At 44.3% G+C, this 72,089-nt stretch overlaps 1 protein-coding gene across 1 annotated transcript; it reads right to left on the reverse strand.

The window, feature by feature from the left end:
• Positions 1-24,775: 24,775 nt before the first annotated feature.
• On the reverse strand, positions 24,776-26,188 carry LOC140721816 (muscarinic acetylcholine receptor M2-like). Its single transcript, XM_073036625.1, has one exon. The coding sequence runs from the start codon at positions 26,186-26,188 to the stop codon at positions 24,776-24,778; it is 1,413 nt and encodes a 470-aa protein (XP_072892726.1).
• Positions 26,189-72,089: the final 45,901 nt, after the last annotated feature.

The raw sequence follows: 72,089 nt of genomic DNA on the forward strand, positions 1-72,089 counted from the left end.
GGTGGCAGAGACAAGAATTGAGAAGGTGGAAGATCGCGTGCAAAACGTGAGTAAGACGATAAAATATTAAATCAAACAAGTAAACAAGATCACGACGGAAGAATATCAGGATATACAATGTTCCAGAAGGAGCGGTGGGTTTGTCTATGATGGAATTCGTAGGAAAGATGCTGCGGGATACGTTGGAGATTCCCTCAACAATGGAGCTTAAAATTGAGAGGGTGCATCGTGCGCTCGCCCCGCGGCCTACTGGAGACAAAGATAAGCAACGCTCAATATTAATTAGATTCCTTCGATAAAATACCAAGGCTGAGATTCTACGAAGGGCCTGGGTAAAAAAGAGGGTGTTTCTGAAAGGGAAATTAATATATTTCGATAAAGATTAACGCCTGGCGGTCCTGCAGAAGGGTAACGAATATTCTTAAGTAAAGCTAATATTAAAGCAAGAGAAGAATAGTTTCCAAACACCGTACCCTGCTAAACTGCGAGTGTTTTATGAAGATGGGACACAACTATATCACACAGTGGAAGAGACGACTACAGACATGAGGAACAGATCACCTGTTAATCACCTGTTAGCGTGATCAAACCGGGGATAAACCTGGCTGAGCAACTATCCCGCTCTGCTTGGGAAATAGTGAGAGAATCGAGAAAGCAGGGAACGGGCGGAGGGCGAGAGAAGAATAGCAGTAAGAGACGGTGAGTTTTCCGAAGACAGCACTCACCCCCTTCAGAAGTGCCATAAGGTTTGGCTAAATTTATAAGTGTTGATAAGCTAAACGGAAGCAAAAATAGACGGTGTTATACTTATATTAAGAAAAACTTATTACAGTATAAATTTTAAATTACTCGTTTTTTATTCATTCATACTTTCCTTTTTCCCCACCTGAATAAGAATATATATATATAGTACGAATGCAGTCTTTCAAGTAGCGAATGGAAAGATGTAGAGAAGAACAGTGACAGACGGAGATTTACGAGGGGTGATTTCTAAGTTAGAAAGAGTCAACTTTAGAAAACCTAGCAACATCATCCACTCTTACATGTACAGAGTAGGCCCATCGTTCATGGAGTATACGGATCCCTTCTTTGTAGAAGTGCTCCACAGCAGGGGTGATTGATAGGTTCGTGGCCTAAGTTAGACTTAGATGAGCCACACAGCTCTCGTTAATAGCACATGCAGATCAACTCTTTGAGTGATATTGCAAAAAGTTTGGAGTTGATAACTAATCTCCCTCTACCTTAGGACATGAAGCAATAAATCACCCTTGCTGTGGACCTCTTCTGTAGGTTCAAGTCGCCGACTTCTTCACAGAAGGGATCCGTATGCACCAAGACCGCTGGACTAAATGTGTAAATGTAGGAAACAAGTAATGTGCTAGGTTATCTAAAATTGACTACTTGAACGTTTAGACCACGAACTTATCAATCATCCCTCGTACTTCTCGGCAAAACAGGTTTCTGCTTCGCCCGGGAACTCTGAGGTGGCAAGTTTCACTGTAACTATGGTCATTGCTCCATTCCCTGCAGTACCTGCTTGGACGGGCACTGAGCACGGTACACACTGCAGAGTGGAATATGTTGAAGCAGGGTTCATTTTCTGGATGGTGTCAATATCTGCGTGACTTGTTGAAGATTTATTGTCCAGCTAGGTGGGGAATATTCCTTCATAGACTTGCTACGTGTCATGTGTGGACAGAAAGTATGATATCTTAAGAGGCGAGTCACAGAGCACGTCTCCACCGTGAATCTTTGCCTCTTGTTGCAAGACATGTTTGAAGCTCAATCTGCCAATCCAACTGAGATTCACTGGTCCCATCTTTGTAGACCGTTCGCAGATCTATTTGGTTAGGAATACTGGGAATTCTTTCCACATTTATTCGATAATACAAAATGCATGGATTTCTGATGGTGTCTAGGAAGCCATGGTGTTCCACAATTCGGTATTCCAATCTACGGTGGGTCTCACCAATGTGGTGGCTGCCACACCATGAGAAGCGATTATAACCGTCTGAACCGGAAGGGCAGATTGTCGCCCATAGTATTTGTGAGGGAGGTGGTGTTAATGTAGGTGTGGCACTGGTAACGCTTGCAGGGATAAGTTCCAGGAAGAGAATCAGCGGGAAGAGATAATGGGCAAGGGAGTGATGTGGAAAGCAATAGCTGCAGAAAGCGGACAACGCACAGGGTGTGGAGTAGGGGATGTGAAACGGAGTAAGATTCCACTTGAGACGGAGGAAGGTACGGATATGCTCGTGTGCTCGTAACGACATGAAGAATCGTTTTCCAGTTTTGATGCGGAAGGGTAAATTGTGCAGAAAGTAAGATAGATATGGACAAATTCACAACTGTTTCTATGTAATAAATTTGTTGAGTCAAGTCAAGTCCAGACGAATTTTGTGGTAAAATCAAAACACTGGAACATGTGAAATAAAGGTGATTACTGTCCGATGCAAACGAAGATACTGAAAACCGCGCCACACTTCAAGCGTGTGGGAATGGTTTGCCAGGTCAGTTAATAGAGAAGTTCGAGAGGTTCGGGGCGAACGGTCCATTTACCTGTTAGAAAGCGTTGTCCTTTCACTCTCCATAAATTTCAGTTCTTTGTGTTTAATACAATCACTGTCGTTGTTGGCGTGAATGTGTTTATATCTAACTGGACAAATAAATATCGTAAACATATATTGTGATAAATATCATCAACTACAACCAGCGTTAAATTACCAACGACTAAGGAGAAAGGGGCGTCTTCCATCTTCAGGAACACCTACGTATATACTTCATTTTACCTGCCAAGAATTCCCATTCTTTAATAAAGGACCAATATGTTCTGCCGAACATAAGAACGAATGGTTATTTGATGATATTTGTTCAAGTTAGAAAATGACAGATTATTATTTAAAAAAAATAACTCAAATAAAAAAACTCCAGGACCATTTATTTAAATATATATTAATCATTAATTTGTTAGGCACTTCTACTGGCCGGCTTGTCGTGCTCTAGACAGAGGTAGCTCGTACGCCTTTACATACACATTTAGACCCCAACTGCCATCCAGCTCTTATCTGTGACTCCAATTAACTGTGCGCATGTGACAGTCGTAACACCCTGGCACACCCCCTTCGACAGGTGAACTTAAATAGTTGAGTGTAGTCGGGAAACTTCAATCCCGGTGAGATAGGGACTTGCCTACCGCAGCATTCGCAACCAGTTCCTGGAGTGGGCGGATGAGATCAACTACAACAACCAACGCTCAGGAGCGCGGCACTGCAACCCTTCTTGGAGAGGGAAGGGCAAATCAAAGGACGGAAGGCGGCAGGGCTACGCACTGCATCCGATGAGGTCTACAATCTTGGCGATTTTACGCTATTGGACGTTTCTGAGGCCGAGAGAGTAGAATTGCCCCAATGCAGGTGCTATGTCACGATGAAATTCCTCCCGCATAGGCTGACGTCGTTGTCGGAAATGACGGACAACTAAAACTAACAAATAGTAATTAAAAGAGAATTGGAAATTAAATAACAAACTAAATAAGGTAGGAAGTAACACAGTGCTAACATTGACATTATTCCGGGATTTTACCTTGCACGATTTTCATAATCATTACTGGTATCTGTTTTCTGGTTGTGATTCTGTATATTCCATAGAAATAGTCTCCACGCCTATCTTAAAGAAAGAGATTTTCAGTTTATCGCCAATGTGCGCATATAAATCGATATAGATCGATACATATATAGACATTTATATAGATAGACTGAGAAGGATAACATTTAGGAGGCAGATAATTTGATTCCCTTTCTGGGCTGTGAGGAGACAACTGGGGCTATTTCCCTGCTCCGAAGGGATCCATTACAGGACTGTCAGAGCTCTACAGGCCATCACTGACCACACTGGTATTATCAGTGCTTACTCTTACATACCACCGACCAGATAGATAATGCTACCGTTTGTCCAGTTTCCCCAATATTGCAATGTTATTATCACCGCTCATTCGGTCCCTCCATTTCTCACACAGAAAATATCACTGCTTATTCAGAGTATACCTCCACGTATACTGGTAATTTCATTGCTTGCAGTCTCATGATGGACACAGCGAAAATAAGATGTCTGACCATAAGACCATAACATATAATAACATCATTCATTACAAAAGTGCCCCTCCGCACAATCAGAAAGTTTGGGCCGATGCCCTGTCATCACTGTCCACACGGTCAGTGAGTATCAGAACATACAGGTTATGTCTTTATTTGCCAATGCCGGCTCCCTTGCAGCAAATAAAATGCTGATGACGCAGCAAATTACAAACTGGAGAATCAATACCTCAAACGTGCAATCAATAATGTACTTTATAGTACCCTGTACAGCAGGAGATAGCTATGTGATGTGGACAGAACTTTCATGCAACTTATCATTATGGACTTGTTTTGCCGGTTGTACAGCTCAGAGGAGAGGGATGATCTATCCATGTACCAACGAGTACCCGAGCATCAGTGGAACGTGAAGTTATTGAACCTCGGCTTTTGTTATTATTGTTGTACTGATATTAGGAGTGACCCTGTTGTTAAGGAGAGATGTTCACTCTTTTTTAACTCTATCATCACATTGGGCCTTGTTTATATATCGAGGCTGGGGCACATTTTTATTTTCGTATGTATAAATGAAATTAGGCGTTCTTTATTTGCAAGTCTTGTTACACTCTTTTACTTAGTCGGTCCGCATAAAAATAAATCCGCATATTGTTCAGTGTGTTCGCGGACAAAGACCCTCATTGACAAAATCAGATACAGCTTGTGTTCAGTAGGGTCAGATAATCTGAACCACCAAGAATGTATAGTCTTTATCACTAACAGCTTACACAACCAACATGCTTTTTCACTGATGTCTCATACCAAGAATAGAATAGTAAATATAATTGTTAAAATACCCGCTATAGATGTAAATATACGATGTTTCCTTAAACTTTGGAAAAAATGTGCTGTATGCAGCGAATAAATGTGTATTTTATTGCTGTTTCAAACAGGTGTAGAACAACAGGAGAAAATTATTGCACATCACTGGTCCGATTAATCACGGTGACGATGAGATGAAGTTAACCGCTTGTAGTTTGGCACTTGCAGAATTACAAAATACGCTCAGGTATATGTTTGTGTACATTCACAGGGAAAGTCTTTTCTAACACATTTTGTAATAATTTGTAAATATTGCTCATGAGAGAAAACTTCCCAAGCAAAATAATAAAGAGGCCAGGTCTCCGCAGATGAGCAGTAAAGAGAAACACAGCCAAATGAATAGGCACAAACTGTAGAAAGTAACAGGTGAAACCAGAAGGAGGAGGAAATACCCTTCCTGTCCAGCTCTCTGTCAATTCTCAACTTCTGGACACAGATTGTCAAATATAAGACTAAACAGAATTCGGTACATTTACACTGAGGACTTCTGACGTTAATTTCTATGAGCTATCCATTCAAATTTAAATCTGGACGCTTGTGCGGATCTGTTGAAACAGAATCGGAGGTTCATAAACATGTGCCAGTTGTATTCATTGGCTGGAGTTGTGGCCCGATCGGGGAATCGAAAAGTATTGTTACTGATACACTTACTGTGTAATGGTGTGTGCAGCTTTACCTGTATACTGCACTTTTCTGCGGTTTCATACCATGAAGAATATTTCAAGTATGTTTGAATGTATCCCGTGTCCTACTAAGCAGACATTTAACAGGTTGAAAAACATTTTCTGAATATTTTGCAAAGTATGTGTCTGCTTCGTTGTTCCTACATGGTTGTGTAGAAAAGCAAGAAAGGCTTATTGTGCATCACAGATCAGATTAACAATAGTCGATAAGACATTTAGTCAACGCGCTGCTATTCGCCATTGCAGGCTCACAAGTTATCTATTTGTGTAAAATGGAAAGAAGAACAAATTTCGACTTGGACTCCAATATCGTTTTGTACATCAGTTTGGTTATGTATCCTGCTAAACGTTCCCCTTGCAATCAGGTCAAAAAACAGCAGAGGTCCCAGCGGTGATCTCTCCGGAACATCAATAATCACAGACGCCCAGCCAGAATAACATCCTTCCGCCACTGTCCACTTTCTTCCATGATCAGGACGTTTTCAATCAAACTTATCATTCTCCGTGAATCTCGTGTCCATAATCAAACCGAGCAGCTAATAATGAGAGGCCTTCTCAAACGGCTTAACAAAATAAATGCAGACATCTACTGCCCGCAACCCAGCAAGCATATCCGGGATCTCCTCCAAACACTGAGTAGTTGTTTTGTTTAACGCATGACATGTTCCGCAGGCGGGATACGGACTGTCGTTAATCAGCATACGTTATAGAGACAATTATCTCCCTAAAATCTTCTCCTATCACTTCCATGTTACACACGGGAAACACGCCCGCCTCTATTTCTATGGATTATCCATGTTCTCCTTAAACAAGGGAATGACATTGGGTGCTTTTCATCCTGCCCGAACGATTCACTGGCTAGAATGGATAGAAAGTTCTTCCAAAAAGCCCTTACCCTCTTGTCTGTCTGTATGAGTTGTTGTTTTCGCATTTTATTCAATTCTCGATTGCTGTTGAAATACGGGATCTCTTTTAGTATCTTCACTTATCAAATATAGGGGCCTAAACACTACTTAGGCAATTCTAACGAGCTGAATATCACGTGTCATAGAACCCGGAGCAATGTTACGGCCCAACATGTCAACGTGTTTCAAGCTGTCATCGCCAGCAGGTCTCCATTACCTGCTTTAGGCTATGATGGGTCTTACTGGAAGCAGACTAAGGTAAGGTGACCGCTGGCAAACCTTCAGCAGAGAAGTAAGAGCTACCGAAGAGCAGATGTGATCTAAAATGTATAGCCTACAAACACCAGTCAGGGTGCAACGTGAAATCAGGAAACTGTTTTTGGATATTGCGAATTAGACAATGAAAAGAACACCTAGCGTCTGCTAGGTATTCTGACGATAATACGGGAATAAGGGAATGACAGGCATACTTCAGGAAAGCGTCCGAAAATATGCAAAATTGTACAAGAGGGCGAGATCAAGATACGTCAGGAGACGTTTTTGTTTTTTTAAATTTTGAACAAGGAGAAGCTGATTGGTGGAAAATCATGTTCCGTTGAACACCAACCGGCCAGTGGATTTAGGGAATTTTGAAAATGTATTATTCTCATACTGTGGCTCAGGTAGATCGTTTGTCTGTGGGAATCGGCATTTGGAGACAAATCACTTGCTTGTGATTACTTTCATCTGATATTTATTTGGTGTTTTAGAGCCGAATAGTTAACAAACCATGGAATGACGTATTTGCAAATGACCAGAATTGGGATAAGTAATTCTGCTCAGTATCTGTAACTCAGCTAATCTGTAGGCAGCACTACATTTCTTGTCGGCACAGGATCTCGGCACATTGTGCTGCTTCACAATCGAAAGTTGCTGCACATGTAAATTTCTTTATTTCAGAGTAGAATTGAAGCAATACAATTCAATGCTGAGAATGTGCCTGTCGGTTTCAGATAGGAAACGCCAGCTGAGTATTCGCTGTGAAGATCGCCCAAAAAACAGCTGAAACTGTTGTCATTCGGAACTGTGCTGCAGGCTGCGCATTCTGAATTGGGAACAGTTGTAGGAGATGGTGACATCTCGCCTCACACGAAATAAGATGCACTCAGTGCCAATATCCCGAGGAATTTAGAACCATAGAAACATAGAAAACCCGCCACAATACAAGCCCTTCGTCCCACAATGCTGTGCCGACATGAAACTTTCTTTCGAAATTACCTGGGTTAACCAGAGCCCTGTATTTTTCTAAGCTCCATGGGAGGCGGTGAGAATTCAAGATGGCAGTAAGCGGCGACACCTTTGCTTGCATCTTCTGAAACAGCTCTACTTCCATCTTTAATATCTTTATTTCTCCCTTTCAGGGTACTTTTGAAGACCTTGACCTGTAGTTAGACGTTGACTTCGGTTCTTTCCGGGAAGGGGACCCGTTCTCGGGATTCCGGGACTAGCTGTTGTTCGGGATGCCGAGGGGTCGGCCGAGCATCCTACTCCGATTTGGAAGCCTAAGATCTCGGTGCTCTGGAAACGGGCGGACCGCGGATCTGTGTCTCGACAGGAGAACAGCGACTTGTCGCTGGGGCCGGAAAGTCTACTGTCGTGCGTCCAAAGATCCGGGGTTTTGAGAACTTTGGGAAAAAAGCTCGGCAAAAGCGACGTGACGGAATGTTAACATCGTAAACCAAAGAGTTGCTTGTCATGTCTCCCGCTTGCTGGGTAAAATAACAGAGGCACCTCCTTGTCCCTTATAAGGGAGACAGAGTACCTGCGTTGTGACGAATTCCGGGTGACACGCCAGGCTTTCGGGGTAAATACCAGTCTGTGTCTTTGCTATTGTATTGCTCCCGCTTGAGTGCTTGGTGGTGGGTGTTGATGCTAGTTTGCTGGTGGGTGGGGGAGGGGAATCTTTGTTTGCTGCCGCTTTCGCGCGGGGGTAATGGCAGCTAGGGAGGGATCTTTGGGACCCTACGTTTAACTGCCGAACATTCTTAGTGGCACTTTGTTTTCGTGGATGCTTGCAGAGAAAAAGCATTTCTGTGTGCATATTATATACATTCCTCTTATATTTGAACCTTTGAACATTTGAACTTTTGAACCTTTTGAACTTTGAACCGAATTGCCCTTACCCTGAGGTTGGACCTGTCCCTTCCTATCCTTGCCTCCGTTGGGTAAGCCAGTCGGTCTTTGCCGTTAACCTGAGGCTGGACTGTTCCATTCCCTTGGCATTCCTTCTGAAGGCTTGCCTGCAAACTCTGTCTGGATCCCTGCCTGCAACCTGTGTCTGGATCCCTGCCTGCAACCTGTGTCTGGATCCATGCCAGCAACCTCTGTCTGGATCCCTGCCTGCAACCTGTGTCTGGATCCCTGCCTGCAACCTGTGTCTGGATCCCTGCCTGCAACCTGTGACGGGATCCCTGCCTGCAACCTGTGTCTGGATCCCTGCCTGCAACCTGTGTCTGGATCCCTGCCTGCAACCTGTGTCTGGATCCCTGCCTGCAACCTGTGTCTGGATCCCTGCCTGCAAAATGTGTCTGGATCCCTGCCTGCAACCTGTGTCTGGATCCCTGCCTGCAAAATGTGTCTGGATCCCTGCCTGCAACCTGTGTCTGGATCCCTGCCTGAAACCTGTGTCTGGATCCCTGCCTGCAAAATGTGTCTGGATCCCTGCCTGCAACCTGTGTCTGGATCCCTGCCTGCAACATGTGTCTGGATTGCTGCCTGCAACGTGTGTCTGGATCCCTGCCTGCAACCTGTGTCTGGATCCCTGCCTGCAACCTGTGTCTGGATCCCTGCCTGCAACCTGTGTCGGGGTACCTGCATGCAACCAGTGTCGGGGTAACTGCCTGCAACCTGTGTCGGGGTACCTGCCTGCAACCTGTGTCTGGATCCCTGCCTGCAGCCTGTGTCTGGATCCCTGCCTGCAACCTGTGTCGGGGTACCTGCCTGCAACCAGTGTCTGGATCCCTGCCTGCAACCTGTGTCGTGATCCCTGCCTGCAACCTGTGTCGGGATCCCTTCCTGCAACCTGTGTCTGGATCCCTGCCTGCAACCTGTGTCTGAATCCCAGCCTGCAACCTGTGTCTGGATCCCTCCCTGCAACCTGTGTCTGGATCCCTGCCTGCAACCTGTGTCGGGATCCCTGCCTGCAACCTGTGCCGGGATCCCTGCCTGCAACCTGTGTCTGGATCCCTGCCTGCAACCTGTGTCTGGATCCCTGCCTGCAACATGTGTCTGGATCCCTGCCTGCAACCCGTGTCTGGATCCCTGCCTGCAAGCTGTGTCTGGATCCCTGGCTGCAACCTGTGTCTGGATCCCTGCCTGCAACCTCTGTCTGCATCCCTGTCTGCAACCTCTGTCTGGATCCCTGCCTGCGACCTGTGTCTGGATCCCTGCCTGCAACCTGTGTCGGGATCCCTGCCTGCAACCTGTGTCTGGATCCCTGCCTGCAACCTGTGTCTGAATCCCTGCCTGCAACCTGTGTCTGGATCCCTCCCTGCAACCTGTGTCGTGATCCCTGCCTGCAACCTGTGTCGGGATCCCTGCCTGCAACCTGTGTCGGGATCCATGCCTGCAACCTGTGTCTGTATCCCTGCCTGCAACCTGTGTCGTGATCCCTGCCTGCAAGCCGTGTCTGGATCCCTGCCTGCAACATGTGTCTGGATCCCTGCCTGCAACCCGTGTCTGGATCCCTGCCTGCAAGCTCTGTCTGGATCCCTGCCTGCAACATGTGTCTGGATCCCTGCCTGCAACCTCTGTCTGGATCCCTGCCTGCAACCTGTGTCTGGATCCCTGCCTGCAACCTGTGTCTGGATCCCTGCCTGCAGCCCGAGTCTGGATCCCTGCCTGGAACCTGTGTCTGGATCCCTGCCTGCAACCTCTGTCTGGATCCCTGTCTGCAACCTGTGTCTGGATCCCTGCCTGCGACCTGTGTCGGGATCCCTGCCTGCAACCTGTGTCTGGATCCCTGCCTGCAACCTCTGTCTGCATCCCTGCCTGCAACCTGTGTCTGGATCCCTGCCTGCAACCTCTGTCTGGATCCCTGCCTGCAACCTCTGTCTGGATCCCTGTCTGCAACCTCTGTCTGGATCCCTGCCTGCAACCTGTGTCTGGATCCCTGCCTGCGACCTGTGTCGGGATCCCTGCCTGCAACCTCTGTCTGGATCCCTGCCTGCAACCTTGTGAAGTTCTACCATCGGAGCGAGACCGGAGCCTTGCTGTCTCATGATAAGGAACTGTTTCTATCGTTGACTTGGAACTATCTCTGTGTCTACGCCTGCGCTAGGTAGATCCGGCCGTTTGCCGCTACCTAGTGTTGAGGAACCGTCTGGTCGTGATCGGCATTTTGTGCAGAGCCCCGGCCCCATGTCCTGTTCCCAAGGAGGGGTCATGGCTCTGTGTTCCATGTACGAGTCCCGGCCATAAGTCCTGTTCCTAAGGAGGGGTCTCGGCTCTGTGTTCCGTGTCCCTTTGTTCCTGTCTCTCAAGTCCAAGGCTCCGTGTACCCGTGCTCTAGACCAAGCCTCTGTGTTCCTGTCCTCCCAAAGACCAAGGCTCTGTATTCTGCGTTCCTGTTATCCCAAGTCCAAGGTTCCCAGGTTCTTGTCGTCTCAAGTCCAAGGCTCGGCTCTTCCTGCGTTCCAAGTCAAAGGCTCCGTGTTCTTGTCCGCTCCATGTACCTCGTCCTGTCCATATGCTTCGTCCTGTGCTGGAGTTCCCTCGTCCTGCCCAGGAGTCTCACGTTCTGTTCTGTAGCTTCGCCTAGTCCTGTCTCCCAAGACCACGTCATGTCTTTGCCTAGTTCCGGACTCCGAGCCCGTGTCAAGACCCAGGTTCTAGGTACTTGTCCAGTCTCTGGCTAGGATCCGAACCCTAGCCTCGTCATGTCCTCGCCTCGAAGAACCCAAGCGATGAAAAACCCAAGCCATTTCCAGTTCCGCAGCCACGTCATGTTGTCGTCTATTTCCGGGGTCCGAGCCCAAGTGAAGACCCAAGCTCTGGGTCCTTGTCCAGTCTCTGGCTCGGAGTCAAATCCCAGGTTCCTTGTTCACAGTTCCTTGTCCTGCTCCCGCTTTCCTAGCCGATGTCCAAGCCCAAGTCTGTGTTCTTGTCCCAGCTCCTAGACTGCATCCAGTCACGTCGCTAACTCTAATTACTAGACCTGTCCTGTTCCTAGTACGTCAGTGTCTGGGTCTTGCATTTGGGTCCGCTCCCAGCTCCACCATATGACAACCATGGCATAATTTTTGATCTACCATTTCTTCCCCTTCGATTTCATGGGTTCAAAGTACTCTCTGCCCAAACACTGGAGAGGTATATCCAACCATGAGGCTCCCTACCATGTCGTTTGTCTCCCTCCATCTCTCACTCCCTGAATCAATTTCCTTTTTCCGCCTTGGTGCGTTCAATACCTCAGCGGTTTCACTCCGCCCCTTTGCTTCTCCAGCAACAAGAATCACTCCAATGGCAACAACACCACCAGATGAAATCAGTGCTTCAAGAATCTCGACACTTCCAAGGAAAAAAAAGCTGTTGATATGAAAAACTTCAAACACCAACCACTCCCCAGATTCAACACTCAACATCGTCACCACGGTCCATAATACTACCCAACCCATGACCTCCTGGAAATCTCTTGATGAAATACTTCGTGTCACAGAGGGTTGGAGGCGGAGATTCTTTCATTTAATCCTGATATGTGTAAACACTTTTACTAACTTAGGTTAACTCACCAGGTTCCGGGATATGGCAGTAATATACATTGATAACTGACAAGTGTATATCCGTTGGTTCAGTGTGTACTGAAAAGCTGTTGTCATGCGGTTTGATTCGAGCTGTTAAAGGCCTGCTGATCGGCTGGAAATATTGACCGAGGTTTGAGACCCCATAGGGATTACTGCTGATCATATTGTGTTACGTTCTGGTGTAATGTAGCGGTGTGGTAGATGAAACGAGTCTGAAACGGAGACACGCCATTTAATGCTGTGAGATTTAAATTCAAACGATTAGAGGCGTCCAGCTGGAACTACAAAAATGTCTCTGTGGGACGGAAGAGATTTGATAGTGAGTAACCTCTCTTGGTCTCAGCAATTTCACTGTAGTCTGGCTTAACGATGCAGCTCAAGACGAACAAATTTCAGCAAACCTTAGTGTCGCTGCGGCTGAAATGGAGGCCTGATTATCTCAATTTCCCATGACAAACGCAACAACAGCGAGACTCAGGGCGAACAGTGGAATCTACCTATTGGCGATTTTACCAGAATAGGCTTTGGAGAATATTCACCAGGTGAAACTCTCAGCTCAACAGACACAGATAGCGTTTGGCAATGTGATGAGTCTACTGGCGGTTCAATGGGAGTGTAATTTGTAGTTAAGTAAATGGAAATGTTTACATTGGAAGAGTGAATTTCGCACATTCAGGCTGTGTTTGGGATATGGCAATTCAGAGCTATTCCACTTAGCCTGTAACACTGATCTCCTGTCAGTCTTCCTCATGTATTTACCCAGAATCTCTTAGAAGAAAAAATGCCGTGGGTACGTTATGTGGAATTGGAATTAGTATTCTAACATGTACCGTGTACCGATGTACTGTGAGCACCTTTACGAACATACTGCTCACACTATTCAAATCAGTACACAGTTCATTGAGGTAAAGCAAGGGAAAACAACCTTTCAAATCGTTACTATCTCTTCTTTTAGTTAGCCCTGACGAAGGGTCTCGGCCCGAAACGTCGACTGTACCTCTTCCTATAGATGCTGCCTGTCCTGCTGCGTTCAACAGCAGTTTTTTTGTGTGTATGTGTTCTTTTAATTTCCAGCATCTGCAGATGTCCTCGTGTTTGGGAACAAATAGGGGATTGGATGCTATAGGTACAATTTATCTGATTTACCAACATCTTGCAGTGACATCTGACATGACGCATACCAGAGAGAACCAGAACGAGAGACAGGGAGGAAGGGAGGGAGGGAGAGAGAGAGAGAGAGAGTCTCCCATCTCACTCCGCACAGAGTGATGATCCCTTCACGCCGTCCCATCACACACTCCGGAATCAGAGAGAGTGAATCCCCATCCACACATCGATCGAGAGAGAGAGAGAGAGAGAGAGAGAGAGAGAGAGAGAGAGAGAGAGAGAGAGAGAGAGAGAGAGAGAGAGAGAGAGAGAGAGAGAGAGAGAGAGAGAGAGAGAGAGAGAGAGAGAGAGAACTCATTAGCTCGCTGTGGCCCTCATACCGATTAAAACATTTTTATTCATGTACTACCCAATTACTGTAGCCCAATTCATGGACTGTTGAGGAAGGTGTATACCTCGAAAATTTCCACGGTCAGCTCTTTCCATATACCTACCCACTTCATTGGTCAAAATTTGTCCCTCCACTTTCTATTAATTCTCTGAGGTCACCTTAAATCAATGTTTCTTTAGTTCATGGTTGCCTAAACTGACACTGGTAAGTCTGCAGAGAGATCACTCTATTTTAGTGTGGTCAGTGATGGGCCTGCATTACCAATGTCGTCATCAGCATGGTCAGCAGTGACATTGTCAGTGTGTGTAGTCATTGTTCTGGAAAGGCAGCGATAACATCAGTGCCGTCGCTGAGGTTATTACAAAATAAAACAAACTATTCTCTGTGTCAAACTGACGTCTCTATTTGAACGACGAAGCTCCGCCTGTGATCGTACTGCAATCAGTTTGTGTCCTTCGTGCCTGCTTGGTTCCTTTCTCCAGCTGTAGCTGTCCAGGAAGTGACAGAGATGGGGGTTCGGCTGTTGGGTCCAGAAATGTTGTAAATGCAAAACCCTCTGGTTCTTTATTTCTCAATTATTGGAACAACAGACTCATTTATATATGTTTTCAAAATCCTTCGAAATTTGAACTTCTTTCCATTTTACAAAAATAAATACCACGTGAGCCTGTAATGGCGAACAGCAGCGCGTTGACTAAATATCTTCTCGAATATTGTTAATCTCATCGCTGATGCACAATAAGCCTTTCTTGCTTTTCTACACAAACATGTAGGAACAACGAAGCAGACACACACCTTGCAAAATATTCAGAAAATGTGTTTCAACCTGTTAAATGTCTGCTTAGTAGGACACGGGATACATTCAAACATACTTGAAATATTCCTCATGGCACGAAACCGCAGAAAAGTGCAGTATCCAGCATAAAGCTGCACACACCATTACACAGTAAGTGAATCAGTAACAATACTTTTCCATTCCCCGATCGGGCCACAACTCCAGCCAGTGAATACAACTGGCACATGTTTATGAACCTCCGATTCTGTTTCTGCTGATCCGCACAAGCGTCCAGATTTAAATTTGAATGGATAGCTCATAGAAATTAACGTCAGAGGACTTCAGTGTAAATGCACCGTATTCTGTTTAGTCTTATAGATGACAATCTGTGTCCGGAAGTTGAGAATTGACAGAAAGCTGGACAAGAAGGATATTTCCTCCTCCTGCTGGTTTCACCTGTTACCTTCTACAGTTTGTGCCTATTCATTTGGTTGTGTTTCACTTTACTGCTCATCTGCGGAGACCTGGCCTCTTTATTAGTTTCCTTGGAGTGTTTTCTCTCAGTCAAGCAATATTTACAAATTAAGACAAAATGTGTTCGGAAAAAAAAAGTCTTATGTGATTGTACGCAAACATATAACTGAGCGTATTTAGTAATTCTGCAAGTGCCAACCTGTAAGGGGTTAACTTCATCTCATCTGGTCTGTGATTAATCGGACAAGTGATGTGCAATATTTTTTTCTTGTTGTTCTACACCACCTGCTTGAAACAACAAAAAATATACACATTTATTCCCAGCATACAGCACATTTTTCCCAAAGATTTAAGAAAACCTACCTTATATTTATATGTATAGAGGGTATGTTAACAATTATATTTACTATTCTATTCTTGGTATGAGACATCAGTGAAAAACACGTTGGTTGTGTAAAGGTGTTAGTGATAAAGACTATACATTCTTGGTGGTTCAGATTATCTGACCCAACTGAACACAAGCTATAACTGATTTCGTGAATGAGGATTTTTATCCGCGAGCCCACTGAACAATATCCGGGTTTCTTTTTATGCGGACAGACTAAGTAAAAGTGTGTAACAAGACTTGCAAATAAAGGACGCCGAATTTAATTTATACATACGAAAATAAAAATGTGCTCGTGTCTCGATATATAAACACGGCCCAATGTGATGACAGAGTAAATAAAGAGTGAATATCTCTCGTTAACAACCGGGTCAATCCTAATATCAGTACAACAATAATAACAAAAGCCGAGGTTCAATGACTTTACGTTCCACTGATGCTTGGGTACTCGTTGGTACATGGATAGATCATCCTTCTCCTTTGAACTGTAGAACCTGTAAACCGAGTCCATAACGATAAGTTGCATGGAAGTTCTACCCACATCACATAGCCGTCTCCTGCTGTGCAGCGTACTATAAATGACATTATTGATTGACGTTTGAGGTGTTGATTCTCCAGTTTGTAATTTGCTGCGTCATCAGCATTTTATTTGCTGCAAGGGAGCCGGCTTTGGCAAATAAATACATAATCTGTATGTTCTGATACTCACTGACCGTGTGGACAGTGATGACAGGGTATCGGCCCAAACTTTGTGATTGTGCGGAGGGGCACTTTTGTAAAGAACGATGTTATTATTTGTTATGTCCTTATGGTCAGACATCATCTTTTCGCTCTGTCCATCATGAGACTGCGAGCAATGAAGTTACCAGTATTTTCAGAAATGCTTCTGAATGAGCAGTGATATGTTCTGTGAGAGATGGTGGGACCGAATGTGCTGTGATAATAACATTGCAATATTGAGGGAACTGGACAAGTAGTGACATTATCTATGTAGCCGGTGTTATGTCAGATTAAGCACTGACCGGGTTGGTCAGTGATGTGCCGGTAGAGCTCTGACAGTTCTGTTCACTGCAGTAGTGGATCCCTTCGAAGCAGGGAAATAACCCAGTTGTCTTCTCACAGCTCAGGAAGGGAATCAAATTATCTGTCTCCTAAATGTATCCTTCTCAGCCTATCTGTCTAAATGTCCATTTATCGATCTAATATCGATTCATATCCGTCCACTGGCGATAAACTGAAATTCTTTTTCTTTAAAATAGGCACGGAGACTATTTTTATGGAATATACAGAATCACAACCAGAAAACAGATACCAGCAATGATTATGAAAATCGTGCAAAAAACTCTAGGACCCTTTATTTAAAAATATTATAAACATTAATTTGTTAGGCACTTCTGGTGGCGGGCTTTTCGTGCTCCACACAGTGGCAGCTTGTACACCTTTCGTCCCCTGGTGCCACCCAGAACTCACCCGTGGCTCCAAGTAACAGTCTGCATGCGACAGTGGCAACACCCTAGTTCACCGCATCGACAGGCGGGCTAAACCAGTTGAGTGTAGCCAGGAAACCTCAACCCCAGTAAAATAGGGAGTTGCCTACCCCGGCATGCGAAACCAGTTCCTGGAGTGGACGGATGAGATCAACTAACGGATACTAAAATTATGTTTTCTGTGCATCTAACGAGATAATTTATTGAAAGGCACAATTGTGCTTCAACGCAATCAATCAATGTTATTAACAACCTGCCTTCGATTTGCAAATGGTAAGGGAAGAAGAATGTTTTTTTTTACAAATTAGTAAAAGATCAAATGGCTAACAATTAATTAGAATATGTAACTGAAAAATCTTCAATGGAGAATACAGTATAATCTACCCTTCTCAACATGTCAGTGCAGAATTGACACTCAGCAATTTCTTTTAGTGGGTTACTGGTTCCTGGATTGATGTTAGCATTTCAGTTTGCCATCAGATGCATTCTTCCTCACTGAATTATATTTCAATTATGTACACCACCATGCTGACGAAGCAGGTTTGCCTGATAGATCTATCACTAAGCCAAACACGATTACTAGTCAAGGGATGCATCGCTGTAATGAATCTGCATCTCTTAACCAAAACATAGTGTAATTTTCATACCACAGTGCCCAAATTCCACCCTGAAGACTTTGTCTCATTCACGGATTCACAATGTAAAGCAGTCATTTCAAACAATGATACTTCAATGAAATGAGAAGTCAATACACTTTCTGTGCATGCGGGTGATACATGTCAGTTTTACATTCATTTCATTCGATTACAATGAAGTTAAACTAAAGGAAGGCAATGATGTGGAAAGTAAGATGCAACAGGCACCTTACTTTAGCCCTATTGTCCCGTGAAAATTTAATAGTAAGATATTGTTAATGATTCACTGGCACTGAACCGAAGGAAAAACATTTCCACTTTCACACATATTTGAATGAAATAAGCGCTCTACAAATGACCTTGTCAAAGAGCAAGGCAGTAATCATAGAAGAATAAATAATTACATATATGAAGAGTGTGCTGATCATTTGTACTGGGAAGTTTGTAACCTATAATTCAGCATAGCTTCCAGCGTTCAAAATCTAAAAAAGCAGAATAGTTCAAAAGATATTTTGTTTTGGATATTCTAAAACAAGACATGATTAGCAAATTACTGTGGTATTCACAACTTATTCGACCATAAATCCGAGCTGTAAATCTTAACGCTGGATATTGAGTAGGGATACAGCCAAGTTCGAGACTCCTCAGGACAGAGTTTCCTTTTCAAATCTGGACAGTTATTTCAAAATATCCGGAGGTGCAATGGCAATAAAATCTTTCATTCCTTTAGACAGCTCTACGGATACAAAGGTTCATTCCTTTCGTCATTGTGCTAAGTGTCTATACAGTGCAGTGATGCATTCCTATTTATCCTAAGATACTTGCACTGATAACACTACACCTTCTAGTACAGCAGGCTAGCTTGAAATACTCATATTTTTTTTTTGAAAAACCTTGCTTAGTTGAGACTACGCTGAGAGATTTGATTTATTTCTGATTCGTGAACTGGAAATCCACAAAGGTTTGGTTGTTTCTAATGTTTACTCTTGGGAAGTGTACAGGGAATGATGTGCCAAGCCACTAAACTCTAAGCTTGAATTCAAGGCCTCTGTAGACACCAGTTTATCCCAGATATGGGGGGGGCGTGGGGGTAGCGTGGATTTGCAGGTATTCCTTTTGTATGCAGAATGAGCAGAGAACATGGAGAGAAGTACAAGCTGTTTGATGAGAGAGGAAGCTGCGGGAGACAGTGAGGGAAGTCTCTCAGAAGAACTGCTTTCATACACAAACTATTCAGGAGCAATTCTCTGAAACTCAGTAAGAGAACAATCTGCCAGTCATTGGTGGTTCAGTAAAAACACTCACTCAAAACTGTCACCTTCTCCAGCCATAATTAGAAGCTCAAACCTGAAGAGACAATACACTGGCTGTCACCTTCCTAAGTGAGAGTCTCCAATGCCAGGGAAGCAAGAATGGAATCTGTGAATAGCTTTGTGCAAGCTTCGTCACTGTGCAGGGTGATCAGACCACAACTCTGCAGATGTCACATTAAAGCTCCAGATGCCAATCTGGCATCCACCAACCCTTTGCTTAATGGGTTCCGACTATGGCATATGAAAGGCTGGGAACCCCCGATCTCGGTGTACCTTAACCAAAAGGAATAAACACCCTCTTGGTGACCAGACAGTGCACGACCAATCAGAGAATTGACACAAATAAATGATGGTGCCTGGAGCTGTCGAGATGGCTGCATTCTATATAATGGTCTGCTGCAGTCTGCAGCTGAACCACCACAACTAACCAAAAAGCAGTTATGGGAGTGTAAGGGTTAATGCCTACAACATGGTCTGCAACACAGGAATTCCTGCACACAAAAATGCCACATGGCTACTAGAAAAAAATGTGAAAGAGCAAACAACTGTTGAGCTGCAACAAAGATTCTACTCCCCACACCACCCAGGAGGAGCACTGCAAATCACAGCAGAAGAAAAAGGGGGAAGATTTAAAGGGGAACATGAGGGGAAACCTTTTCACTCAGTATGTTCTGTGAATGTGGAAGAAGCCGCCAGCACAAGAGAGACATGAATCCTCAATCTGAACATGTAAGAGAAGGTTGGATGGGTACATGGATGGTACAGGTATGGAGGGCTATGGTTCTGGTGTAGGTCACACAGGCTTCCCTTTACAGGGGTTCAGCTTTTGTTAACCAGCTCCGTGTCAAGCAGCTAGACGCTAAAAAAAAGTGGTGGTGAGGGTAGGGGTTCAGAAGCAGAACGGGAACAAGAAGAAAGAGAAACAGAAGCAGCATACTTAGCCGGTTTGAATGCTCATCGATTTCCGTACCAGTTCATCTAACTGCAGCAGTAAAACACATCCTCATTCACTATTCTGCAAAAACGTATTTAGCTACAACATGAAATACATGCCAACACAAAATAAGTATTGCAATCCGGTTTTATCAATCCAATCTTGGCAAGTGGAATAAGAACATTTTTTCACCCTTAGTGTCTTTACCTAAGTGGATGGCGGCAGAATAGCTCCATTGGTCAGCTCGAGCGGACGGAGGCCAACAAAACAAGTTAGTCTCCTAAAATCTAACTTACTTATCCAATGAAAAGTAAGAAGGTAGAAATCAAAATTGTCATGACAGGAGGTGTCTTCAGTAAGTAATACAGACGCACTTAAGTGGAGACTGAATAGAGTTTGTGAGGAAGGAAATTTATCTGTCTGCTGATGGAGACACCTCCCTCTCCCTTATTAGGGAGAGAGAGGACCTGCGATATGTCGAAGACTGGGTGAAACCCGAAGTCTTTGGTTTAACTGCAAGTCTGTGTCTTTGCTATAGCTTTGCTCACACTTGACAGCTTGGTGGCGACTGCTTGGTGGTCGATGGGGAAGGCGGGATTATTGCTTGCAACTGCTTATGCATGGGAAGGGGGACTTTGGGGTTCTCATGTTTAACTCGTTCATTCTTTGGCGCACTTCTTTGTTTTGGTGGATGTTTACAAACATAAAGCTTTTCAGGATGTATATTGTAAACATTTCTCTGACATTTCATTGGACCTTTCAAACTTGGATGGAATTATTGAAGCAAGTTGGGAGGAGATTCATGCAGAGCAAAATCAGCGGTCGGGCTGGCTGGGCTGAATGTAAGGAACTTTAGTGAAGGAGACTGCAAATGGCTTTGGTGTGCAATTGTGGGTCTGGAAGGCTGTCTCTGAGCTGGACCCTCCTTTCAAGATAGGCATCATTTCTGATGAGAAGGGCTCCTGATTATCCTGTGAGGCTGGGGTATCCTTTCTCATAATGACAAGACAACTGGCAGAATGACAATGGTGGGATAATGAATGCAGTCTTTACTCCACAATGCCACTGCTGCTCCCTCCACATGACAGTCCAGCTACCCCAGCAGTGTGAACGAGATGAGAATGCTGTATTGTTACAACATCCTGTCATTGCTTTTGAACATTATTATTCCCACCATGCTGGCCAAATCCTGAGATTAGACAGTGATAATCTGAGCTTTCACATCAACTCACATACACTTGGTTAGAGTCTGCCACTACTGCATCAGGATTTGAGATATCAGCTGCAAGGCAGAGGGTTTTCAACCCAAAATGAAGTTACTCAGCACTTCTGTGAAGCAGTGGTTGGGCTCCAATCTCTTTGCAAGTTTAATGTGGATTCCTCCATGCTCTTCGACATTGCTCACATGTTTTCTGGAATCAAGAATTTCACCCTTTTAACCTTCTTATCCGCGAAAGTCCTTACTTATCTCCTCTTTTCTCGAACCTTTCTGTGATCTACTAAATTATTCGTAAATCCGCAGCCCAAGGTACAGGCTGCATGCCCAGAGACACTCCACATGCAAAGGTACACCGCTGAACCCATCTCTAAATAATGCACTCGATTTTATTACAGACTAAGTGAATCGGTGCCATCATTTAAATTCCTTTCCATCACCACTTTACTAGAGTGTGATTCTTGGCCAGCTGAAATGGACCCCACAGGAGTAGCAAAGTTTTGATGGACACGGGCGAATGTAAAACATATATTTTTCTGTTAAAAATTGGTAAAACAGTTATACATTCAGTAAAACAGGAGATTTTGTGGATTAAGTGAGAAGTAGAATTCGAGAAGGGTTCGGCATTCAGCCGAGGATTAACCATTGACCGAATAGATAATTCCCACTAACAAGAAGCAGCGCCTCTCTGTGAGGACATGTGATGCAATGTCTCAGCCATTCCAACTACTGCTCCCTATCTAATATACCGGATCGAATGAGAGGGAATGAATTATTCTGCTTTCTACAAGACTATTTGAATACTGTGTCTGTCATTGTTGAATTGTGTGCAACCTGTGAACAATAGATACAAGTCTTAATACATGTGCAACTGTGCTACTGAGTGTATGAATGCTAATTATGAACCTAGTTGACAGACGGTGATCAATGGGACGATGGTTAATGCGACAGTGATGCACAATGGATGTCTGATGCAAACACGTGGAAATCTGCAGATCCTGGAAATTCAAGTAACACACACAAAATTCAGGCCAGGCAGCATCTGTAGAAAGAAGCATAGTCGACGTTTCGGGACGAGATCCTTCGTCAGGACTATCTGAAAGAAGAGATAGTGGGAGATTTGATAGAGAGAGTGGGAAGAGAGATCCGAAATGATAGCAGAAGACAGGAGGGGGAGGGCATAAAGCTCAGAGCTGGAAAGCTGATTGGCAAAAGGGATACCAGGCTGTAGAAAGTGGAGGATCACGCGACGGGAGGCTGGGAAGAAAGAAAGGGGGTTGGAGCCCCGGAGGAAGATGGAGAGCAGACAAGGAGTATTGTTTGAGGGACAGAGAGTGAAAAGAGAGAGTGAAAGAAAAAATACGGAAAGGGGAAATAAATAAATGAATAAACAAACAAATAAATGAATAAATAAATAGATAAACAGATGAATGAATGACTGAATGAATAAGGGTTGGGGTAAGAAGGGGAGGAGGGGCATTAACGAAAGTTAGAGAAGTCATTGTTCAGGCCATAGATTGGAGGCTACCCTGACGGAATATAAGGTGTTGCTCCTCCAACCTGAATGTGGCATGATCTTGACAGTAGAGGATGCCATGGAAAGACATATCAGAAAGGGAATGGGAAGTGGAATTAAAATGCATGGCCACTGGGGGATACTGCTTCCTCTGGCAGACAGAGTATAGGTGTTCAGTGAAAAGGTCTCCCAGTCCGAGTCGGTTCTCACCAATATTTAGAATGCCGCACTGGGAGCACCCCACCACCAAGCACATATTTCCGCCCCTCCCCCAGTTTCTGCTTTGCGCAGAGATCCCTCCCTACAAGACTTCCTTGTCCATTCATACCACCGATCGCTTCCCACCGACCTCCCTCCCGGCACTTATCCTTGTAAGCGGAACAAGTGCTACACCTGCCCTTGTACTTCCTCCACCACCACCATTCATGGCCCCAGAGAGTCCTTCCAGGTGAGGCGACACTTCATCTGTGAGTCAACTGCTGTGACATACTGCGTCCGGTGCTCCCGGTGCGGCCACTTCATGTTCTCGTTCTGTTCATGTGCCTCGTCCTGTCCTTGTACCTCGCCCAGCCAAGGGCTACCTCGCGTAGCCCAGTGCTGGAGTTCCCCCGTCCTGTCCTGGATTCTCACGTCCAGTCCTATAGCCACGCCACGACCTGTAGACACGATTTGTCCTCGCCTAGATCCGTGTTCGGAGCCCGAGTCAAGTCTCAGGTTTCTGGTCCTTGTCCAGTCTCGGGCTCAGAGCCCTAGCCCAGGCTCCAAGTTCCTAGTTTTACGTCCGTGTCCCTTGTCTCTAGACCAAGTCCTAGCCCAGGCCCTGAATCCTAGTCTCGTCCAAGGCATGTGTCAATGTCCAGCGTCATTCACTCCTGTCTTCCCTTGCTTTCTTGACAAAGCTAGCCCTGTTCCTAGTCCCTTAGTATCTGTGTCTTGCATTTGGGTCCGCCACCAACGCCCCCCTTATGACAAGTGATTAAGTTTCGAAGCAACCAATTAGAACTAATAACTGAAAGGTAATAAGGTGTGTATCCATTAGAAACACAAGTTTATTTAAAGGGCAGAATACAATTTTTGATACTGAGTGATATTATAAAAATGAACATTACCCCTTGAATGTGCCCATGTTGAATTTTATAATTCAGTCAAATGGCATTAATTGTGCCATTGGTTAATTGGGGAAATCTCTTATTTAGGACAATACTTAATGATAAATAAATAAATTGCAAAAACATTGGATTCCTTTGTTTATTTGGAAAACTATGCCACTTAATTGATGCAGGAATCTGTTGCCAAATCGGTTCTAACTAGCGTCAGTCACCTGCAAGTTATGTGGCCATTATACGCTACGCTGTAATTAAAACAACCGTTTTAAATAGCATCACGAGTGTGTTCGTATTCAAAGAGGAGTGATTTTGTCATTGATCGTAGGCAAATGATAAACAGTAAGACAATTCGGAACTGCTTTCCTCACTGCGGTTTCAAGCATTCAGGCTTGCGGATGCCAGAGACGTCTAAGGTGAAATGAAACAATTTCAAAGCTTCATCTAGTTAGGTACTATGATTAATTTAAAGGTATCAGCAATCATCTTGAATGTTACAATTAAAATGAGGATTTGGAGGTTCCAATCATCGATAGCACTGCTTGAAAGCTGTCCACTATCTGCACTTGGTTTCTCTGATAATTTTATTTATTTACAGTCAACCAAAAGAACACGTCAGTGTACACTTAATGAATTCCAGCATAATAATTAGGAACTAATACAGTTTTATATACTGCAGTGATTTTGGTTGTGTTCTAATTTATTCTGTATTTCCTTTAAACACATAGTTCGTTACTTATTTATATGTAAGTTTGTCTTTTTTTTTATACTTTGTTAACTATTTCCAGGAAACTTCGGCTCACGGGGGCAACCATTTAATCGGGCCAAAATGTACAATTCCTCGTGTTCCTCAATTAACTGGAACGCACTATATTTGAAATCTAGGAAGATTAATTTACGATTTCACACAGAAACATTATAATAATCAGCACATTCGTCATTTAAGCAGAAATAAGAAATTAATTAGACAGAACTCAAGTGTGCTTTCACCATATTACAGATAATGTCTATTTGAGCCATAACTTAGCGTGTTGAACATTTTACTTATATACATTTATGATAAACATTGTGAAAGTCATCTATACCATGTATAAAATGTTCATGGAGAGGAGCTGGTTGTTGATTTTATCTTGGTGCACCAATGTTTTTATATTGACAGAAGAGAAGATGTTTGAAGGTTTTCTTGAAGGTAGCATTGCATAGCGCATAGCAGGCTGGGTTGAGAGTACTGTTGATGTAACAGAGCCAGTATCCCATACTCCAGACTGTGTTAGGGACGCAGACTGAACATAAAGTGTTAATGAGTACCATGACACTGTATGGCGTCCAGGTGATGATACATGCCAGCAGAATAGCCAAGATGGTCCTGGTCACCTTATTCTCACGGGTTACAGCTCCCTTCTTTTTCTTAGCAGGGGTCTTTGTCATTTTAATGATCTTGTGGGCTGCGGCGAGCTCCCTGTCTTTACCATTGTTGGTGCTGTTGTCTGACACCATTTCAAGTGTGGTAGCACAGTAGTCACTCTTCTTAAATTTCGTGATAACCTTTATGCTGGAGAGCTTGGAGCTGCCGTTGCTAAAATGCCTTTGTGCACTGGAGACCTTTGTGCTCTCATCAATCGTTCCTTCCTCCTTCTGGATGGAAGGGACGACACTGAGGGAAGTCGAGGGATTTGAGACCCCCTTTTCCTCTCCTTGGCCACAGTGATCCGTCATTACTTCACCAGCTGCCTTGCCATTTTTTACTCTGGCATTCTGCAACCCATCAGGTGCACTTGAACGGTTGCTGTTATTCGGTTTCATTATTTTGCCTCGCTCTGGACTGGGAGAAATGGTGCCTTTGTTGGACTCTGGCTGTTTCTTATCCTTCTTGATCCGACTCTTGCTAGCACGGGATATGTGTACATACAAAATAGTCATGGTAATAACCGGTAGATAGAAGGCTGCTATTCCAGTGCCAAAAGTGACAACTGGATTTGAGAAGAACTGTATATGACACTCACCTTCTTTAACTGTCCGCCCACCTACAATGAACTGCCAGAAGAGAATGGTAGGAGCCCACAGGATAAATGACAGCACCCAAGCAGCTACAATCATCATCCGTGCCAGCTTGGTGGTTCTCTTCACAGGGTAGCTCAGAGGCTTTGTCACACAGAAGTATCGGTCAAAGCTGATGATAAGCAGGTTCATGATAGATGCATAACCAGCAACGTAATCTAGAGCCAGCCATAAATCACACACCACTGGGCCCATGGGCCAGTAGCCAATGACGATATACATGGTGTAAAGGTTCATAGAGAACACACCAATGATCAAATCAGCACAGGCTAAGCTGAAAATAAAATTGTTGTTAATTGTTTGTAACTGTCTGTTTACTTTGATAGAAAGCATAACCAGAATGTTTCCGATAATGGTCACCAGACTCAAAGATAATGCTACAATCAGAATGAAGATTATTTCAACTGTTTTGTAAGTGCTCCCTCTTTGAATGTCTGTTCGGTTGCTGAGAGATGAATTTGTCTGCGTTGAATTAGCCATCCTTTCCCTCTGAGTTAGCACTGAAGTGACCTAAACGTAGAAAATAAGAGACAAATGAGAAATATTAGCAAACAAGCAATAAAGGATTTCTAATTGAAGTCTCACCAGCAAGAACACAGAAGACCATATGTTGTAAAACAAAAACTTAAAGATTATTGCTTAGTAAAGATGTTGATGCCCGACATTGCAAACATGTTTTCATTAGATTGGTCCAACTTTATGCACTTAAAATGATGGGAAAACTCTGATCCCTTGGTTCCCTTAAGTGCACGTGCTTTAAAATCAAAAATTATATGAACACGAGAAATCCCAGAAATGACGCAAGAAAAACAAATGCACAGGATCTGTGCAGGAGGAACAACCATCCAATCCAATAAACTTGCAGTCAGAAGTAGAAATTAAGAAATTTACCGGAATGAGAGAAGAATCTGGGATTGAGTTACGTCAGATCAAACTCATGTGTTTCAAAACAGAATGCTAAGGAACCATGTTAATGGTGGCTTAACACCGTTGATTTTCGCTAGTTATGAAACCCATGAGAAGACTAAACAATGATGGTCTAATTTTCTTGAAACTAATAGCTTTGTTTAAAGCTATTATTTTATAGGACATGTACAAAAAGGATAGTTGACACCTGAAGCCAAGGGGCTCCAATATCCTTGTGGGAAGGTTTGATGGAGTTGTGGAGGATGGTTTAAACTAATTAGGCAGGGAGGATGTCACCTGGAATGATAGGTCTGAAGACGGGGCAGTTGGTATACAAGTAGATGCATTGTGTGGTGAGACTGTGAGGAAGGACAGGCAGATGATGGAACAAAGTTGTAGTCACTGGAATGAGTTCAAGTCTAATATGCTGAGAAAATCGAAGAGCGTAAGGAATACATGCCTGCAGGTGTCATATTTGAAAGCACATTGTACAGTATATGGAATAAGGTAGAGATTAGAGATTGCAGTTATGACATTGTGGGCATTACTGAATCGTGGCTGAAAGAGAATCATAGTTGGGAGATTATCGTCAAAAGATAGATTGTATAGAAAGTACAGACAGGTAAGTAGAGGTGGTGCAGTGGCTTATTTAGTAAAAAAGTTAAATCAAATCCTTAGAAATAGGAAGCATTGGATTGGAAGATGGAGTATCCTTGTGGGTAGAGTTAAGAAACTGCAAGGGTAAAAAAGACCCTGATGTGAGTTATATCCAGGCCTTCGAACAGTGGCCTAGAGGTGAGGTACAAATTACAACAGGAGACAGAAGAGGCATGTAAAAATGGAAATGTTACAGTAGTCATGGGGTATTTCAATATGTAGGTAGATTGAGAAATTCAGGTTGGTGCCGAACTCCAAGAGATGGAGTTTGTAGAAAGCGTACAAGTTGGGTTTCTAGAACCGCTTGTGGGAGAGGCCACCAGGCGAAAGACAATTTTGGATTGAGTGCTGTGTTATGACCCAGATTGCATTAGGGAATTTAAGGTAAAGGAATCCTTAGGAGATAGGTATCATAATATGATAAATTCACTCTGCAGTTTGGGATTGGAGAAAATACAATCAGATATATTAGTATTTCAGTGGAAAAAAAGGAATACTGTAACAGAAGCATAAGAGTGGAGCTGGCAAAATTTAATTGGACGGGGACGGTACCAGGGATTACAGCAGAACAGCAATGGTTGGTGTATCTGAGAGCAATTCAGAAGGCGCAGTATAGATACATCCCGAAGTATTCTAAAGGTAACAGTGGTTAACAACGGAAGTCAAATACAGCATAGAGGGAAAAGAAAGAACACATAATACAGTAAAAATTGGGGGAAGTTGGAGGATTGGGAAGCTTTTAGAAACTAACAATAGGCAACTAAAAGTCATAAAGAGAGAAAGATGAAATATGAACATAAGCTAGCCAATAATATGATGATACCAAAACTATTTTTACAGAAATATAAAAAAGTGAAGGAGAGACGAGAGCGGAAATCGGACTACTGGGAAATGATTCTGGAGAGGTAGTAATGGGGGAAAAGAAATGGCATACAAACTTAATACGTATTTTCTGTCTGTCCTCACAGTGTAGGACACTAGGAGTATGCCAAAAATCAAAAATTATTGGGGGCAGAATTGAGTGTTGTTGCTATTACTAAGGAGAAGGAGTTTTGAAGGTTGAAAGTTTGAATGCTAGATAAGTCACCTGGACCGGATGGACTACACTCTCGTGTTCTGAAAGAGGTAGCAGCGGTGGTTATGGAGGCATTAGTTATGATCTTACCAGAATCATTAGGTTCTAGAATGGCTCTGGAATATTGGAAAAATGCAAATATCATTCCACACTTTAAGGGAGGGAGGCAAAATAAAGAGAATTATTAGCCAATCATCCTGACTTCAGTAATTGGAGGTGCTGGAGTCATTATTAAGGATGAGGTTTTGATGTAGTTGGAGGCACATGATAAAGCCGGCAAAGTCAGAGTTGTTTCCTTCAGGGGAAATCATGCCTAACAAATCTGTTGGAATTCTTTGAGGAACGGAAAAGCAGGATAGACAGCAGCAAATCTGTGGATGTTGATTACTAGGAGTTTCAGAAGGGCTTTGACAGGGTGCCGCACATGAGTCTGCTTAGCAAACTAAGAGCCCATGGCATTAGAGGAAAGATACTAGCATAGACAGAAGGTTGGCTAACTGGCAGAAGAGAAGGAGTGACAATAAGGGGTAATTTCTGGTTTGCTGCAGTCAATTGGTAGTGTTCCACAGGGGTCTTTGTCGGAGCCGATTCTTTTCACGTTATAGGTCAATGATATGGATGACAGAATTGATGGCTTTATGCCAAGTTTCAGTATTACACAAAAAGATTTGGAGGGACAGGTAGCGTTCAGGAAACAAAGTATCTGCTGAAGGTTTCGACAGACTGGGAAAATGGGCAGATGGAATGCAGTGTAGGATAGTTCATATATATTCATGCGCTTTGGTAGAAGGAGTAAAGGCATAAACTATTTTCTAAATGTACAGAAAATTTAACAATCAGATGTGCAAAGGAACTTGGGAATCCCTGTTCAGGATTACCTAATGGTTGACTTGAGGGCTGATTCTGTGGTCGCTTTCATTTCCAGAGGACTAGAATATAAGAGCAAGGATGTAATCCTGGGGCGTTATAACCATTGGTCAGACCACACTTGGAGCACTGTGAGCAGATTTGGGTCCCTTATCTAAGAAAAGATGTGCCGGCATTGGAGAGGGTCTATAGAGATCCATATAGAGAATTCAATGAGGAGAATTTGATGGCTCTTGGCCTGTACTCACTTGAGTTTAGAAAAATGAATGGGAATCTCATTGAAACCTATCGAATATTGAACAGCCTTAATAGAGACGATTTGGAGACGATGTTTCTTATACTGAGGGAGACTAATTTTTAATTAGTTTCCGGTATGCCCATTTATGTGCAGCTTGAAACATTTCTTCTCAATTTTCGTTTGACCTCTGACAGATCTAAGATGTGAATACAATTATTTTACATCAGCAAAATCACAAAATGCTGAATGAACTCAGCAGAGATTTGCCAGAACATTGTATGTGTTGCTTTGGATTTCCAGCAACTGTAGATGTTTTCGTGTTTTTCTACATCAGCAACGTGTTCATTTGTCCGTTGCTAACACGACGTTTATCTGTCTATTATACCTCTGTTCGTATCTGTGTTTCGGTTGTGTGTGTGTGTGTGTGTGTGTGTGTGTGTGTGTGTGTGTGTGTGTGTGTGTGTGTGTGTGTGTGTGTGTGTGTGTGTGTGTGTGTGTGTGTGTGTGTGTGTGTGTGTGTGTGTGTGTGTGTATGTGTGCATGTTTGTGTTTCGCCAGGAAGGTGTTGAAGCACTGAAGGGCAGTTCAAAATGGGAAACCGCAGGGGCAGAAGTTCGGTGTCGGTGCACTTCATTTACAGATGTACAATTAGTCAACAAATCCCTGAAATCTGTAAATGTGACTGCACGGTAATGAGGTCAGTCTTTGTCATTAGAGCTCCCGCATTATTTCCTCCAGATCAATCACTGGTTAGATAACGCCCAAGAATTGTTGGTGTAGTTATCTTCGATTGGCCAAATTCTTACATCAGAAAGGATGGTTTTAAATTAAATTGTTTGTTCAGTTAACTGTAACTAAGAAAGTTAGTCAGCGGTGCAACCATTCTCAGGAGACCGATACTTTGTATAAACCAGCGCCGTTTTGACGAAATCAGCTCAAAGTGTCTGGCCGAGCTGTGGATTCGGGAGTAACAGAATGCATACATTCTCTAAGAAATGGATTATTCTCTCATCTGGCAGATAGAGGAAGTCTACTGTCCTTTTATTTCAGCCTTTGGAATTCCCGGTAGGCCACAGTGTCACCTGCCGTTGGTGGGAATTGAAGTTTAATTATAATATTGTGATCGCTTCTGTCGCTGGTTTCCACTGTCACCTATCCAGTCCCGGTGTTCTGCAGTTCAGGAATGGAATGGAAATACCGGGAATGTGTATTCTGGCATCCGGATCGAAAACAAACTGCTGCAGGAATTTAGCGAATTGGCAAACGTCTGTGGAATTGAACGGTTTGGACAGCGTTCTTCCTGCTGTTTGTGTTCAATAATTTGATGTTCCGGTTTATGTGCTTTGGTCTTGTAGCAGCTGCCCTACATTTGGGAATACTGGGTTTGCACAGCCCGCTAATACTAAACGAATTGATTGTCTGCAGTTGTACTTGAACGGTTGTCTGAGTTAGGTGTAACAATAAAATGATCTTTTGGTAGTAACAATTTAGCAAATGTGAGGAGTTCTTTTTTCTCAACTTTCTGTTCCCTCTCTCTCATGCAGCGAACTTGGTGGCGATTGTGATCCTGCTCCGGGGAAAGTGCGGTCTCTCCAAATGTGTCTCTCGGTACCTGGTGGGAATGGCAGCGGCCGATCTCCTGGTCGTTACCTCCGATCCGCTGCTGGGGTTAACTGCATCGTTTTATTTTCCCCGATCATTCCTTTTCATCACTCCTGTGTGCAGTCTCGGTGGATGGCTGGTATTTGCGAGCACCGCGACCTCTGTCTGGCTGACTGTCGCTTTCACCGTCGATCGATTTGTGGCTATTTGCATTGAGAAGCTGAAAACAAAATATTGCACCGAGAGAACGGCGACTGTGGTTATCGGGACAGTGAGTGTGCTGACCTGTTTGGAGAGTGTCCCTTGGGGCTTTATATACGAGCCTGTGGTACCAGTCGATAGTGTTCCCTGGTATTGTGCTCTTACATCGAGTTTCGGAAACTCTCCGGCATGGACCGTATTTGAATTGTTTCACCGCATTTTAACCCCTTGTGCCCCATTCTTTCTGATTTTGCTGCTCAATATTCTGACTGTCAGGCGGATTCTAGCGGCCAGTCGAGCCCGTAAGGGGCTCCGGGGACAAAAGAGTGGAGAGACTGACATGGACCGGGAGATGGCGAACCGTCGCAAATCCATCATTTTGCTTTTCAGCATATCCGGTAGTTTCATATTGTTGTGGGTAACACAAGTGGTATTTTATATCTATCAACGAATTTCAATGAGTTGTGTTTATTCAGTTCCGGACCCCTGTTACATCGCAGAAGATATTTCAGCGATGCTGCAGGTTCTCAGTTCCAGCACCAACACTTGTATTTACGGACTGACTCAGAGCAAATTCAGAGAGGAACTGAAGAATGCGGTGAAATACCCATTGAATCGGATTTTTATGAAGAGAGGTAGAAAACAAACAATGTGATGAACAGAGAGACAAAATAAACATGAGAAAATCTCTTAGATCCTCGAAGTCCAAAAACAACACATACAAACTCAGAATCCCAATGAATAGTGTCGGCCCCTGTTTGTTCTTATCCATAGAATTTTCCTTTGCATAAATTATCCCTCTCTTATTAAATTGAAAGTTCAGGCGAGCCTGTTATCCCTGCTTCTCGATTTTGACAACACTGCCTGATCCCTGAGTATAATTTCGTCTGTGTGAAACACTCCTGCCCCTATCCTAACCCGTCATTACGTACACGCTCTTTTTCTCCTCCTTCTCTACCTATAGGTTCTCATTCCCTCTGCCACCTTCAACTGTCTTCCAGCTGGAGAACTTTAACTGAGCTTTAGAACACAAAACCCCGTACGGTAAGAATGCAGATACTACTACAGCCGCTGCCAGAGCGGGAGGGTGCACGGCTTCACAACATCCAGCACGATACCGTAAAGGCACATACCTTTATAACTGCTGTCAGCAATTGAGCGGTGATGAACCGCCGGGAGGGAGCGCAACAGAGAACCGAAGTGATGGACAGCAGGCGAGTGAGAGCAAGAGAAAGACTGATAGAGCGAATTATATCAGGAAGTTGGTATGGCGATATTCTCAGACGTGTGGACAACAAGGAGGAGGAGACTTTAGGTCAAAGAGCAGTAAGGTGGTTTAAACCTTTGGGGATTTAGTCAATGAGGCGACCGACACACATTCAGGCAAACATGCAGTAACAAATTGTCATCATGGTCAGCACACACATAGTGAGCTGGGGGATAGGGCCAATCTCTAAAACAATCTCTCTCTCCCCCTATTCCTACAGTCAATCTTCCGGGACCCCAACCACGGTCTCTCGCTCCCAAAGGTCTCTACCCCTTACACCCTCCCCTCTGGATCGCACTTCACACAGACTCTCTTCGCTCCTACTCTCTCTTTTTCTCAGTTTTACTCCATTATCTCTCCCCCTGGTCTCCCTGTCTGCTCAACATCTCTCTCCCTTTCCCTCTCGCTCTCTCAAATCGGTTTTGCTCTCCCCAGTCTCTCTCACTCTCGCCCGTGTCTCTCGCTGTCCTCAGTGTCTCTTCCCCCATTTCCACTCACCACAATCTCGCTCTCCCCGTCTCTCTCTCCCCTGTCTCTTCTCTTCCAGTTTCGTTCCCCGTCTTCCTCACGTCTCTCTCCCGGATCCTCATTCCCCCAGCCACTCTCTACAGCATCGCTCTCTCTCCGTCCCTCTCAGCCCATTATCCCACTCTATTCCATTCTCTCCCCTTCGATCTCTCAATGTCTGCCATTCATGCTCCCCTAGTCTCTCTCCCTCCTATTTTCCTCGATTTTTCTACCCGTCTCTCACTCCCCTATCTCGTTCTTCCAGGTTCATTCCCCGTCTTCCTCACGTCTCTCTCCCCGATTCTCATTCTCCCTGCCGCGCTCTCCAGCATCGCTATCTCCCCGTCCCTCTCAGCCCATTGTCCTACTCTTCTTCTATTCTCTCCGCCTCGACCTTTCACCGTCTTCCCTTCATGCTCCCCTAGTGTCTCTCCCTCCTACTCTTCTCGTCTTTCTTTCCCGTCTCTCTCTCCCCCAGCCTCTCGCCGTCAGACTTTTATCCTCACCAAAGTCTTCACGGGTACTGCTGAGCATTAAAAATATTGCCGGGGATTCTTCATTGTTACCTTTTCGTAAATACTCTTGCTGTACCAGGATTTAGAAATGGTGAGGACAGGAAATTCATTTCCAGGTGCAGCCTCTAAATTGATTTCCAGTTCCATTTCTCACCCTTCCTAAATGAACTGCACTGAGCTCAGAGGTTTTATCACAACGATGTTTCTATGAGGTCTACATGATTCCTATGGAGTTATATATGTGTTTTTAATTTTCCGATGTCCCAATCAAATCGGGAGCGAGACAGGAGGCAATTCAGAGGCCTGTGAGTGCGATTACGAACGAAACGTTCGAGGGCTTTCAGCTTTTGTTCAACTGCACATTTGAATTGGGACTCAGAGAGCAGGCTACTCCCGGGACCGTGAGGGTGATTAACATTAAAGCTGCTCTCACTTTCTTGAGGTGTTTTTCTGCTGCACTGATCTCTCTCCCGGCACTTATCATTGTAAGCAAAACAAGTGCTAACGCTAGCCCTACCAATTAGGGTCCCAAACTGTCCTTTCAGATCAGGCGACACTCTGTACGGTGCTCCCGGTGTGGGCTCCTGTAAAACCGCGACACCAGTTCGCCGAGCACCTACGATCTGTCCGCCGGAACCAGCGGGATCACCCAAATGAATTCTACTTCTCATTCCTAGTCCGATCTGTCTATCCATAGTCTCCTCAACAGCCGGGATGAGGTCACACTTAGGCTGGAGGAACAACACCTTATATTCTGGTTTTGTAGCCTCCGAGCTGAGTGTCGATTTTTCAAACTCCCACTTCACCATTTCCCATGCCCTTGCCCCTCTCTTATGTTATCTCCTTGACCGCCCATCCCCTCCCTCTGGTGCTCCTCGTTCACCCACTTTTTTTTCTTTTTTCCATGGTCTTCTGTCCCTTTCACCAATCAAATCCCAGCTCTTTGCTTCATCCGGGTTTCACCTATCCGGGTGTCTCTCTTTTCCTTCTCCGCACCAATCAATTCTACTTCTCAACTTTTCTTCTGCAGTCCTGCCGAAGGGGTTTGGCCCGGAATTTTATCTTCCATAGATGCTGCCTGATCTGCTGAATTTCTCCAGCATTTTGTGTGTGTGTGTTGCTCGGATTTCCAGCATCTGCAGATGTTCTCTAGCTAGAATGGAAAGGCTTCATCGAGAACAAGCTTTGTCGAGCAAGTATCTGATCAGTTTATTCTTCATTCTTCCTCTGTTAGTGCGGATGGTCCCGGTGCAGATGTGTTTCCTTTTTATGAGATGTTGATATTCCGTGATATTCTCCAGGATAATGACATCTTCAGCAGGTGCACCGAGCGGCATTTCTTCATGGAAATCAATAAGGAACTGGAATTGCAGCTCGATGATCGTCGGGTCAAAAGGGACACTGAGGAGGTGAAAGATAAGGGCTGCAAGGAGATGATCACCACAAAGATTTAGGAGACATACACCTGAGTGAGTCAGGAGCTGGTAGGAAATGAGCAGCCAGTGTAGATTACAACCGTGATCCACCTCAATAATCAGTATACCACTTTGGAAACTGTGGGGAGGGACGAGCTACCAGTGTAGCGACAGCGATCGGGTCTCTTTCTCTGAATCTGTCACGATTGCTCAGACGGGATGGGGATGGGGGTGGGAGAGAAGGGGGCTGCAGTTGTGACCGGGAATTTCATAGTGAGAGAAGTAGACATGAGATTCTGTGGATACATTCGAGCCACTGAAATAGTCAGCTCGCTTCGAGGTATCAGGGTTACAGGTGAATATGAGAGGGGTACGTGAAACTGACTGATCGGTCGGAGGATTGGGCAGTAGGTAAGCAAGCAGAGGAAGTATTTAATGAGACGGTCAGGAAGGACAGACAGGTGACAGGACAAAACCACAGGAGTGGAATAAGTTGCGATGTAACTGGTGGACAAGATCGAAAAGGGTGATTAATACAGGAGTGAATGTGTTATATTGGAATGTAAGCAATATACGAAATTCTCTCCCTCTCTCTGTCCAAGACTGTCGTATATTTCCTGTTTCCCACTTCATGAGCCTTCGTTTTACTAGTTTCTCGGGAGTTATGTATTACCCTATCAGACTCTGTACCATCTTATCTCTTGGAAACGTACTTGATACAACACTTAGAAACAGGACAACATGTCTATAGATCATCTATAGATGTTCTTCATCTAATAACAGATACAATATTTTACCACTCTTTGCAGTCCCCTTTCCAGCTTTCATGCACACATAACCCATTTATCCTGCACCATCATCTGTGTTTAATGAACACTCCATTACCCGAGCAGGCATATAAACCCTTACCTACCTTCTCCGTGTTACCTATTTACACGCAGCCTGTCACATATCCAAACTAAAATCCTCTACTTTACTCACAAATAAACCTTAAAATCCTGCCAGAAGACCTGTCCGGGACCTATCATACAGGTATGGTAGCAAAGGGGCGCGGCGTCGCCTTTGCTTCCTCATGGGTCTGCGGAGATTTGGCATGTCATCAGAAATATTGGCAAACTACTGAGGGCTCTGGAGCGTGCTGTTTGGCTGCATTGCGGTATGGTGTGGGAACAGCAATGCCATTGAGCGGAAAATCCGACGCAGGGGGGATGATTCGGTCGAGTTTATCTCCACTGAATCCCTCGCAACCTTTGACCACACCTCAATAAAACGTTGCCGTGGGATAGCAGCGTCTATCATTGGGGATTCTCACCACCCAGGCCGCGCTCTTTCCTCGCTGCTGCCATCAGGTGGATGGTACAAAAGCCTCTGGACTAGCACCACCAGGCTCAAGAACACCAGATACCCGTTAACCATCAGGTTCTTGAACAAAATGGGATAACGACACACATTTAAATACACCCTTTTTATTTCATGCTCGGTGTTTATTGAGATTTATTTATTTCTGCATTTGCACAGTTTGTTGTCCATTGATCTTTTTACTGTTAATGTTCCATAGGTCAGCCAAGTGTGCCCATAGGAAAAAAAATAATATCATGGTTGTATGTGGTAACATGTATGTACTGTGATTAAAGATTTTTCTGTGAATAATTGAACTTTGAAGAATCCATATTCCTCATCTCACAATTGCACCTTATCTCACACACGTACCTTCAATCACATTCCGTATCTCTCCCGTTTGCATAGTCATCAAATACTGTCACTCTCTGACCGCGCATATATAGAATCGCGCAGAGCTCCTTCTGTGTAAATTCGCACCTTAATTATCTTCAGATTTGCACTTACATAAACACATAAAATACTTGAATAATTGGCAGCATGACCGACAAAGTGGGAAACGACAAACGGACACGAGCGCACACGTTTATATGTATAGACAGACAGAAATGCACTAATTTTTCTTCGAGCCATCCGCCACTAAATCAACTGTTTCACTGTTTAAATTCTGATGGCTTCGCACAACACTCCACACACTGACAGTCAAAATTCTCCACCACTGTTCCTGCTACTGACCAACCTCACCCCTTCCCTTGCCCTGCTTTTGCCTGTTTCACTTAACCACGACTTGTATTCCACGACCGCAGCGTATTCCAATCTCGATGGTACGCAGCTCCCAACGACAGACACGACAACTGAACTTCTGGAATAACGGGGAAAACTGCAGTGCGGGATTAGTCTGCTAGATTTCAAGGTCCAGGATAATGAGCTGAAATCCGGGGGTGCATTTGCGTTTCTGAATGCCATTCGATTTTAAAGCTTCTAAAGCTGATATTTTGAATTGACACTGCACTACGCATGAACTTGATAAATTTGCATCACATTGACAGTAATATTGCGAGAAATCTGTGCTTTACTCATCAAAAGCAACGCACATAAAATGCTGATGGAACTCAGCAGGCCAGTCAGCATCTATGGGAATGAATCAAGAGACGATGTTTCGCTTCGAGAACCTACTTCATCTATATCGCTGATACATTTCCCATCAGAAAGGTGTGTGATCGTCGGATTAACGCGAGGGCAGGATGACGGATGGTGAACGCAAATTGGCAGTGGGGCACGTTGTACAAATTATTTGTTACAGCGACAGCTGAGGTTGCTCGACTACTGAAGATCAGCTCAATAATCGAGGAACATTGATCCGTAAATAAATCCCGAACAGCGACGGCCAACTGCAAATCCCTGCACGGTCTATCACAGAGAGACAGAGTGTGAAAAGAATCAGAGTTTACATGAAGGCCAGACAATTTATGGGGAGTAATTTATTAGTTACTGGTGATACACACAACATGTTGGAGGAAGTCAGCAGGCCAGTCAACAGCTGTGGAAGAAAATAGTCGACGTTCCGTGCCGCCGACGTTCATCAGGACTTGCGGCGGGGGAAAAAAAAGATGCGAATTTAGAGCAAGAAATTGGAGTGAGGAGAGGAAGAAGAGCAAGGTGGCAGTTAATCGGTTGATTTTCTTTATTCTGCAGATTTTCTGTTATTGGTTGCTGGCTTAATAGATAACTTGGGATATTTAACACTAAAGAAAATGGCTTCAGTGTTACCCCAGACATACATTAACTCAAGATTCATAATGAGTGAGGATTTTTAGAACAGACGTTTCATTTAGGCTTGTGGGTTCGAGCTCCACTTTTAAACTGTTTCTCTTCCTTAATACCTGCATCCAGGCTAGGAATGTTGCAGAACGTGGTGGGGGGTATGACGTAATCCCGGAAGCATTATATAGTTTATCGCCCCAGCTATTAGAAGCTGACCAAGAATTCCATCTGCTCGTCACATTTGTCCGACTATGGTGCGTATTCCTCTTAAACGTTCCTGTCCATGTACCTGTTCATGGACAGATGGAGAGAGAGGCAGAGATGTGATCTGGGGATGTGGGGATTGGACAGCTGGATAATGGACTTCGCAAAGGAAAGAGCGAATTCCACTGTTCCCCCCATAAAAATAAAGCAGTCACTTTCCATGGACACTCTCGTATCGGCCGTCATCCAAGCACTCGTTGCACCATTTCCCCCTCCACTTGTTTCCCTTCAATCCATGGTCCACCATGTACTCCAATCAGATTACATCTACTTCAGGCCTTTGACATGTCTACCTATCAGGTCGTAGGTTCGTCCATCATTCCTACTCACCAGCCCCCTTCTCACTCGCCTAATCACCAATATTACTTGAATCGGCATCTTATTGGGGGATTTTAACCAGGCCAGTTTGAAAAGGTCACCTAAAAGTTGTCATCAACAATCACGTGTAGTACCAGTGTGAACAACACACTGAACCGCAGTTACAGTAAGATGAAGAGAGCTTTCCGTGCTATTTTACGCCCACACCAGGAAGGTTCAATCACCCGACTGTATCGCTACTTCCTGAGTGTAGGCAGAGTGCTTCCTTACTGATTACCGTCCGTAGCAGTCACATCTACGGTGATAAAATGCTTTGAGGAGGTAAGGTTCGTCATGGCCAGAATTAAATCGTGCCTCAGCAAGGAACTGGACCATTGCAATTTGACTATAACCACAATAGGTCTAAGGCAGAAGGTCTTCACGCGGTTTTGATCACTTGGACAATAGAATCACCTATGTCTCGATGCCTTCGTTGATTAGCTCATCGTTGAACGCCATCATTATTCCAGTAGTCCCGATTGATATATTTCGGTACCTGGACCCTGTACCTTCCTCTGCAATCCGTTCGTCGATTTCCTGACCAGTAATATACAAGCCCCATTTCCAGAAAAGTTGGGATATTTTCCAAAATGCAATAAAAACAAAACTCTGTGATATATTAATTGATGTGAACCTTTATTTAACTGACAAAAACACAAAGAAAAGATTTTCAATAGTTTTACTGACCAACGTAAATGTATTTTGTAAATATACACAAATTTAGAATTAGATGGCTGCAACACACTCAACAAAAGTTGGGACAGAGTTAAAATAAGATTGAAACGTGCACAGAATATTCAAGTAACACTGGTTTGGAAGACTCCACATTAAGCAGATTAATTGGAAACAGGTGAGGTATCATGACTGGGTATAAGAGTAGCGTCCATCGAAGGCTCAGTCTTTGCAAGCAAGGATGGGTTGTGGCTCACCCCTTTGTTCCAGGATTCATGACAGAATTGTTAGTCAGTTCAAAAGGAACATTTCCCAACGCAAGATTGCAGAGAATTTAGGTCTTTCAACATCTACAATACATAATATTATGAAAAGATTCAGAGAATTCAGAGACATCTCAGTGCGTTAAGGGCAAGGTCGGAAACCAGTGCTGAATATGCGTGATCTTCGGGCCCTCAGGTGGCACTGACTAAGAAACCGTCATGCTACTGTGACAGTTATAGCCGCCTGTGCTCGGGAGTACTTTGAAAAACCATTGTCACTTAACACAGTCCGTCGCTGCATCCAGAAATGCAAATTGAAACTGTATTACGCAAGGAGGAAGCCATACATAAACTCTATGCAGAAACGCCGGCGAGTTCTCTGGGCCCGAGTTCATCTCAGATGGACCGAAAGACTTTGGAACTATTTGCTGTGGTCAGATGAGTCCACATTTCAGCTAGTTTTCGGAAAAAAACGAGCGTCGAGTTCTCCGTGCCAAAGATGAAAACGACCACCCTGATTGTTATCAACGAAAGGGGCAAAGGCCAGCGTCTGTGATGGTATGGGGGTGCATCAGTGCCCACGGCATGAGTGAGTTGCATTTATGTGAAGGTACCATTGACTCTGAGGCGTATATTAGGACTTTAGAGAGACATATGTTGCCATCAAGGCGACGTCTCTTCCCGGGACGCCCATGCTTATTTCAACAGGACAATGCCAGACCACATTCTGCACGGGCTACAGCGTGGCTTTGTAGTCACAGAGTGCGTGTGCTTGACTGGCCTGCTGCCTGTCCAGATCTATCTCCTATTGAACATGTATGGCGTAACATGAAGAGGAGAATCAGACAACGGAGACAACGGACTGTTGAGCAGCTGAAGTCTTATATCAAACAAGAATGGACAAAATTTCCATTTGCAAATCTAGTACAATTAGTATCCTAAGTTCCAAAACGATTAAAAAGTGTTATTAAAAGGAAAGGTGATGTAACACAATGGTAAACATGCTTCTGTCTTAACTTTTGTTGAGTGTGTTGCAGCCATCAAATTCTAAATTGGTATCTATTTCCAAAATAAATTAAGTTGGTCAGTAAAACTATTGAAAATCTTTTCTTTGTACTTTTGTCAGTTATATAAAGTTTCACGTGAATTAACACACCATCGATTTTTGTCTGTATTGCATTTTGGAAAATATCCGAACTTTTCTGAAAATGGGGTTTGTAGAAAAAAAACCGACATATTGCGTTCTTCCTTTCATTACAATTTTCTTCTGCGTTAACTGTAATCACATCTGTCATGTTACTCTTTCATACATGTCCTGAGATGTTTTGTGTGTCATTCAAAAATATCTAATAACAGGAGCATTTATCCTTACAGATTTAGCTCCACTACTATCCAAATCAAGGGTTAACATTTCATGGAATATAATGAACTTCATTTGAAGAGTGGCTGTAATATCACCGGAGCTATGTCTTCCCTATTTAACATCCTTGCAGTTTAATCTGTCAGGAAATGCAGAGGAGGCTTGAGCCAAAATCAGAGCAGTGGAGCGGATTCAGCGGGGATCGATAACTTCCATAACAGATCGCAAAGTAATAAAACAGAGTAACACCAGAAGCCTCAACGTAAGGGGCAAGGACAATTAACAAGGTAAATGTTATGCAGGTCAGGTGAAAGCCAGAAACTGCTGGTTGAGGCCGACTGGTTCGATGAGCGAACAAAGATGGTGTTTGAGAACTGGGGTTAAGTGAGCTGCAGATCGTGTGTATGGAACGAATGGCAGATGAATCCTATCAACTGGGTGCAGACAAGGGTATCACAGCGTGAGCAGACCGGATAGAAACCCCACCACCACCACCCTCCATGGCTGGTCCCCGACAGCCTTAGCCGATCCGGAATGGTCCTTCATTGATGAAGGATTGATCCAAGACGCTGTTACGATGGAGATGATCACGGGTTTTGGCAATTGAGACAGAAGACGCTGATTACTAAAAACGCATTAATCATTTACTGACCAACAGCAGGAACTGTGATAATACTTGAAACAGAAAGACAGATCTGGATTCCCTTGGAGGACGTCCCCTATCTGTTTGTGTTTCAACCTCCTGATTTTTTTGAAACAACCTGCATGAGGAATTGTAGGAATGTGTTAATAAGTTTGCTGATGACACAAAGATAGTTGTGGATAGTGAGGAACGCTATCAGAGGTTACAGCGAGACATTGATAATGCGAACAACTGGGCTAAGAAGTGGCAGATGGAGTTCAACACAGTTAAGTGTGAAGTGGTTCATTGTTGTAGGTCAAATATGATGGCAGAATATAGTTTTAATGGTAAGACTCTTGGCAGTGTGCAGGATCAGAGGGATCTTGGGGTCCGAGTCCATAGGACGCTCAAACAGCTCCGTAGGTGGAAGCTGTGGTTAAGATGGTGTACGGTGTATTGGCCTCCATCAATCGTGGAATTGAGTTTGGGAGCTGGGAGGTAATGTTGCAGCTATATAGGAACCTGGTCAGATCCCACTTCGAGTACTGTGCTCAGTTTTGGTCGCCTCACTACAGGAAAGATGTGGAAGCCATAGAAAGGGTGCAGAGGAGATTTGCAAGGATGTTGCCTGGATTGGGGAGCGTGCCATATGAGAATAGGCTGTGTGAACTCGGCCTTTTGTCCTTGGAGAAACGAAGGATGAGGTGACCTGATATAATTGTATAAGATGATGAAAGGCACTGATCATGTGGATAGTCAGAGGCTTTTTTTCCCCAAGGTGGAAATGGTTGCCACAGGAGGACTCAGGTATAAGGTGTCGGGGAGTAGGTGCGGAGGAGATATCAGGGTAAGATTTTTTTTAAATCAGAGAGTGGTTAGTGCGTGGAATGGGTAGCCGGCAACGGTGGTGGGGGAGGATATGATAGGGTCTTTTAAGAGGCTTTTAGATAAGTACATGGAGCTTACGAAGATAGATGGCTATATGCAAGCCTAGTAATTACTAAGGTAGGGACATGTTCGTCAACATTTTGTGGGCCTGTATTGTGATTTCTATGTTTCTATGTAACACTGGAAATCAAATGAGGTGTCTGCTGCCGATAGGAAAGTTGCTGGTTTAACATCCCCATTCACAGGGAAATAATAAGCAGTGGCTGCATTTGAAACAGGAGATTCGAGTTGGACGTAGCGACTCAGTTCCGTATGGTTATGATAATGAAAGTCAGTCTATTTGCAAACATCTCCTGCCAGCATACAAGCAAAGAACCCAGTACACTTGTCACTACTCAGACTCCCTCTCCATATTTCATCTGGCTTAACATGTCTATAGTGATTAAGCTTCTTTAAAAAATACTCTTCGTTGATGTGATATTCGTTGTGTATTTGCTTGTTTGAAGGAATATTGGACGTAAAACTGTTGATGGAGTCTATGCTGTCAGATCAGTCTCAAATGCCATTAAAGCTGTCTCATCGACTTTCCATAAATTCTCTCTTCAGGTCCATTACATACCTAGATTTCCCAATCCTCTGTCGTGTTAAAATCCCCAACGATTATCATGACATTGCTTTTCTGGCACGGCTTTTCTACCAGTGGAAATAACTTTGCTGCCTCTATCTTATCCATCCACTTCATAGTTTTATATGTTTCTATATCGTGTAACTTCAGGCCACAACCTTCAAGACAACTCAGAAATGGAAGTAAAGAGATCATCGCCATCATCGTAATCTCATCCCTCTGATTATAAGGGAGGAAAAACACTAAAGGAATATACCCTCACTCCATCATTAAAGCAGTCAAGACCATAGTTCCGGATTGGGGACTGGGGCGTATGGCACAGGCGCCAGTGCAGTGTTCAAATCTGTTACTTTAACGGTGGTGATTATGAATATTGAACCTGATAATATACAACAAATCGTTCATTAACTCTCAATCTTATCTTTGGTCAGTGATTGGAGTCGGAAAAGCGTTGGAGTCCTTGGAGATTTGGTGACGTATTGACGATATCTTGCAGATATGATGAATAATAATTTGCGGACGATACATAACTTCCAGCGTCCATTTGTTTTGGACTCGAAAGGAATTCTTAGATGTTGTATGATTCTAATTATAGATTATTTATTAACTTTTCAACACTTAAAAGTTCTGCGATAGTTTAAAGTGTGAATACATTTAGAATGCAAAATATTGCACAAGGACTGGACATTTGTGAGCTCAATTGAAAGAGAAAGGGGGGTATTGCGTCCGTGAATGAACGGAAGGCAATCGTGTGATTGTTAGCAATATACAGAAAGGATGTTTGAGTTAATATTTTCTTTAACAAGAGGATCTCACTGTCTGAAAATGTCTGCTTCATTAGTTGAAATAACTTTGCAGGAGCAGGTTAATATCAAAGAATGGTTCTGTTTCCAAAACTGTATAAAGTGTTACTGCATGAGGGCCGCAATCATCCACATCTGGTTTCCCGTTGTTCTTTATTATATTTGATAAGGATTTTCATTCTAGGAATTAACTGTTTTTTGTATATAAGCCAGTTACCAGCGACAGTTTTGAAAGAAAAAACGTTGGAGTTTAGATTCTTGTTTTGCCTTACCTGCGTATTTCGATTGCGTTCTTGTGTTTGTTTGCTGTGGTATTGATTTCAGAGGGAGACACAAATTCCACACTGTCCATGTGAAATAAAGTTTAAATGGATCGAAATATCAGTGTATCTATTCCGGGTACGATAAACCCGGATTAACTTGACATAAGACAAATTCGTGTGTACTTGAATTGGGAACTTGAAATTTGCTTCCTGGGAGGCTGCTTAATTTGGAAAGCAACAAAGGATGCTGCTGAATATTTTGAAATGCTGATCTTGAGTTACAGGGTTCCACTGGGAGGAAAATTGTTTTGATGTAATCGTTGCATCTGCCCTGTAACATGATTTCAGTTTAGATAGCGTGCAGTTTCATTACGAATTCAGTATTTTGCTTTCAAAATCAGCCCTAACACAATAAATTATCCAAGTCCTGCAGGACGGTCAAATTGAAATTTGTTTCTCAGAGCACTATAAGTGCAGAGTCTAGATATAGGTGTAAAGTGTACTAAAGATTAGACCTTCCTGCAGGACGGTCAAATTGAAGTATGTCTCTCAGAACACTATAACAGCAGAGCCTAGATACAGGTGTAAAGTGTACTAAAGATTAGACCTTCCTGCAGGACGGTCAAATTGAAGTATGTGTCTCAGAACACTATAACAGCAGAGCCTAGATACAGGTGTAAAGTGTACTAAAGATTAGACCTTCCTGCAGGACGGTCAAATTGAAGTATGTGTCTCAGAACACTATAACAGCAGAGTCTAGATATAGGTGTAAAGTGTACTAAAGATTAGACCTTCCTGCAGGACGGTCAAATTGAAGTATGTCTCTCAGAACACTATAACAGCAGAGTCTAGATATAGGTGTAAAGTGTACTAAAGATTAGACCTTCCTTGCGGAAAATCGCTAGCCACTGTCCTCCAGGCACAGTACACTCTGTCTACTACCTCATTGGTCTTCCTTTGGTTAGCCAGCTCTGAATCTGTGCAGCCAGGTTTCACTAGATTCAGGCCACCTGACCTTCTGAAAGTGTGTACCATAGGGAACCCAGTCTAATAGCTTACGCAATTAATATACCCCCACATCGACTCTTCTGCAGTATCTACCTATTTTTCACTTTTTCATGGAATTTATTCTGGTTCATAAGGGTCACAAAACCATGCTGACTATCCCTAATCAGAATACGTTTTTCCTTAAATCCAGTCTCTAAGAAGCCTCTCCAATACCTTTCCTCTACTGACCGAAGACTCATTGGACAGTAATTCTCAAGACTATCCCTATTACATTTCTTGAATAAAGAAATAACATTTGCCATTTAACATTTGCCATTCTCCAATCCTCCCGTACGATTTCTGTAGCCAGTGATGACACAAATGTTATCTCCAAATGCGCATCAATATCTTCACTGGTTTTCTATAATTACCCGGATCACATCCCTTTTAGCACCGGGAAATAGATAATTTTCATGTTTTCCCAGTTTCCAAATCGTAATTCGAAACGTCTGCATGTCTCAGCACAACAGTTTCTCTTTTTTTTCCGCTGTATCCACATTCATTAAGGGCTCACTCACTGGTGAATACTGAAGCAAAGTATCAGAAAGAACCTTAACTGCCTCCTTGCACTCCAGACACACACTTCCTCTTTTATCTCTGATCTGTCCCACATTGTCTTCCGTCATCCTCCTGTTTTTCACCTACTTTAGCGGCTCTCCCATGCCTTCTCATTTTAATTCTTCTAAGTCCACTAGAAAATCCCTCCTGGCTACATTGTGTCTTTTCATATCCCTGCCTGATTCTTCCTTCCAAAACCTGAAGTATATTACTGTCTTCTTCTTGAAGAGGTGTTCCATATATCCGGTCAACCAGGGTTACTTTACGGGGCCATCCGTTCCCCGCCTCAAGGAAACAAGCCAGTGCTGAACCCCAATCAAGTGCTCCATGAACAATCTCCATATTTCTCTTCTGCATTTGAAGGAACAAATCGCTTCCCTAATTCGGCTCCCACGTTCCTACCCAACAGTACCAATTAAGTACATTCCATATTGTCTGCTGCTATCCCAGTGTAAGTTATGTCGAATAGCTGTGCTCTATCGTTCGGAAATGCTGAAACGTGGAGAGATCAGTTACCTGACCCAATTATCTTTCTTTTATTAACTCAAGATGGAATGCTCTTTCGTCCGCCTGCCCGCTACTTGTGCCAGGTCTCCTTCCCGTACACAACTGAGAAATTCTCTCACATCTAAACATTTTAAACAGAGGAATTACCGATGAATATCAGTGAAGATTAAGTTGCCTGTGACAACGGCTGTTTTAATATCAGCACCTGCCCAAAATCTATCTCCCGATCTGTCATTGTCTTTGTGTGTTGTTTCAGTTTTGGTGATGCGAGCTCTGCACAGAGTACTCTGAAACGAGTGTTTGTTCCCTTCCTGCATTTGGGTTCCACTCACAGTCTGTTAACATGCAATCACACCACGGTGTCCTTCTTTACCGCAGCTGTGAAGCTGGTAAGCTCTCCCTGTGTTTCAAAGACTTTCTGTTTACACTGTTTTACTCGACTATGAACATTTTGAAACATCTGAACCCCGAGATGTCCGGAAGTCATTCCTCCCCTTGAGACTGACTTGATTTTAATTCTTACATCCTTCTCATACATGAGGAATAAAAATCTTTAGGTTACGTCTCCGTCTAAATGTGCAATGGACAATCCTAGTAATTTATAATAATTTATCATAAATAGAACAGTCAATGTAACATAGAAAAAAACACTCAAATGAGCGTGAGTTAATCCGTTTGATGGCCTGGTGGATGAAGCAATCACCGAGCCTGTTGGTCCTGGCTTCTATGCTGTGGTACCGTTTCCAGGATGATTGTCAAGTCTTTGTGATAGTTTGAAATTTATTCCTTTCAGGATGACCGGGCACAAGATTGTTTGAATTTATGACATATTTGTCAAAACTAATTATTTATTCCAACTGTTTTATTCTAAATCTCCGCTGAATTGCAATTGGAGTGGAGGTTATATACACAGATGAGCTTTTAACGTAAAAACATACTTCATTCCATCCTTCAGCTCTTGTCTAAATTTCCTCTGTGTCAGTGTATAGATACAAGTATTGGTGCACACACTGAGAGTTTCCAACATGAACCCACATTGCTGTAGTATATATACCGGGGAACTCAAATATCTGTCGAGGTAATAGTAATTTTCCGTCTGCCATTTCAGGGACCGAGCTGTAGCGGGCATCCAAAGTAATATGAAATTAGCTGAAATTGCAAACAATAATATCATCGATTTTCTGCGGTTTTCCACCTCGGTATCTTTCTGTTTATCACTGCTCTTCCTAAGCCCTCTGCGGACTCTATTTGCCGCAATTATATGTCTGACTGTTAACCCATTGAAGATAAGAATTAAGCCGATCGGTAGTAACGGTGCAAAAATGCTATCTAGTAATTCCATTCCTTTCCAGACGGGTAAAGTAGCGTATTCATGTGTGAGGACGCAACGCCACGGCACGTTGTCGATGACGACGTAAGGTTCAACAGTAAAGTAAAACGGGACACTTTTCCCGCAGCTCACTAAAACCACCGTCACCATAACCACCGTTGCTGCTCTCTCAGTGCAGTACCGTTCCCGCAGCTTTCGACAACATATTGCGATGAAACGATCGAAGGTAAAACTAACCGTAAACCAAACAGAACAGTCCAACGTCACAAGAAACAATACACCGGTCACCGCGCATACAGGAGTGATGAGCAACAATCTAGAATAAACGTAGATATTGTTGGTCTGTTCCACTAGTGCGACAACTATAACCGCCATCAGATCCGCTGTTGCCATTCCAACCAGGTAACGGGTGATGCATTTGGAGAGTCCGCACTTTCCCCGAGATAGGATCACAATTGCCGTTAAATTAACTGCAAAAAATTTGGAGAGAAAAAAAAATCAACACAGAATTATAGTTAGCTGCAAATGTCTGAATGCCCATCATTTTTCCAATGTTACACAGGGTATGAATTTTTGTTTCCGAAATGAAAAACAGAAATTCTGTGTTGTGGAATCTGTCCGTGCACTCCGGCTGGACAATAATGGACATAATTAGCAGTGGGTTGGTGACCTTCCAACAGATTAGAGCCGGGCATCTGATTTCCACGTCACGTACCCGTGAAGGTGGATCGCTCAATTTCCATTGTTTGAGGTGAAATAGCTGAAGGTTTTCTTTGTGGTGAGATCATGGTATTTAATGTATAAGTTATAATTTAACGTTTTCTGGAAGAACAGTCCTGAGTGTCGATTTTCTACTGGCCAGTCAGTTGAAAAAGCTTCAGATCTAGAAAAGCGACCAGTGTCGGTTCAGAGAGCCGAGCAAGGTGAAACTATGGAACTATGGCCATATCGGCACCCACGTAATTGACAAAAGAAATAAAGAAAACATCACGTAGAAACAATATGAAAACTGAATAACAAAACTATCAGATGCTTGAATCCCCCATTCTAGAAGCACATTTTTCGACGGAGGTAGCATCTATGTGTAGTAAAAGTCCAATCAGTACAATTGAACAAAAGCAAGATGACGACGGTACAATACATAGAGTGACCAGCTCCAGTATCTTACCAGGGATACCGATCGCTACGATTGTAGGATAGAAAACGCCCACGATGTAGTAAATCGCAGGATATCCCATATTCCGTCAGGAACAGTGTTCAGTAGCAGGGAACGATCCAAATGCTCATATCGACTGATGGCAGATTTTACAGAGCTATATGCAATTCAGGGTAATTTCACTCATGCAATTAGTGTTGTTATGACATCTGTCGCGTGAGGGACAACCAGCTACACAAACAGTTATATTAAAATGTTTTTGTCACTCTGTAACCTTGTTATGAATTTGTATCCCCAAGGGATGTTACAAGATATTACCTTTTAAACAAAAGATAATATGAACGTTACCAATGTACTTCCAAGACATCCGACATCAGCTGCTAAAATGCGACATTTTCAGATCAGTGTTGTTTCTAAAGTAGACAATCATCCTGAGCAATCAACATTGGTGAGCCCGTAGATAGAATTCTGGCCAACTACTTACAGTTTTGAAAAATCAATAAACTTCAAAATATCCAGAGATAATTTGAAAGGAAGAATTGGGGAAATGAACAAGGTGAATGCACGCAGATTTTCCTCGTCCAAGGTCTATAGTAGGGTATCTTGCACAAGGACTCCAGGTCCCTTTGCCAAGTCAATTCAAGTCATGTCAAGTCACTTTTGCATCTCTGCATTTTGAATTCTCTCCCCATCTAAATAATAATCTGCACGTTTATTTCTTCCACCAAATTGCATGACCATACACTTTCCAACATTGTATTTCACTTGCAAATACCTTGCCTATTTCCCTAAACTATCTAAGTCTCCCTGCAGTCTCTTTGTTTCCTCAACACTGCTTGCTCCTTCATCTACCTTTGTATCAGCGGAAAATTTAGCCACAAATCCATTAATACCGAAGTCCAAATAATTGACATACATCGTAAGAAGCAATGGACCCAACAGCGACCCCTTTGGAACTCCACTGGTGACCGGCAGCCAGCCAGAATATGATCCCTTTATTCCCACTCTCTTTTTCTGTCGATCAGCCAATGCTCCACACATGCTCGTAACTTCCCTGCAATTATATAAGCTCTTATCTTGCTAAGCAGCCTCATGAGCGACATCTTATTAGAGGCCTTGTGAAAATCGTCACGTCTACTTCATCTCCCTTGTCTCCCTTGTCTACCATTTCCGTCCGAATTGATGGCCTTAATCCTACGTTAAACCTAAATCTGCAACCTATAGTGTTTGAGTGCGGGTCTAGATTCACTGTGTTGGTACAAACTTTAGGCCTGCCCTCAAGAAATCTGATTTTGCACTGCGAGAGAAAAAAATGAAAATTTTAAAATACTAAAGGTCTGAGCATCACTGTCTATGCCTATATAGATCCAACTGAGATCTTACAGGACGGATGATATCTCCCAGTCCCCTACAGTATACATGCATTCAGCGTAAGCTTATGTCCCAGCGGTATCCCACAATTCGCACCTTGACCTACAATCAACAAATTCTAGGTATCTGCGGTAATCCGCCGCGGGGTAGATGCGATGAATTTGTCCGTATACCCCATCAGGGCCGAATCACAGGTGGGTAAAAGCCCCTGTAGTCACCAGCTAGGAATGATGTTTTACAGTGAAAACATGCACAACCCGAACTTCGTGATGGATGGTTCCATGCCCGGTTGCAAAGGGATGAGGATTGGCTATAGAACTGGCAATCACATGCCTTAAAATGCCTGTGCCACAGAAACGACTGTAGAAACTCCGGACACCTCTACCTATGGACTACATCCGGGTCAATTCTAATGAGAATGATTGTGCAGTACGGGTCAAAGAAGAATATGAGGCCTCCTTGAGATCACAATTCGATGTCACAGACATGGCTCTACCTCACCCTATGCATCCCGGGTCGTTGAGCAGAAAATCATTTGTATCTTTTACACAAAAAAGGTACCTTCCGAGCCGTGGCACCTGAGGATTTGCGTTCAGGACTTACTTGAACCGCCGGTGAAGCGTTCTGTTCACAGCTGAGTGGATACTGGATCTGAACGACAGCTTAAGCAATACCATCAAGGTCATATTATACAGACTGGCATTTCTACTTTGCCGTCGCAGAACTGCAGAAAATTACCTACTGTTTCCGAACTTCTGAGACTCCCTTGTCTCCGGCTACCAAAAAAAAACTATCGCACTTACAACGACCTTGACGAACGTCTGACTGGATCCCAAAGTATCTCAAGTTAAAATTACAATCAAGGAATGATTAAGCCCACTTAAAGATCAGCACACGTTCCTTTTGTTATTGAAAAGGTATTAGGGGCTGAGGATTTAAGGGAACTGGATAGTGCTTTGCTGGATGTTTTTCAAATTATGAAAGAGGAGATGCACGATTCTTAGCAGTCTTTGACTAACTTATTTGCGAAACAAATATGCAAGGACAAGGAAAGAAATTGCAAACTGCCGAAACTATCATCAACGGACAAGAACTACAAGGATAAGCCTCAGAACTTACTTTGGATCAGCAAGAACTGACTGCTGATAGTTAGGTAAGCTCTGCATTGGAAAAGGGTCATTAACATTATTGAGATATTTGAAGGGATAGAAAAGAATGCTGACAGAGATAGACTTTGTTTACATGCGCTTCACCAACCCCAGTGACAAGGTCTCATGGTAGACAACCAGAGAAGATTGAATTAGATGGCAGCCAGAGATCTAGCCAATTGGACTCAGAAATGGTTTTGTGAAAGAAGAGTGTAGTGGAAGGTGGCTATTGATGTTGGAGACCAGTAGCCAATGCTGTGCCACAGGGATCAACTCCAAGCCCGCAGTTTTTAGTCATCTGTATTAACGATTTGGATGACATTGTTGTTGACTTGGGTAGTAGGTCTGCAGCTGACACAAAAGTGACCGCGTCGAAGAGATTAGAATACGTTCTAGATGGATTGAAGCAGTTTGCCCAGAAATTGCCAAGAAACCTGGGTATACTGTATTACACGGCAAACAGTCGTGCTCTCGATACCGCTCCAGTACAGATTTACCTCAGCATGCAGGCACGTATTTTACTGAAGAGAGAGACACGCGGGTAGATAGAGAGGGAAAAACGATATTTGTCACCAGTACTCATCATTGATGAATCGGTGCGGGGGGAGGGATATCATCTTCTGGTGCTCTGTACATGTCCCGATGGGACCTATCGGACCTCTGCAGTGTCTGCCAACCAATACAGTAGAGACGTCGTTAAGCTGAAGATACTGCAAAGAAGATTCCAGGAAATATTATCGGGACTTTAGGTTTTGGGTCATCCGGAAACTATGGGTAAGACAAGACTTCTTCACTAGAAGCAGAGATTCCAAATCTGTGGTCTACCGACACTCTGTTTAATGGTATTGGTCCATGGCATACACAAAATTGGGAACTCCTGCCTTGAGCGTGTTGGGGGTATCTCAGATCGCATCTGACATAGTGAAAATGGACGCTCACGCCGTTTGTTTCCCCAGTGTAGAAGAATATCAACGTGCAGTGGAAGAATGCAATCCTCCGATCCATCCAGCAGCCCAGTGAACCTCTTTCCCTCTCCCTCCAGCTCCTGCATGATTTTATCCTATAGTATGGTGGCAAGAGCAGTGCTCAAAGATTATTTATTTTAGGTGCATTGGTATATTAGTAAATTATAAATGCTATTTAAACGTCTGCGCACAATGGCTGTCAGTTACAGAAATTATGTTTGATTACCAAGAATAATACCAAATCACGAGAGAAAAAGAAACATAAAGGCTGTCCCAGAGATTGCAAGAGAAATACAGCATATGAATAAACCAAATGAGACAAACTTTTATCGTGGCGGCGTAGATCTGAATATTAAAACACTTGGTTCATCGAAACACGAGAAGAGAAAACGACACGTAACTGTGAAAGTGGGAGGCTTTAGTTAAAGTGAAAACAATTGCTAACAGCGAAATGAAATGTCGTAAAATAAATAATAGACTCATTGCAAGCGTGCTGACATAATTAGACAGAGAATGTACAGGAAATTTGCAGAAGCAATTTTCCAGCAAAAAGCGGTGAAGTGTCAGCAGTAAATAATTATAAACTTATGAAAGGAGAGATAAGAGAGAGGCAGGAAAGTTGTTTCCACTGGTTGGTGAGGCTAGTAATAGGAGATATAGCCTCAAGATTCAGGGGAGTAGATTTAGGACGGAGATAAGGAGGAACTGCTTTTCTCAGAGAGTGGTCAATCTGTGGAATTCTCTGCCCAATGGAGGCTACCTCAGTAAAAATACTGAAGACTAGTTTGGGTAGATTTTTTGCATGGGAGGGGAGTTAAGGGTTATGGGAAAAAGGCAGGTGGGCGGAGATGTCAATGGTCAAATCACCCCGATCTTGTTGAATGGCGGAGCAGGTTCGACGGGCCAGATGGCCGGATCCTGCTCCTATTTCTCCTGTTGTTACTTATGCTCATATGTACAGACAGTGGATATGTGAAACAGGGCAGAAAATACAGCTGAAGTTCGACGCATCCGGGAACATGTCAAGGAAAGCAAAATAGTGAACTTGTCCGATCAGAGAGTTTGTCGGGATCCCTTTCCACAGATGGTCCCTGACATGCTGACTTTTCCCAATTGTAATGTGCAAAGAACAACGGTTAGAACAGTGAATTAACCTATCATTCACTGTAAGAACAGTTGATAACATACAAAAACAAGTGTGTGTGTGAAAGAGAGAGAGGAAGAGGAAGAGGGAGAGAGAGGAGGGAGTGGGAGAGAAAACGAGAGGGAATGACAGAACGAGGCAGAGAGATAAGGAGAGAGAGAAAGAGAGAGAGAGAGAGAGAGAGAGAGAGAGAGAGAGAGAGAGAGAGAGAGAGAGAGAGAGAGAGAGAGAGAGAGAGAGAGAGAGATACAGTGTTGCGAAAAGCAGCTGTCTTCTGCTGCTGCCCGAGTTGCTATGGAGAGAGAGGAGGAGTTACATAATGCATACAGCAATATGGTATCGTAGGTAATCGGTTGTACCCATGTTTTAGTCTATTCCAAGATCAATCTGACCCTTTCGGACTACATAGCCCTCATTTACTCGGCGCTGCGTTGAACAGAGGCAGGGACATGTTCTTGAATCGTTTGTTGCAATGTCTGGCTTCCTATCCGCGGAGGGACTCACATCCTGAGCTTCAGTTCGGAATGTTATTTTGTTAAGTTTATCGTTTGCAGTATTGGTCTTATTGTATTTTATCTGCGTATCGGTTGTTTGACGGTTTTCTTAACTGCTTCCATTGACTTTCTTTGCTTTGTGGTTATTTGTAATGAGACGAATCTAAATGTTGAACAAGTACGCGTTGATAATAAACGCACTTTGAATTTTGAACTGTAAACAGGTACGTCGTCATCGATGGACAAGCAGTGGAAAGGCTGAGCAGATTCCATTTCCCGTGGGTCCACAGCTCTGTAGATAATGAGTTGCAGATGAAGAATTGATGCAATTACGAAACAAAATTGAGATGACTAGTGATGTCAGAATTTGAGAACATTTGTGATGTGCAAAAGACTCCACAAAATTTGTAGAGATGTATCCCGGACAGCATGTGGGCTGTTCCATCCCGTCAAGTATCGAGGCACTAAAGCAGAAGATCGGAAAAAGCCACAACGTGTTGTAAAGTGAGTAAACTCCAGCAATGACATCAGGCTCTCGCCATATTCAAAAAACAATGTCTAAGGAAGACGGCATCCATCATTAAGGACCCTCAAGATCCAGAACCGTTTGCATTGATGGCATCAATAAGGAGGTACCTGGTCACAAGACACGTCCTGAACGTATCACTAACACATGAAGGCATAATGCATATAGCAATATGGCCTCGTTGGCTCACGGTTGTGCCCACGTTTTAGTCTATTTTAAGATCAATCTGGCCCTTTCCGACTGCATAGCCTCATCTTTCCCATTCATTTACGTGCCTATCTGAGAGTCTGTGGAATGTCACTGATGTATATGTCGCTACGCCATTGATTACAGAGTGTTACACGTACACAGAACTCAGTGTGCAAACGAAATGCCTCTGCCATCACCACAATGCCTTCTGCCCAATTCCATAAAGTTATGCCTCCATGCATTCGCCATTTCTGCCTGGGAAGCATACAATATCTCTTTTTGTACAATCGACCTCTGCCTCTTATCATTTTCTACACCTTCCCAACGTCACAGGTCATTTTCTGTCCTCCTAAAGCAAACCCTAGCGCCCTCAACTTCTCTTCATAATGCTGGTGTCATCACAGCAAATCTCCTCTGCTCCAACTCTAACGATTCGACATACTTCCTATAATGTGACGACCGGAACGGAACGGAACACAGAAAGTGCGGGTTCAGCAGGGTTTTATTGGGCTACAAAATTATCTCACGGCTGTTACACTCATTCCCCCATCTAATGGAGACCACCGCAGCCTCTGCCTTCTGCGGCCAATCCAATTCTGAATCCGCACAGGTAATAGTCCCTGGAACTCATGGCTCCTGTCCTCCTCAATGAACTTATCTTTGGGCGAACATACCATACTAAAATCCATATTCACATCCTCCAGTCCTCGGTTTTATCCAATATGTCTTGCCTGTTCCTCAGGGTATTCAATCATGTTCGTGAGACATGTTCTGCTCTGCTGAAAGTCCTGTAAACTATCCCTAATCAGACAGTGATTCTGCAAATGAATAGAATACAATGGAACTTTATTGTCATGGCTGAAGACAACAAAATTGCGACGCTGCTCCAGACCGGGCAAAACAGATATTTGCAATGCCTGAGTTACGGATTCATTAAAACAAGATATGTAAATACAGTTTATGTAAACAAGTGTTTCGGTAGCACTCAAAGGCCATTGGCAAGGCAGGGCGTAGCTTTATTCAGCAGAACAACTGCCCTCGGGATGAAGTTATTTCGGTCTGATGCCATGGAGAAGGTGTTTCCCTATCTCCTACCAGTTGGCAAGAAATTAAACAGTGTCAGGATCGGATGGGTCTTTACTGTTGCCGTCGGCATCTAGAGTTCGATTGTCTCCCATTCCGGTAGTTCTGCCCCAGTGATGTTCGGAGCCGTCCTAATCAACCATTTGCGTGGTTTGCAATCTGTCTCGCTGCTTTTAGAGTACAACAATGCTATTCCATGTGTCAGTGAGCTTTCTATCGCACATAAAATGTTGACCTGCTATTTTTGAGACAGATTCGCTCTCCCTAATCACTTCATATTGTCTAATCACTGTTTGCTTTTGTTGCTAACGAGGTTTGGCTGATGGACCGAGAGAGCTCCTCGGTGACATTCATCAGGAAAAACTTCAGAACCTTCCACCATCTAATGCTCCGCACCTATTCCTGTGGCCAGTGAGGATCATCACCAAAACTGAAGCAATCTCTTCCCACATATCCAGTAGTGAAATGTGCTGCATTCCTTTCGCTATCGAGGACTTAACTATGCTCATCGCTTCGACGCTCTTGTCCTCTTGTTCTCCTCCTCGCCAATGACCTTATATCTATTGTTTGGCTCCTTCTTGGCGACTTTGTAACTCTCCAGAACAATTTGTGATGATCGCAGCTTCGTTGTTCTTAAGCCTGTTTTTTTTTTCTTCCTCGAGAATGGATATTCCACATCTTGTCACAGACGTAACTCCTTCGAGTAACCATCCTTTCCCTACCTCAGTGGGGCAAACCTACCCAGAACGCCAAGTACTAAACAACCTTCACATTTCTGTTGGGCTTTCCCCTGAACACATCAGTTCCTAGTTTTCATCCCCAGGTTCCTGCCTCATAGCATCATAATGGGTACTCCTCCCAAATTAAACACTTCCCAATATATTGTGCTCATATCCTTGTCCGTGGCTATGTAAGAGTGCAGGGGTTGTCGTCAGTATCAACAAAACACTCGCTAAGACTCGTATATCTTAGTTGAGCTTATTCTCTTCAAGCATCGGCTTTCTAAATTATTTCTAAACTTTTCTAAATTAAAAAAACTACGTCACTGTTTGCATTCTTTTTACGCTACCTCTCTTGTTTATTTATTTCTTATTGTTTATTTTAGTGCTTGTGGACGTATTGCACTATACAGACATTTCACGACATTTACTGGAGATAGTAAACGTGATGCTGGTTCCGATTCTGATGATGGAAATGAGGAGCCAATGATGATCCATAATATCCACCGCCAGTTATTGAGACCTTATTCGGAGCCAGAAAAGCCGATGCCCATTCGGCATTGGTAATATTCGTCACGAGATTATGATAGAGATCTTTAGCCTTCAGTGTTAACAAGCAGGGGTTACTTTAATACTGTCGTACAGTATTAAATATTTATGCTGTCGTTGTCAATCATGCCTGAGTAAAGGGCTGCTGAGTTCATTGTGACTGAAGAAGTATGGATAAAGTTGGATAAAGTTGGAATAAAATGATGAAATCCGTACGGTCCACAATTACTTTAGGCAAATAACTCAGACTGTTCAAACTCGCTGTAATGTTCATATGACGTGGGATTAGTTTCAGGATAAATCGTGAGGTAACACAAAGTTATAATTAGCTTTGAGAGATATGGAGGGAGATGTAATACAATTGATAGCAAATGAAATGAATATGAAGGCAGCAATAGAAGTAGGGGATGGGTTATGACTGGCATTTCAATCCGTAATACATGGAACAGCTTTAAAAAGTTTCTGATTGTCTACTTTACTAGACGGTGTTATGGACTGAGCTTTAAGTATTCCCTGTGGCGCGGTGAGAACACAGAAGTAGAAACGTCGCATTGTTTGTTAACTGACTGTAACTAACTCGAGTTATGTGCAACTTTTGTTGCTGTTGTTGTTTTTTTAACCGGGGTATAGATTAATGCATAAAAGAGCAGCGAGATCAGAACGCAGTGGAGTGCAAGGAGTGCGAAACATTCGGTACAATATCCGAGAAATGGCTCTACTGACAATCCGGCATGTTGCGACTGTATATTATCCTATTCTCGCAGCTTTCGGTGTTCAGGGTAAGTGCACACATCCTCTGTCTGAAATGTTATGACAGTCTTCTATTAACAGACATTTTACTGCGTACACTATATCGCCGAAACCAAACCCAGCGTGGAGACACGGCAGACTATTGCTGCTGAACGTTTCGTCTCCGCTCTCTCCGCTGATGCAGGATCAGGTTCACTGTCACCCCGCCCCCCGCCGCCTCCAAAGTTCAACGTGGACGATGCGGCTCAAATTCAGAGAGACCACTCCTTCCCGATGTTGACCACTGTCAGCGTAGATTTGATACCGCGGGTTGTTGCGGATTGAAATGTATTTTGTGATCTAACTTTTGGTGAAGGAGCAGTAGAACAGTATGAATTGTGGGAACGTTGCGAATTGTACCAACTGCTGTCGTAGCTAAATTCTCTCTCATTCTCTCTCTCTCTCTCTCTCTCTCTCTCTCTCTCTCTCTCTCTCTCTCTCTCTCTCTCTCTCTCTCTCTCTCTCTCTCCTCTCTCTCTCTCTCTCTCTCTCTCTCTCTCTCTCTCTCGCTCGCTCGCTCTCTCTCTCTCTCTCTCTCTCTCTCGCTCGCTCGCTCGCTCTCTCCTCTCCTTCTGCCCCCACCCATACCTTTGTGAATTTCAGATCAACCCTTTGATAATATCTCACCCGTACCAGTTGGGAATTATAGTAAATATAGCTATCACAAGAATGGGGTGTCCAGCTGGTGATTTGAATTAATTTCTCCCTATCACACCTTTAAGATGATAATAAATGTGATCATAAATGGCAGATAGATCCAAGCGTAAGAGCTTATTTATTGATTGAAGTTTCTGAAACTATTCGAGTGTAACACTTCTCCTCGCCCTGTTTGTAACTCACATTTTGTGTCTCTTTCCCTAGCGAACCTGTTGACAATGGTGATCCTCTCCCGAGGGAATTGCTGCCTTTCCAAATGTATATCCCACTACATGTTTGCCATGGCAATGGCAGATCTCCTGGTGATGATGTTCTGTGTAATCGGGTATCATATCGTCATGTACCAGTTTCCAACATCCTTCCTGTCCTACACATCGGCCTGTAAGTTTGGTATGTACTTCAATCAAACCAGCCTGCAAGGCTCGGTCTGGTTCACTGTCCTGTTCACTGTCGATCGGTTTGTAGCGATCTGTTGTCAGAAGCTTAAAACGAAATATTGCACAGCGAGGACAGCTGTTGCCGGCATTATAACCGTGGCGCTCCTGTTGCATTTACAGAACGTCCCGTTTCTATTTGAGTTTAAGCCCGTCAGTGTAGTTAACGGTATTCAATGGGGCTGTAAGTCAAGCTCGTGGTTCATTACGTCTCCTGTGGGAGCCTCATTCTCCATTCTGCAGAGTATTTTAACTGTTATATTACCTTTTTCTCTGATAGCCCTGTTTAACTGTCTGACAGTGAGGCGCATTTTATTAGCCAGTAAAGTGCGCCGCGGACTGCGCGGTCACAGCAGTCAAGCGCAGAAGGATCCGGAGATGGAAAGCCGCCGGAAATCCATCATTTTACTCTTCAGTGTGTCCGGCAGTTTCATTCTGTTGTGGCTGACGGCCGCCGTGACCTTTCTGACCATCCGACTCACAGGTACCGCGCATTACGACGGCGATTACACCGACTCTGCCTATGTCGCCACTGAAGCCGGCTACATGCTCATGTACCTGAGTTCCTGCACGAACACCTGCATTTATACAGCGACCCAGGCTAAGTTTAGAGAAGAAATGCGGCGGGTGTTAAAATCTCCTTGGACTTTGTTTTCAATATTGGTTAAAAAGCACAGGTAAAGCAAAGCACATGTTCCTAAAGGTCGAAAGTTCATTAACCACTAATTCTCCGCTTCGGGCATCCGACATTGGGTCACGATGCACATCTGGGTTTTATGTGTTTAATATTACGGGTCTCGCTATTGACTTGGAATAAAATAACACTCAACTCCATTTCAATGCAGGAGCGTCCTTGCAGCGTGACATCATCAACAATCCCGGTATCCGGTCACTTAGTTGATTTCATTCACTCGTTCCGTTTCACAGCTGCGTTGACACTCAGGGCTCATTTGGCCGCAGGGTAACTCGGGTATTGCTGGAACAATCACAGTGACTTTTATACTGACAGTGGAGATTCGCTGCGGTCAGCGCTGTGACAGAGCTACCTTCTTGTAGATTGCAGCGGGAGATGAATTTTGCATAGATTCTGCCCCAGCTCGACTATGGCGACCCATGCCAATCCTCAGAGCCATAATACAGCCCGTATCCCTCCCTACCTTTGTTAAACAAGGGTTATCCAGACACGTTCCATTATTTTATCATCACCTGCAGCCAGCAGTTCTGCTGTAGACATAACCACACAGCACTGGGCGGAAAGATAATTTCTTCAGATCTGTGTATGCATGGGCCTGTAGTTTCAGCCACTGCTGACGTAGGAAAAGACAGAGCTGTTGGCTATTTGTACAATATACACCTCCTCATAATTCTATAAACTTCTACAAGGACCCTTCACTTTATTTTCTATTTGAAACAAGGAATCTTCTCCTTATCCCACAGTCCAGAAACAATCTGGCGAATTTTGATCCACCATCGCTCATTTCCTAGAGTATCCTTCCCATGGCGTGACAATCAGAATTGCACCTGTTGCTCTCAGTCTGCTCTGACCAGTGTTCCGTACAGCTGTGAGACCGAGTCGGAATTCTTCCACTCAAAGCCTCGGTGAACAATGCACGTAGAACAAAAATCCCTTGTACTGTCCATTTATCCCACTGCATTCAGAGAGGTATGACCTCGCATGGCAAGGTTACAACTAAAAGCGACTCTGCAAAGGTCTATATGTCCTCCTAGAATTTTATTTCACGAAGTGCATTAAGTCAGATTTTGTTTCACCTACTGTTTGGCGAACAATAAAGGATCCAGCAGCAAATCTACACTCGCCGCTTACTGCCGGCGTCCGGGAAGAGGGACACACACGCACACTACCATTTACATCCATTTACCGAGCTAATATTGTGACTAGTTTGCCAACTCATCACGGCGTCCCTGTATCTGTCATGGGAGCCTTCGTAGAAACATTACTGAAGTCCAAACTCCCTCTGCCTTCCTGCTTCGTTAAATTGCCGAGATTTTTCCTTTAGAATCACTGTCACATTTGTGAGACATGAGGTCCCCGTCACAAGACCACACTAAGCCATTATTCGCTTAGATGAACTACCTTCCGGGATCTATATACATCAATTTTGATAACCGGAATTTTCACCCAATGACATTCCTACACCGATAGAAAGAGAACTGATCTCAATATTCAAGAAATGAAGTGACAAGGAATGAGCGATGCGGAATCGGTGAAGACGGGAGAAAAATACAATTATGAGCCACAAACTGTAAACAGAGTTTGGGGGATAAATTGAAGACAGATGTTTGCATGACTAACGGCACAGCTTAACCGAGAACGCTGGGTTTATAATTTATGCACTTGGACAGGAGGAGGAGTATAGGAAACTGATACAGGACTTTATGATATGGTGCAACTCAAACTACCTGCGTCTCAATATCACCAAGACCAAGTAGATGGTGGTGGACTTTAGGAGATCTAGGCCTCATATGGAGCCAGTGATCAATAATGGAGAATGTGTAGAGCAGGTTAAGATCCACGTATCTGGGAGTACAGTTAGACGAGAAGCTAGACTGGACTGCCAACGCAGATGCCTTGTACAGGAAGGCACAGAGTCGACTGTACTTCTTTAGAAGGTTGGCGTCATTCAATGTCTGTAGTGAGATGCTGAAGATGTTCTATAGGTCAGTTGTGGAGAGCGCCCTCTTCTTTGTGGTGGCGTGTTGGGGAGGAAGCATTAAGAAGAGGGACGCCTCACGTCTTAATAAGCTGGTAAGGAAGGCGGGCTCTGTCGTGGGCAAAGTACTGGAGAGTATAACATCGGTAGCTGAGCGAAGGGCGCTGAGTAGGCTACGGTCAATTATGGAAAACCCTGAACATCCTCTACATAGCACCATCCAGAGACAGTTTCAGGGACAGGTTGCTATCGATGCAATGCTCCTCAGACAGGATGAAGAGGTCAATACTCCCCAATGCCATTAGGCTTTACAATTCAACCGCCAGGAGTATGATATGTTAAAGTGCCGGGGTTGATTGTATTTAATGTATTTAAGTAAACTACTTAAGAACTTTTTAAAAGCTATTATTAATGCTTTTTGAGAGACTGATTTAGATGAATATCATATTTTTACTGAGTTAAGTATTGTATGTAATTAGTTTTGCTACAACAAGTGTATGGGACATTGGAAAAAAATATTGAATTTCTCCATGGGGATGAATAAAGTATCTATCTATCTATTTATCTATCTATCTAATTCTCTCCAAAGTCCCGTCCAAATCAGTCCCATGATCCCAGAGTTCAGCGCTGTTTCAGTCATTCCCGCATGGCCCTCCCTCCACCGCGGACATCCATCCTTCAGCTACCTGAGGTGAAAATTCCGCAGTAACATCCGTCCGCTCGGTAGCCTGTCTTTTCCTTCCAGTTTTGGGCATTCTCTCAGTGGAAAACTGGGCGAGATACGCTTCCCGACAAAAACTGACACACTAAAATTCTCCAAGCCATATGATAAAGGAAACGTAAATGAAAGCGGTCCAGGGGAAGGAAACGGGGTAAGTAGACCATAGCCCCCTGGGTAATAACTGGGGAAACACTGTGAACATGAGCGGAAATCCGGATGGACATATGAAATACAAGTAGATGCTATTCCTTAATGAGACAATATCATGGCCAATATTTTCCCGCGAAGAAGTTTTTCTAATTTCCGCATCTAATCTCATCGATTTATATATAAAAATAGAATATTATGGGGTATTTCAAAGACTGAGCCTCCGCAGAACGTCGGGTGAAATGTTTCAAACGTGCACTACATTTACTAAAGGGTATCCTCTCCGTCACAATTCCAAATTATCCCGTTTACTTACTCCTCAGCTCGGGAAAATTTGCTCTGTGTCCTTTCTTTTGTATCCTGACTTCAGTGTGGAAGTTTGATTCACTTCATTTTTATCTCTCGTATTCACTCCACTGATCTCCTCAGCTCCGCCCTCCTGCATCCATTCCCCACCGTCATACTCCTCATTCGAAGCTATATTTCATTCTTACAGTTTCCATGTCTCTGCTCTACTTTCTCAAAGTTGGAAGCTTCTCCACACGGGTTTCTCTGAAGTTCCGTCCCTCTGCCAATGGAGAGAAATTCCCTTCTGCATCTCAATTATTTCCTCTGCAAGTTCTCCCCACACCTCTTCCGAATTCAGTACGGTGATATTGGCCTGGTCTTCATGCTCTTATGTTCCTATTAGTCAGCAAGATTCCTCCAACCTTCACAACTCTTTTTTTTAATTTTCACTGCAACTCCACGTCTTTCAGCATCTTGAAGGGAAAATTTTTACCTGATTTTCTGAATTCTTCGGCCTTCGCCACCATTACATCCTGGTCCTGGATGAGGCACGTTCTCTGTGATCCAAGTACATGGAGCTGAGCAATATAGCGGGCTGAGCGCTAGCGAAATTCTTGGCAGTCTCTAGAGTAGGTCATCCTGCTGTGGGCCGAAGGGCATGTTTTGCGCTGTAAATATCTATGCTCTATGTTCATACAGTTTTTTGTTTCACTCTATCCAGAGAAAACAGTAAAGGAGTGGTACATCTGTTATTTCTGTGTACTTCATGGAACGTTCAAAGACATGCCACCTATGTTTTGGACAAACGACAGGCGGATGAGTAACCGATCCTGCTTATCGTCGACGTTTTTGTTCCTGCCACTTTAATTCCCTATTCCGTTTAATTTCTGATCTTTATGTGCCTGCCCACATGCACTGATATACTGGTGAAACACCCCGGTTACCTTGGCTGCGTAAGTCTAAGGAGAGCACACTCAATTCCCACCGAACTCGTGAGATTGAGACGGCTCTAACCCAACACAAACCCCTGTTTGTGTGAAAGCTGTGTAATTTGCTATACTGTTACAAATAACTGACTCCTCGCTGCATACGATTAAAGGAATTATACTTATGAATCTTGACTTAACTGATAAAGTTAGTAAAGAATAACAAAAAGAAACTGCCCAATCCAAATTAAACAGTCAAATATGCACAAGTAGGAGCTCATCTGGAATTTCTCTGTCACTCACGCGCTGGGTCCTCGGTCAACCCGAAAGCTCACCCCACCTTCCGAACGTCGCTCGCAACCCATCTCGAACAAACGGCTCTCCCACCGGATCCTATTCTTCGACCGGTTCTCTACAGCGTCTTATCTCCCAATCTCCCGCAGAACAAAACCCAATCCCAACCTTAGCGTCCCTCACCAGAGAAGCATCCCCTTAATTCAACCATCCGAATTGTATGGCACACGTCTCCTCATCTCTTATGTTCAACCACAAGCCAAACAAACTGAAAATAAGCTGCTTTTACAGAACTGCCAATATTAAACACATACAGCATAACAGTAAAAGTACGAACCGGGGCATTGCACTCTCCCCATAGCAAAATAGTCATGTCCTCATGACTTGGAAGTAATTTGTCATCTCAGATGAATAACACCGTTTTCAGTAGAATTTCGTGATGTTAGCAACTCCAGTCCGTTTGTAAAGGGTAGTGACATATGTCCCTAGTGGGATATTCGTAGCACTCTGTTCCCGTGGTGCTACATAGGCAAGCCTACCTGGGGGTCTCCTGACTCTTTGAGACCTCCTTGTCCAATCAACTATTCCTTCAGTTTCAGACACTCCTTGGGACACCTCTGGTTTACATGACGAGACCTCCCCCGGTCTATCACTCGTACCTTCCTGCAAACCGGATCCCTCTGCTCAGCTTCATCCCCAGTTACTCTGTAAACTACACCCCCTTCCTGATCCAGCTGCAAGCCTGTCTGAGCACTGCTAATGCCACAACCCCCACCCCCCTCCCACGGCCAGGTCGCCTGCCTCAGCATGGGAAAGGTAAGGAATCTCTTCCTCACTTTCTGGGGAGTTGGCGAAAGGCAGCATATACCACAACCCCTTTTTCTCATCCTCCGGATCCTTCAGTCTGTCCACGGTGCCGCAGAGTCTTCTTACTAGGTCCAGGTCAAGCTCTGGGTTAACTCGCAACTCTTGCCCCAGAGGTAGAAGGTGGTTCCGATGCAGAATCTTGACAGGTCTATTCCCATCCTCTGGTATCACGCAAAACACTGTTACGTTTGACACCTGAGTCTCCAGTACATAGGGCGTAACTCCCAGCGGCCAATCAACTAATGCTTCCCAGGTAGACCCAGGTATTTATGAGTACTCAGTCTCCATGCATGCCTTAGGAGAACCCAACTTTTTGATCATACCTCATATTATTTCTTTGATTCTGCCTGGTAGCCGAGACCTCAGCTAATTGATAAGCCTTTTTCAGCTCCCTTCTCATCTCGGGCACATACTTCAGATAAGTCTTCTGCGGTAGATCTTCCTTGCCAGTCTCAAAACAGAGGTTGACGGAAAAACTCTCCGAGCGCCCAAACCCTACCATAACTTCCCTGTCTCATCGGAACGTACCGAAGGAGAACTCCACACCTAACAAACTCTACCCCATCTAAAACACTTGCTCTACGGAGATGCTAATTTGTATCTGTGAAATAAAAATCTCCCACCATGACAACTGTTATTTTTATACCTTGCCACGATCTGTTTCCCTATCTGCTCCTCGATATCTTTGTTACTACTGGGCGGCCTATAAAACAGAAAACACCCAGTACAGTTATTGATCCCTTCCTGTTCCTAACGTCCACACACAGCGTCTCCATAGACAATCACCCCATGACGTCCACCTTTTCTGCAGGCTTGACACTATATCTGATCAACAGTGACACGTCCCACTCTTTTGCTTCTCTCTCTGTCCTTTCTGAAACATCTAAAACCCGGCACTTTCCAGTCCCCCAGCCATCCACGTCTCTGTAATGGCCACTACATCACAGCTCCGAGATCTGACCCCCGCCCTAAGCTCAACCGCTTCATTCACAATACTGCTTGCGTTAAAACAGGCACATCTTAAACCGTCGGTTTGAGCGAGCACCTTCTCTATCACCTGCCTATCCTCCCTCACACATTGTCTCCAAGCTTCCTCTATTTGTGAGCCAATCACCTCTTTCCCGATTACCACACCCCCCAACAGTTCAAGCTTAAACTCCCGCCAGTAGCGTTAGCAAATCTCCAGAACAGGATATTGGTCCCCCTGAGATTCATGTGCAATTCCATCCTTTTTTTACAGGGCACAACTGCCCCAAAAGAAGTCTTAATGCTTCAGTAATCTATATCCCTGCCCCCTGCTGCAATCCCTCAGCCACGCATTTAACGTTCACCTCATTCCATTCCTATCCTGTCACGTGGCACAGGCAGTAATACCGAGATTACTACATTTGCTGCCCTGCTTCTCAACTTCCTTCCTAATTCCCTGTAGTCTGTTTTCAGGAACTCTTCCCTTTTCCGACCTATGTCATTGGTACCAATATGTACCACGACCTCCGGCTGCTCTCCCTCCCACTGCAGGATATCGTGGACGCAATCAGAAACATCCCGGATCCTGGCAACTGGGAGGCAAATGCCATCCGACTTTCTTTCCTGCGTCCACAGAATCGCATGTCTGAACTCCCGACTATAGAGTCTCCTGTCACTACTGCCTTCCTCTTCCTTTCCCTCCCGTTCTGAGCCACAGGGCCGGGCTCTGTGCCAGCGGCACGGACACTGTTGCTTCCCCCGGTAGACAGTCCCCCCCCCCCCCACCAGTACTCAAACAGGAGTACTTAATATGCAGGGGAACAGCCACAGGGGTACTCTCTAGTACCTGACTCTTCCCCTTCCCTCTCCTGTTACCCACTTGTCTGTCTCCCGTGGCCCCGCTCTGACCAAATACCTTTAACTCCTTTCTATCACCTCCTCGGTCTCCCTCACCAGACTAAAGTCATCGAGCTGCAACCACAGTTCCCTAACGCGGTCCCTTAGGAGCTACAGCTCCACACAGCATGTGCAGATATGGCCGTTCGGGAGGCTGGGAGACTGACATGATCCCCACAATGCACAGGGAACTGGCTTGATCCAGGCTGACTATACTTGGACAAGTCTACCCATATTTCCTGGCCATGCCCGTAATTCCCATTGCCAAAGGAGCTGACCTAATTAACCCAGCACTGCTCACTACTCTAACCAGAACAGTCTGCAACCGATGTCTAGTGGGTTTGCAGGTAAGGACAAGGGGGACTCTGCCAATGTTAAGGGGACGGTAAGATGGAGTGAAAGCGGATTTTCAGGAAGCAGAACAGTTTGGACTGAGATCAGCATCAATGGTGGAGGAAGGGAAACACTTTCAATGAAGGAAGAGATCATCTCTGGTGTCCAGGAAAGGAAAATCTCATTAGAACAGATATGGCGTGGACAAAGGAATTGAGAAAAGGGGATCTTTTTTTTTTTACAGGATACAATGTGGGAAGAGTTTTAGTCAAGATGACCATGCATATCGTTAGGGTTACAAATAAAAAGTGTGAGGGTGTTTTATGAACCCTGCCATATGACACGGGCAGTGTCTTCATCGTGTCAACTGTCAGCTGAATGTACCAGGGCGGATGGTAGAGGGTTTTGTAGAAATGGCGAGTGCTGTCGGTGTCGGAGGGATTTACAGAAATGTGGAGTGATGTAGGAGTTGGAAGGGATTTTAGAGTTGGCGATAGGCGATTGGGCACTTCTCCACCACTGTGGAAATGTACTTCATTTGTTGTACCAAAATAGCATTTTTGTCTGTAACAAAATGAAATCCGTATTGTATCGGAGTGTTTTGCTAATAATGTTCGTGCAACGCTATGCTGAGAAAACTTGAGTACCAGACAGTAGACCGCAGTCCCTACAGTGTATTTCATCTACCACTTTATTGCCTCTTCTCCAAACCTGTCTGGGTCCTTTTGCAGACACCAGTTTTACTCTAAGCCACCTGCCCGGCACCTACCTTCATATCAACTGCAAAGTTGGTAAACATGCCATCTGTTCTCTCATCGAATCATCGAAATCTAACATGAAAAGGATCGGTCTCAATACCGACCCCAGCAGAACGCCAATAGTTACGGGCAGCAAATATAACAGCTTTGCATTGTTCTCACTCTTTGCCTCCCGCTAGTAAGCCAATCTTCATTCATGCCAGTATCCTTCCTGTAATACCCTGATTGTGGTATTGTTAAGCAGCCTCATGTGCAGCATCTTGTAAAAGACCATCTGAAAATTCAAACAAACAACATCCACTGCTTCTCTTTTCTCTATCCTGCCTGTTATTTCATCAAAGAATTCCAACAGATTTGTCAGGCAAGATTTCCTCTGAGGGAAAGTATGCTGACGTTGGCCTACTTTATCGTGCTCTTCCATCGAAAAATCATCGTTAATGGACTCTAAGATCATCCCAACCACTAAGGTCAGTCGAAATGTCCTATGATTTCCTTTCTTCTGCCTCCTTCGCTTCTTAAAGAATGGAGTGATATTTGCAACTTTGTAGTTCGTCAGACCCATTCCCAAATCTAGTGATTCTTGAAAGGTCATTACACATTCCTAAAGAGAAAAATGACGGGGGACCTCTTCACTCAGAGGCGATGAGATTGTGGACTGGGCTGCCAGAGCAAGTGGCAGGTTCGATTTCAACATGTAAAAGAAGTTTGGATGGGTTCATGGTGCGAGGAGTATGGGGGAATATGGTCCCAGTGGAAGTTGCTGGAACTTGCCAGATAGACGGATTGGCACAGACTAGATTGGCCGAATGGCATTATTCTGTGCTGTAGCGCTCTCTGGCAGTAATGTCTGCACAAACTCTTCAGCTACCTCTTTCTGAAGCCTGGGGTGCTCACCATCTGTCCGGGAGACTTATCTACCTTCAGACCTTTCAGTTTCCAAAGCACAGTTTTCTCCTTAGTAATAACGTCTACAGTATACTCTCTTCTGTCCCCGATGCTCTTGAAGTATTGGCATTTTTGTGGAAAAAATGATGCAAAGACGAAGTAAGGAATGTAAAGTGGACAGCGGAGGAAGAAGTACAAGGTGGTAGGTCATGGGTGAACATCGGGATGGAGAGGGGTCGAGTAAAATATCTCCCCAGGATATACTTTCTACAACGAAACCAGGATTCAGCACTCCATGACAGCATGTGTAAAACTAATAAGAAGTACATAGCACTAAAGTTAAATGAAAACACAATCCAGAAAAATGAAGTAATGGTCAGGATAGAAGATCAAATTCACCTCTCATGTCCATCCATAGGAGACCTCCCGGGATCTGAGCAGACAGGTTCCTATTAAGGATCCGCCCTGAACACTGGGTCAGAGGGGCTCTGCTGATATCTCTGGACCACGACAGCCCTTAAATTCTACCTTTTTTCACCTGGCCATGTGGGCTTTGAACCAGCCCCTTCCCTATTTGGACTCCCGCCAGTTACCCACTTATCTCCTCAATAGCACTCACCTGTTTCTGTTCTCGCCCATTACCCGGTCCATCTAAACCCTGCCTCGACTCACACTCTCTGCCTGTTCGTCCCAGTCCTGAACTGAGTCGTTCCAGCCTGCGATAGTGACTACTGCCAACGGAAATTGTTGAATTCTGTGTTTCCGGATTCTACCTGTTTGGAACTTGATTCTTGTGTGAAGCACCCGTAATCGTCTGCCCTCGCCGGACAGCCTTTCCCGGGTAAGACCTCCGCCTGCCATTCCGGCTTCGTTCCTGCCTCCTGGTGTTGACAGACTGTTGCCCCTGTGGCCGCGAATAAAATCCCGGTAAAAGAACATTCATTGGTCTCTACTTGAGTCCTACAGCAACTGGCCCCGCCTGACAGAACGAACAGGCCATATGGACTCAGCAGACCCCAACCAGGTACGTGAGGCCCTTTCCCGACAGGGAGTGTTATTAGGGAGACACGAAGCGCAGTTCGCCTCTGTCACCCAGTCGATGGAAGCCTTCTCCGCCTCTCTGACCAGTATGCCCTCCCAGCTACAGCAGATTCAGCTAGCGCTGAGACTTAACCCTCCTGTTGCGACAACATCGGCCCCACAGACTCCAACCCTCCCAGCCCGAGAGCCCCGTTTACCTCCACCCGAAACTTACAATGGTAAACCAGGCACCTGCAGATCCTTCCTGTCCCAATGCTCGTTGATTTTTGAGTTGCAGCCCGCTACCATTCCCACTGCTCGATCCCGTATTACCTATGTGATCACGTTGCTGTCGGGAAGAGGAAGAGAGTGGGGTACGGCCGTGTGGGACAGTAGAGCTCCTTTTTGCCACACGTTTGAAGACTTTTGTGAGGAGATGAAGAGAGTCCTTGACCACTCCCAGCAGGGACGAGATACAGTGAGGGAAATGCTGCGGATTCATCAGGGTAACCGCTCTGTTTCGGACTACGCCATTGAGTGCCTCACGCTAGCCGCGATTACCCACTGGAGTTCTGAAGCCCAATCTGACGTGTTCCTCTATGGATTGAGCGAGGAGGTTAAGGATGAACTAGCCGCCCGTGACCAGCCTACCGTCTTCCAAGAGCTGGTCGATTTGGCCATTAAAATTGATAGCCCCATAAAATAGCGTCAGCGGGAACGTGAGATCCGGGGTTCCCGAACAACCACCAGGGGACGTCTGATATTCTTCCAGCCCGCACTCACGTCTCCTTCTCCGAATCCTCAGTCACCCCCATCCAGCCCAACGGAACCCATGCAGATTGATCGTGCCTGTCTGTCTCCTTCGGAGCGAAGGAGGAGACTCTGGACCAACTCTTGTCTGTATTGTGGTCAGGCTGATTACTGTATCCAGTTGTCCTGTAAAAGACAACGCTCGTTCGTAAAGAGGGGACTAAGGGCGAACAATGTTTCCTTTTCCCCGTCCCCCATCACGCGAACCCTGCTGCCCGCTTTTAAACTGGCTGAAGGGAGGAGACATACCGTCTCAGTCTTCATCGACTCCGGGGCTGAGGGAAACTTTATCAGTTCCAGTTTGGTGGCCAAACTCGGGATGCCACTCTCCCGTCTAAAGCAACCCCTGGAGGCCAGCGGGTTAACCGGGGTGAACATGGTCTAGATTACGCACTCCACAGCTCCGGTGAGTCTCCTCATTTCTGATAATAACAGAGTGAGTATTATTTTTCATGTGATCGATTTCCCCAAAGCTGAAGTTGTGTTGGATCACCCATAGCTCGCTCTGCACGGTCCACACATCGATTGGTCGAATAACAGAGTGTTAAGCCGGAGTCCCTTCTGCCTAAATGATTGTCTCGGTGTTGCTCATTCTACCCCAAGCCCGACTCCTCTGCCTACAGAAGAGTTTCCCGATCTGTCCTCTGTACCCCCCAGAATATCGGGACCTAAAGCTGGTATTCAGCAAGACTCGGGCCACCACCTTACCCCCACATCGCCCCTATGATTGCTCTGTTGATCTCCTTCCGGGAACCTCGCCATCTGTATTCTCTGTCTCCACCTGAAAGGGCGGCGATGGATAAATATATCCAGGAGTCCCTGGCTGCAGGAATTATCCGTCCCTCTTCCTCCCCAGCAGGCGCAGGGTTCTTCTTTGTAGCCAAGAAGGACAGGTCCCTGCGCCCTTGCGTGGACTATAGAGGTCTCAATGAGGTCACCATTAAGAACCGCTATCCTCTTCCGCTTATGTCATCTGCCTTTGAATTGCTCCAGGGTGCGTCTATCTTTTCCAAGCTCGACCTCCGCAACGCTTACCGTTTGGTCCGCATAAGGGAGGGGGATGAGTGGAAGACTGCGTTCAATACGCCCTCCGGGCACTATGAATATTTGGTGATGCCTTTCGGACTCTTCAATGGTCCTGCTGTGTTCCAGTCTCTGTTGAATGACGTCCTCCGGGACATGCTGAACCAATCTGTATTCGTAGACCTGGATGACATTCCGATATTTTCTAGGTCCCTCTCCGAACATATCCAGCACGTCCACCGGGTACTCCAACGACTCCTGGAGAACCAGTTATTTGTGAAGGCGGAGAAGTGTGAATTTCACCGGAGTTCAGCCTCGTTCCTGGGATATGTGATCAGCGCTGGAAAGATCCAGAGGGACCCTCAGAAGATCAAGGCGGTAGAGGAGTGGCCACAACCCGCCTTTCGACAGGGGGTCCAACTCTTTCTTGGGTTTGCCAACTTCTATCGCTGATTCATTCGAAACTTCGGCATCCTGGCCGCCCCGTTGACTGCCCTAACCTCCTCCAAGTCGAAGCTCACCTGGAATCCATCGGCTGAGAAAGCCTTTTCTGATCTAACGGCTCGTTTCACCAGGGCCACTATCCTCCTTTAGGCCGATCTAACCAGGCAGTTTATAGTAGAGACGGATGCCTCTGAC

This window comes from Hemitrygon akajei, unplaced genomic scaffold (assembly GCF_048418815.1).
Source record: "Hemitrygon akajei unplaced genomic scaffold, sHemAka1.3 Scf000062, whole genome shotgun sequence".
Taxonomy (NCBI): domain Eukaryota; kingdom Metazoa; phylum Chordata; class Chondrichthyes; order Myliobatiformes; family Dasyatidae; genus Hemitrygon; species Hemitrygon akajei.

Coding starts and splice junctions, on each gene's coding strand:
- LOC140721816 (XM_073036625.1), bottom strand. CDS start 26,188: ATGGCTAATTCAACGCAGACAAATTCATCTCTCAGCAACCGAACAGAC.